The sequence below is a fragment of the Malus sylvestris genome, chromosome 15 (genome assembly GCF_916048215.2).
Source record: "Malus sylvestris chromosome 15, drMalSylv7.2, whole genome shotgun sequence".
NCBI classification, from domain to species: Eukaryota; Viridiplantae; Streptophyta; class Magnoliopsida; order Rosales; family Rosaceae; genus Malus; species Malus sylvestris.
Window position 1 is genome coordinate 31204331 of NC_062274.1, and position 72089 is coordinate 31276419.

General features: G+C 40.2%; 2 protein-coding genes, 1 long non-coding RNA gene and 3 other non-coding genes across 11 annotated transcripts; 2 read left to right on the top strand and 4 right to left on the bottom strand.

The window, feature by feature from the left end:
- Positions 1-18777: 18777 nt before the first annotated feature.
- On the bottom strand, positions 18778-23816 carry LOC126603150 (protein CURVATURE THYLAKOID 1D, chloroplastic). Of its 2 annotated transcripts, none has more exons than XM_050269899.1 (5): positions 23575-23816; positions 22981-23207; positions 21519-21623; positions 21348-21419; positions 18778-19126 (listed from the first exon to the last, which is right to left on the bottom strand). In XM_050269899.1, exons 1-5 carry the CDS (start codon positions 23741-23743, stop codon positions 19007-19009), a joined length of 693 nt encoding a protein of 230 aa, XP_050125856.1. In that variant the 5' UTR covers positions 23744-23816; the 3' UTR covers positions 18778-19006. The 2 variants fall into 2 exon arrangements, with proteins under 2 accessions (XP_050125856.1, XP_050125857.1); XM_050269900.1 differs by lacking the exon at positions 18778-19126 and adding an exon at positions 20516-20785 and having other exon boundaries at positions 23575-23809.
- On the bottom strand, positions 21917-22008 carry LOC126606119 (small nucleolar RNA snoR128). The gene has a single exon (XR_007617136.1). It is a non-coding gene; the product is annotated as a small nucleolar RNA snoR128 (small nucleolar RNA).
- On the bottom strand, positions 22097-22189 carry LOC126606120 (small nucleolar RNA snoR128). Its single transcript, XR_007617137.1, has one exon. It is a non-coding gene; the product is annotated as a small nucleolar RNA snoR128 (small nucleolar RNA).
- LOC126606121 (small nucleolar RNA snoR128) lies at positions 22668-22759 on the bottom strand. The gene has a single exon (XR_007617138.1). It is a non-coding gene; the product is annotated as a small nucleolar RNA snoR128 (small nucleolar RNA).
- Positions 23817-26082: 2266 nt separating the features above from the next.
- On the top strand, positions 26083-30255 carry LOC126603151 (uncharacterized). 4 transcript variants are annotated; one of them, XR_007616185.1, is made up of 5 exons: positions 26083-26319; positions 27487-27597; positions 27686-28619; positions 29153-29831; positions 29936-30255. It is a non-coding gene; the product is annotated as an uncharacterized LOC126603151 (long non-coding RNA). The 4 variants fall into 4 exon arrangements; XR_007616184.1 differs by having other exon boundaries at positions 27686-27814; positions 28440-29831; XR_007616183.1 differs by having other exon boundaries at positions 27686-27814.
- A 22899-nt stretch (positions 30256-53154) lies between these two features.
- On the top strand, positions 53155-58130 carry LOC126603149 (14-3-3-like protein GF14 kappa). 2 transcript variants are annotated; one of them, XM_050269897.1, is made up of 4 exons: positions 53155-53866; positions 53973-54095; positions 57307-57423; positions 57883-58130. In XM_050269897.1, exons 1-4 carry the CDS (start codon positions 53366-53368, stop codon positions 57904-57906), a joined length of 765 nt encoding a protein of 254 aa, XP_050125854.1. In that variant the 5' UTR covers positions 53155-53365; the 3' UTR covers positions 57907-58130. The 2 variants fall into 2 exon arrangements, with proteins under 2 accessions (XP_050125854.1, XP_050125855.1); XM_050269898.1 differs by having other exon boundaries at positions 57886-58130.
- Positions 58131-72089: the final 13959 nt, after the last annotated feature.

The window sequence follows — 72089 nt, forward strand, 5'->3', positions numbered from 1 at the left end:
ATTCGGCCTCAAGAATGCCGGCGCCACGTACCAACGCGCGATGAACACCATCTTCCATGATTTAATTGGCACCATCGTCGAAGTTTATATCGACGATGTTGTCGTCAAATCTAAACACCGACAGACACATCTGGACGATCTCCGACAGGCTTTCCTCCGTATGCGTCAGCACAACCTCAATATGAATCCTGCCAAGTGTGCCTTCGGTGTATCGGCCGGGAATTTTCTTGGTTTCCTCGTACATCATCGTGGGATTGAAGTCGATGAGAATAAGGCACGCGCAATCATCACCGCCCCACCCCCAACAACGAAGAAACAATTACAGTCCTTACTCGGCCAGATCAATTTTTTACGCCGATTTATTGCTAATTCGGCAGGTAAAATGAAAGCATTTTCCACACTTTTGAAGGTCAAGGACTCAGATAAGTTCATGTGGAATGAGGAGCACCAGGCGGCGTTCACGCAGATCAAGGTTTCCCTTACAAACCCACCTGTCCTGGTCCCTCCTCAGCGCGGTAAGCCTCTCAAGCTATACATTTCGGCGGCCGACGAGTCCATCGATTGCCTCCTCGCGCAAGACAACGATGCCGGACGGGAACAGGCTATCTTCTACCTCAGCCGTAATCTGAGTCCTCCGGAGATCAATTATTCCGCCGTTGAGAAGCTCTGTCTCGCCGTGTTCTTCACTGCATCCAAGCTTCGGCATTACATGCTCCCGTCGGTCACCCAAGTCATTGCCCAGACCGACGTTATCCGGTACATGCTTACCCGGCCAATTGTGAAGGGCCGAATTGGGAAATGGACGATGGCGTTGTCCGAGTTCAGTTTGCAATACGTGCCGCAAAAAGCTGTGAAAGGACAGGCGTTGGCCGATTTCCTTGCCCAGCACCCTTCGCCTTACGATTTCGGGGGTGCTGACGTCGAGATTGGCATGGTGGTGACCCGCGACAACTATTGGACGATGTATTTCGATGGTTCCAGTACTTCGTCCTCGGCCGGCGCAGGCATCGTCATTCAATCTCCTCACAACGATCGTTGGTTATTTTCGCTCAAATTGGTCATTGGTCTGGGCCTCCTTCTTGACCTACGCGCCACTCGTGTTCTCGTCCTCGGGGATTCTGAACTCGTGATTAACCAAATTAATGGGTCTTTTCGCTGCATGAGTTGTACTCTGGCGCCTTACCACATGGTCGCCAGTTATTTGGCCGAGTCCTTTGACGGTATTACATTCGAGCATGTTTCTCGAGTTCATAATACCGACGCAGACGAGTTGGCTCAAATCGCCTCCGGTGCACAACTCATAGGGGGCAAGTTAGGCCGGGAGATACCAATATTACGACAACTATACCCGGCCTTGGTTAATCAGCAAATCCTCCGTCGAGATAATGTGATACGCACCAGGGTCATGTCCCTGCCTTCGTTGTTAGATCGGCAGGACTCTATAGAAATTTGCTCGGTCGAGGCAGTACCAGATGATTAGAGAAAACCCATTATGCAGTACCTTGACAACCTCAACGGAAAACATAGTCGTAGGACACGGGTTCACGCCACGAACTATGTCACGTACCAGAGCGAGTTGTACCGAAAGGGTGAAGATGGTTTGTTATTGTTATGCCTCGGCCCCCAAGAGAGTGCTCGGGCGATATCAGAAGTTCATGAAGGGGTATGCGGAGCTCACCAGTCTGGACAGAAAATGCGATGGCTACTCCGACGACACGGCTATTTTTGGCCGAGAATACTGAAAGATTGTATCGAGTTTGCACGAGGATGTGTGCAGTGCCAAATCCATGGGCCTATACAAAGGGCCCCGGCCGAATCATTACATTCGGTCATTAAGCCGTGGCCGTTTAGAGGATGGGCCATGGACGTAATCGGCAAAATCACGCCGACTTCTGGAGCTGCTAAGCATGCATGGATAATAGTCGCCACTGATTACTTTACTAAGTGGGTCGAAGCAAAATCATATGCCGAGTTAACATCTAAGGAAGTTTACGATTTCGTGGAGGAACACATTGTGACCCGGTTCGGTGTGCCAGAAACGATCATAACCGATAATGGAACAATCTTCACAGCCGAAAGGTTTAAGGACTACACGACCAATTTGAAAATTCGGCTGGAACAGTCCACACCGTATTATCCACAGGCGAATGGGCAGGCCGAGGCAAGTAATAAAGTGTTGATCGGTATCCTCGAAAAAATAATAAAAGAAAGGCCTGGAATGTGGCATTTGAAGTTGAACGAGGCATTATGGGCATACCGGACGTCGCCCCGGTCGGCGACTGTGACAACCCCATACGCATTAACTTACGGACACGATGCAATGCTACCAGTCGAGTTGAGTATAAATTCGTTGCGATTAATTGAACAAAGTAGTTTGTTTAGCGCCGAATATAAATTCGTTGGCATCAACAGCACTGTGGAAGCAACCGGTGATATCTTAAGTCGGCATAGATAGCTCTGTCACCATAGAGTCAGTCGGTCTCGCAGTATCTTCCGTTGGCATCAACAGCACTGCGGCGAGAACGATTGATTACCTATCCAAGTCTCGGTCGAGAAGGGTTTCTAAATCCTTATTGGTCGAGGTCATCTCATCAGCCTTTTCGACAAAGTGAGGTGTTACAGTTATTACATTCGGCACATTGAAAGCCGAATTTGATATTGAACTTCGTAAGAATAGTAACCTTGTCTTCAGGTTCGAGAGCCCAAGAGGCCGAGACGTGTTCATTTCTCAGCCGCAATCGCAAGACGCAGAAGTCAGTAGCGCGACCCAACGCAACATCAACAAATTTACTCCTCGGCCGAGCTCGGCCGACGAGTTGGCACGCCCCGCATTCACCGAAGGACGTAGTTAGCTCATTAATTACTCGGCCTGCGCGCCACGTAGGCTTTGTAGTTTCTAGGGTCAACAATTATACAATAATCCTATCCTACTCCCATTCCTCAGTATCGGTTTAGCAGTAGCTTCGCAATAATATCCTGCAAAAATAATACAAAATGGTAATTATTATGTATGACAACATAAGAAAGAGCATCCTTAAAACCGAAACAATCAAATTGTAGCTAGGAATCTTTCTATAAGTAATAACATTATGGAGCTGCACTGATTCACACAACATCATGAAAAAGATACATTCAATTGAAGATACTTTAACATAACAATCTGTTAGAAAATGGGGATGGGCTGCAATTAACACCATAGTTACACTAAACAATGAAAGCTTAACCAATTTGTCAACAAGAAAGCATGTAATCCCGTAATCAAGCATATAGTTAGACTTGAATTTCACTTGCATCTTGGATGATAAAGCATGTACTCATGTAATCAAGCATATAGTAAAAGATATTTCAAACCTTGCAATCAACATCTTAGACCACCTGCCATTTGAGAGGTACTCTTTAATCCCTTAATAAGATGCAAATCAAAATGAATGAAAGAAGGTACAATAAGTTACGCAATAATAATGAAAAGATATTCAACTCTGGGATTAATTAGTAGCCCTCAAGAATACAAAGAAATTCCTCAAACATAAAAAATTTCTCACAACTTGATCAAATTGTATTAATGACGACAATTGTAACTTATTGGGGAATCAAAATTGCTTACACAATGCTCCTTGCTCATGTCTAGGATAGACATAATCAAACTATTCGTCCATGTACTTGGAATAAACACAAGGCAGAGAAAGAAAAACATACAATATATTCCTAGCACAATCAAACTTACCTGTACAAAGCTCCTTGCTCAGTGTGTTGTGCACAATAGAGGGACAAAATATACAATATATTCTTGTCATCAGCTGAATGGGAGAGTAACACAAGTTAGGAACCCATGAGAAAACATAACAGAGGGATAATTTATACGATATACTTGAGATAAAATTCACCATCACCGGCCTCATAAGCAAGTGCAACTACATTAACTTCAATCAGGCGCACCTGGAATAAAAATAACAAGACTAATTTAATAGTATTATTATTATTATAAAAATATCAAGTGCAACTACATTAACTTCAATCTTGCACATGTTACCACATCTACATATGAGTTGTGTAACAACTACATATGTTGGATTATTCAAAAGATTTGCAAACAACATGGAGTTTAGAATGGTTTAGAGAGATCCTGGCAAATAGCTAACATTGTACATGTTACCTATCAATTTGAAGAAGGCATCACTTGCATAAACTAAAGGCATGTCTGGTAAGTGCAGATCAGTTCTGCAAGGCAACACAACCATATCAAAGCAAACAAAAAGTACAATCATCAGTAAGATTGTAAGAGATAAAATTAAGGCTGAACTGAGAAGGCCTACCCCTGATAAGCTGGATCTCTTCCCACAAACTAACATGGCCATTAACTCAGGACAAGATGTTATTAACTGCAGTTGCAGCTCTCGTCTTCTCTACATCATTTGCCTTGCACTATTCTTCAATGTCGGATCCTGCGTGTTACATAGTAAACTAAGACTCAACCACAACAAAATTTTGGTCACAATCAAAACCAGAAACCACGATCAACATAGCTAGAACACCAAAAAGAATGTAATTTAACATTAACATCACAACCAATCATAGATAACAGGAAGCCACAATTGAAAAAGTTATATATTACAACATTACTTGGAACAAAAGAATTGAGATGTGGCATTACACGAATCTTTATTATTAGCATCATCTAGTGCAGATTCCAAAACCTTCGCCCTGTTCCTCAATCCCTTCCACAAAACATTCGCCCCTCTATGTTCGGTCGAGTCACAAATAACATGTGGGGATTAGGAAGTGGATCAGCAATCAAAATTAATAATCCAAATTGTCGTATACACCAAGCCCTGCAACTTAAAAGATTAAATTAAATTTTCCAACTTAAAACCCTATATTAAATCCTACAAATTGAACTGGCAGACATAGAATTAGATAGGAGAAGGAAGATAATCACTTAAAGAGATCACTGACCTTCGAGTTCTTGGCAGCTTTGATGGTTTTTTTTTTATCCACCCTAATAAACATAACACACAATAGGCTCGCAACCTAATACAAATTCAAGCCCACAAATTCCATTTCAATTTTGACAAAACAAATCGAAAAAGAAAATTGAAAACCCTAAGAGAATTACAGAGACAACTGATGGGTTTATGCACCTGTTTAGGCCCAAAATTACACAATCGGCCCGAACAATCGAGGCCGTTAAATGAGTAGAGTTCTAGACCCTCGTGGAGTTGTTAAGCTGGTTGTTTATTCGATCAAGGAGACAGAATTACACTTCCAACGGGTTTGGGATGTTTAGTACGACTCAAGCAGCAAACAATTTGTGATAATGGCGGATAAGGATTTGCAATTGATTTGCAAATGGTGCAGATAAGACGGCATGGAAAATGGAGCCTTGTTAATGGTCTCCATATGGGAGATTATTTGAAATGGTGCCGTGCAATAATGAAATGTCAGAGGAAGGGGTTTTGCTTTGGTTGCGTGTAGATGGAGGAAAGCATGTGGTAAAGCCACATCACCAAAGCAAAGCAAGAAGTGTAAGAGGAAGGTGTTTTGCAATTGATTGTTTCTGATGCGGATCAACTTCAGGAATTAGAGTTGCAATTAAACTCTTCAATATTATCTGACCGTGCAAGCCAAATACTTCAACCCTATAAATACAAGACATCGTGCAACATTTGGGAGACGGCCAATTCAACATACAACTGCCTTGCGCAAACTCTCTCAACAACTGAGATTTTTATTTTCTCTTTTCGCTAACACATCTTCCGTTGGCATCAACAGCACTGTGAAAGCAACCAGTGATATCTTAAGTTAGCATAGATAACTCTGTCATCGTAGAATCAGCCGATCTCGCAGCATCTTCCGTTGGCATCAACAGCACTGCAGCGAGGACGGTTGATTACCTATCCAAGTCTCGGTCAAGAAGGATTTCTGAATCCTTATTGGTCGAGGTCATCTCATCAGCCTTCTCGGCGAAGTGAGGTGTTACGAGTTACTACATTCGACACATTGAAAGCCAAATTTGATATTGAACTTCGCTAAGTTAGCAGCCTTGTCTTCAGGCTCTAGAACCTGAAGGCCAAGACGTGTTCCTTCCTCGGCCACAATCGCAAGATCAAGAAGTTAGCAACGCACCCAACGCAACATCAACAAATTTTACTCCTCGGTCGAGCTCGGTCGACGAGTTGGCACGCCCCGCATTTAACCGAAAGACGTAGTTAGCTCATAGATTACTCGGCATGCGCACCACGCAGGCTTGGTAGTTTTTAGGGTCAACATTTTGGCACGCCCAGTGGGACCCAGTGCTAAAACTACGAAGTTCACATGATCTATCTCGATCAAGCTTCATGGGATGAGTGTCATCACCTATTAAAGAAGCAAATACAACTTCTCGAGAGATTGAGAAGAATTTCTGAAAGGCAAGAGGCCGGGGGGCAAATTTCCACTACGGCCACAACCAATATTCGGCCTAAAAAAATTGTCAAGGCGGCCGAAGAAATACTTAGGCCACCTGTTGTTTCAATGAAGTATGAAAGTGTGGTAGGCCTAGAAGAAAAAGTTCAAGTTTCTGAGTCACAAATCAACTTACAAAATGATTCGTCAGAAAAGTGTTCCAATGACGAACAAGGCCGAGACATTGGCCTCGCCCAAGAAACCACGCCAATTGATATGATTATTGGTGATAAGGCCGATATAGAGAAATTCCATTCGGCCAAGTTATTTGAGTTAGAAGCCGAGATTAACAACGTAATTATGCATGAGGGGCATAATAATTGTCTAACATATTCGACGGTCGAAAATGAAAAATATTTCGCCAAGTCAAAAATATTTGGAGAAAATTCTTTATTCGGCTTAGGGCAAAATCAAAATGTTGTTCAAGATCTCGGCTTGGAATAAAGCATTGTTGGCCTCCTCCTGACTATGGTTCGGCCACTTTTATTTAGAAAAAATTAAAAAAAAAATTATTTTCTTAATTATCTGGCTAATTAAGCCGATGCATAAGAAAATAAGGGGGGCAACACAGTGCGGCAATCCAAATAAATAAATATATATATATATATATATATATATATATATATATTAGTTGGTCGAGGAAGCAATCCAAGCTTATATATATTAGTTGGCCGAGAAGGAAAAAGAAAAAAAAAATTCGGCTTTGGCCTTGGCCTCTCTTTACAAAAGCCTCAGCCGAAACATATATATAAGCAGCTTTTGGCCAAATTGACCGGAAAAAGAAAAAAAAAACAAAAAACAAAAAAAGAGGGTCAATCGGCTTGCCATGTGTGTGTGTGTATATATATATATATATATAAAGTTAGCTGACATATGGACGCCATTGCCGTGAAGAAGGGTATTATTATTTACTCGACCGAGGAACAAAGTCTCGCTCTACCAAGCTCGGCCAACTTGGCCAAGGAACAAAGTCTCGTTCTACCAAGCTCGGCCAACTTGTCAAGTTATATATATACCAGTCGGACGTGAGGTTATATACATATATATATATACATAGATATATATATATATATATATATGTATGTATGTATATATAAAGTTACCTTGCTTCAGGATGCACTCAACGCAAAGAATGGTTCTTCTCGGCTTATTTTTCTCGGCCCCATTTGCAAGTTTTGAGTCTTTCAGGTTTTTCTGGCAAAGTTGCCGAGACTTGTATAAAATTATGGCAGTTGATGAAGACCACAACGTTGGTGGATCAAACATGTTATTGCCGAGAAACAAAGTTTCTTTTTCGACATACGACGAAATGTTGTTGGCTACGAACAATTAATTTCCTTAACCATTCGGCTTACAAGCCGAAGTTCAAGGAAACTGGGGGGCAATGTTTAGGCCCAAAATTACACAATCGGCCCGAACAATCGAGGCCGTTAAATGAGTAGAGTTCTAGACCCTCGTGGAGTTGTTAAGCTGGTTGTTTATTCGATCAAGGAGACAGAATTACACTTCCAGCGGGTTTGGGATGTTTGGTACGACTCACGCGGCAAACAATTTGTGATAATGGCGGATAAGGATTTGCAATTGATTTGCAAATGGTGCATGGATAAGACGGCATGAAAAATGGAGCCTTGTTAATGGTCTCCACGTGGGAGATTATTGAAATGGTGTCGTGCAATAATGAAATGTCAGAGGAAGGGGTTTTGCTTTGGTTGCGTGTAGATGGAAGAAAGCATGTGGTAAATCCACATCACCAAAGCAAAGCAAGAAGTGTAAGAGGAAGGTGTTTTGCAATTGATTGTTTCTGATGCGGATCAACTTCAGGAATCAGAGTTGCAATTAAACTCTTCAATATTATCTGACCATGCAAGCCAAATACTTCAACCCTATAAATACAAGACATCGTGCAACATTTAGGAGACGGCCAATTCAACATACAACTGCCTTGCGCAAACTTTCTCAACAACTGAGATTTTTATTTTCTCTTTTCGCTGACACATCTTCCGTTGGTATCAACAGCACTGTGAAAGCAATCGATGATATCTTAAGTCAGCATAGATAGCTCTGTCACCGTAGAATCAGCCGATCTCGCAGCATCTTCCGTTGGCATCTACAGCACTACGGCAAGGACAGTTGATTACCTATCCAAGTCTCGGTCGAGAAGGATTTCTGAATCCTTATTGGTCGAGGTCATCTTATCAGCCTTCTCGGCGAAGTGAGGTGTTACGAGTTACTACATTTGGCACATTGAAAGCCGAATTTGATATTGAACTTCGCTTAGTTAGCAGCCTTGTCTTCAGGCTCTAGAACCTGAAGGCCGAGGCGTGTTCCTTCCTCGGCCACAATCGCAAGATCAAGAAGTCAGCAGCGCACCCAACGCAACATCAACAAATTTTACTCCTCGACCGAGCTCGGCCGACGAGTTGGCACGCCCCGCATTTAACCGAAAGACGTAGTTAGCTCATAGATTACTCGGCTAGCGCGCCACGTAGGCTTGGTAGTTTTTAGGGTCAACAGCACCAGAACTAGAATTGAAGATGACAATTAGAAGGGAAAGGAAAAAAAAAAAAAAAAAAAAAAACCTTTTTGAGGGCTTTGAATTTGACGCCGGTTTCGATCTCCAGCGGAAGGAGGCAGTCGGTCGGTCTGTGTATTTGCAGCGACGAGGGAGAGGGAGAGGGAGAGGGAGAAGGAGTGGGACAGAGAGACAACAGCTTCGTGTTTAACTAAAGCGCTTAATTCTTTTCTTTCTTTTTTTTCTAACTCCGCGCTTTTATTTTGAAACCGCGCTTTTATTCCGCGCTTTATTTTTGGTTAATAGTTTTACCCTCAGCCGAGGAAATATTTTTTGTTGCCCCGAAATCGTCGTCTAGTATTCTAAGATAGCAGGGAAGGACAGTTTACCCGTCAAAATTAAAATCGTCGGGACATTGCATTTATGCCTACAAAATGATGGTCGGTTAACATTCGAATTTTCTCAGCTAAAATTAATGCTATAAATTGGTTTTGGCTTGAATATTTAGCCGACAAATTAAAATTTTAGTCAGTAGAGGACTCTTGTGCTGATAAAATTTTACTCTGTCGGTTTAGAATTTGTCGGCAAAATGAGATTTTCTAGTACGACTGGCAGTGTCGCATCAAATAATTTGTTTACCTGCCACTTACTCCTCTGCTGGGCTAAATGATTCTGTTGATTTGGTGGTATGGATTCAGTCGTTCGCTTGCCGATCAACGACTTTGTGGATCGTTGGTTCTTCTCCAAGAGTTGTCTTTGGTTATATAGCTTTCGGTGAATTTTCATTGGCAGCCGTCCTTGTCCTGGTTGGCATGCAGAGAACATACAGTTTTTTTTTTTTTTAAGAACCTCATAGTGACTGTTTCCATTGGAGTTCAATCCGTTCTCAATGGAAATAATACTTTTTTTGCGCCATACCTTTGTTCCAAGCCTTCGTTTTGTTTTGCGGGATCCGAAGATGGGTGTTCGACGAGGAGGGACCAACAAGGGGCGAGATAACTGGATTCCACTTCGTCTAACACATATTTGTTTACAGTCGTTGGTCTGCAAAGTTCATTGCCAAGTTTCGATTCGCCCAACAAAGTTGACATTCAAGTAATTGGAAGCCGTGGATGCTTTTTGCTGAATTATTTTGTGTTCGATGGAGTTTGTTCTCATGGAGGTCAGCGATGTTAAAATTAATGTAGAGTTTGGATTCGGCCCGTGGTGTTGCATACACTTTGCTTCTCGCCGAATCAATCAGTTAGTTGGGTGGAGGTTTGGTCTCACTCTCACCGAATGGCCCCAAATAAGAAAGTTGGAATTTGCTTTTATTCGGCGCAGTACCGAAGAAAAAGAAGTATTCCCCTGTTGCTCTGTGAAAGACAGCAGCAAAGAGCAGAGAACACTCGGTGGAAGCTAGGCCACGACATTTGGTAAGCTATGGCCGATTTTTGTGATGGTGATTCCCCATGTGCTAAGCTACAACAGAAAAGAACTAAAAAAGGAAAAGCTAAGTGTTGTTTAAGGTGTGGCCCATCAGGGTTGCCTTGGTGGTAGACCAAGTTTCTTTGGTCACGTTCGGTGGTGTTTGTCCTTTTCAGTGCATGCATATCGATGTTTGTAACTATTTGGTCCATGTCCGAATTCTTCTATTCGGCGGTTGTTTTTCAAACCACTATATTAATTTGTTACGGCCTAGTCAAACTGCATCCTAGAGATTGCCATACATTTTACCAAGCTTGGTCGAATGCAAGGGTCATTCACGCCGACGAAAACGGTGGCAACAAGCGGTGACTCCTCCTCACTTCTACACCATCACCTGGAAACACCCTCTTCAAAACTTTCAAGGTTGCCTAGGAGCCTTAGTTCAAATACAATTCCAGGAGCCTAGTCTTTTCTATTTCAACATGCGCTGCAGAGACATAAAGTGTTAAAAGCCGAATAAATGTTGGCCCAGAAATTTCTCAAGTCTTGAGAGAGCTCAGTGAAGTCTTTTTGCCCTTTAAGGGCTGCTTTGGTGATGGTCCAATTTCTTTAGTCCCATTTGATGGCCCATGCATAAAAAGTGAGCTTTTTATGGTTGAAGATCTTGACGGTTGGTACTTGATTGAGCTTCGGCGGTGAATTTTTTTGCCGAGCTATGCATTAAGAAATCGTGGTGGACTTGGACGGTGGACCAAAATTTATCTCGGTGGGCTTCAAAACTCGATGGAATTTCAAATGGCCATATGGGTCCAAGAATCATGATTCATGTTGGCTATGATAGATGAATGGTGAAGTTTGTTCCAATGTTTGATGTGCATATGGTCGAATTTGGTGGGTGCCGACGTCATTTTCTTTTGTCGAGGAGTATTTACCATCAATTGGGACATGATGAAAAGCCACCCATTTCGAGTGGTAGGCTTTCACGTGGGCTATCCTTTTCATTCGGTGAGGCATTCATTAGTTGGAGTTTGTCAAGGATCTTAAACTCAAATAGAAGTTCAACTACGGATTCTTAACAGCATCGTGTGCTTTTCTTTTGCCGAGAGAAGTTTTTATCTTCTTCGGCGATACCACGAGATTTTGCTGGGCACAAGACTTAATTTTCTCAACCATTCAGCTTACAAGCCAAAGCTCAAGGAAACTGGGAGGCAATGTTTGGACCCGATTTTACACTCTTGGCCCAAGCAATTGAGGTCATTGAATGAGCAGAATTTTAGACCGTTGAACGACAAAATGGTTGAAATGATTTTAAATTATTATTGAGAAATAATATTATGATTTCAATCATGATACTATCTCTTAGTAATATATTAAATTATTTAAACCTAACATTAGTCAATCCAATTGGTTTGGGATAAAGGAGGATAAGGACTGAATTCGTATTCCATAGCCAAAAACCATGAATGTAGGTTGTGTTTTGGATAATAGAGGGATTTGTTGATCATCATCAGGATGGGATAAAGCTACAAGTGGGATTTGATAAACAAGATTGGTGATGATTATGACCAAGTAGTAATCCTGATGCTGCATACATTCCAAGTGGTGCACGTGAGTTTAGAGATAAAAGGATTGGATTCATGCATGTACATAGGGAATTAGGAGACTATTTTCCATACAATTCATACATGTAGAATCGTAGATGATCTGGTGAATGGGTGATAAGATATGGCGCATGGTGCCTAGGAATTTGAAGTTGGCTACAATTCTAAATACGAGTCTTATCAGGAGACTGGTGTATCTAGTCTGAATACAAGGAAAATGCAGTCGCCAACTATTCCAGGATATCAAGATGATGACAAAGGCTTCTATGATAACTATCTCAGATGAGTGTTCTACTTTGGGCCAGAATTGCACAGGTTGGCTAGTAAATACTTCACTGCTATATATACAAGGCAATGTGAAATGTGCAATGCCCCTCCAATTTAACATACAAACTGTCATGCGCAAACTCTCGCTCTACACAAAACTTCTCAACAACCTTGAGATTTTTTATTTTCTTTTTCCGCCAACACATCTTCAATTTGGATAAATAGCACTATGAAGGCAACCGGTGGCATCTTCAGTTTGGATAAACAGCACCGTTGGCGTAGAATTAGTCAACCACGGAGCACCTTCAGTTTGGATAAACAGCACTGCATTGAGGCCTACTGGTTACCTATCCAAGTCTCGGTCCAGAAGGATTTTCGAGTCCTTATTGGCAGAGGTCATCCCATTAGGTTTCTCGGCGAAGTGAGATGTTACAGATTACTGGGCTCGGCACATTGAACACTGAGTTGGTTTATGATTGGATATTCTTGAATTTACCTCAAATTACCCTCAATCCATCAAAAACCCTAGAATTGGATATTCTTGATTCGACCTCAAAACAAACTCCGACACCTCAACCACTACTTGGGCTTTGTCTATTAGTGGTGGTGGTCGACAAAATTGACTTCAGGAATGGAGAATCACCACCGTGGAGCCATCGCACCCACCGGTGCAGTTCTTTGGGAAATAGGAGCCAAACCTTGTCAATTTTGAGTGGAAATGGAAGAGGGAGGGTCGTGGAGTTGTTTCCAGGTGGTGGCTTTCCTTGATTTTCCGAAGAAACCCTGGAAAAGCCGTTGAATTTCTTGCCTCCAACTTTCCTGGGAGCTTTCTAAATATAAGGATAATTACCATTTTACCCTTATATTTAACCTTTAATTTTTCCTTCGTTAAAACTCTGTTTCATAAACGGTTTTCGCCTACGCGCTTGTAGGATATACCTCTATCCAATTATGCCAAGAAATGCAATGAAGCATATAAGGATAAAATATATCCTCGTATAATTATGTTTAGCCAACTAGGGCATTTTCGTCTTTTCACTTATCGAAAAATTATACACCGTAAATATAAATGTGTCGTAACTCTGAATATGACTATAAAATACGTAATTAATAATAAAGTCTAGGAAAGGGATTTCACATTTCCCCCATTTGAATTTCATAACCATAAATCTATTTATCTTCGGTTTCCTCCCTATAGATATAAAATGAAAATTCACGTTATAGTTCTAAAATATTCAAGGTATTACATTAAAAGATGAAAATGCCCCTAGTTGGCTAAACATAATTATACAAGGATGTATTTTATCTTTATATGCTTTGTTGTATTTCTTGACATATTTGGATAGAGGTCAATCCTACGAGCACATATGCAAAAACCGTTTACAAAACGAAGTTTTAACGAAGGAGAAATTAACGGTTAAATACAAGGGTAAAATGGTAATTATCTCTATAACTCTGAAAATGGTACCAGGTAGAATATCCTGTAAATAAAAATTTAATTTTGCACAGTAAACTAGTCAAATGAGCTAGTCAACTAGTTACTAGTTAGTCAGTGATATAAAGAGTAATTGCAATAACAAATCCTAATTGACCATTATGTCCAACTAATCAGAGTCTGCCCAGATTAGTTTCACAAAAATAATTCCTAAACTTGAACACATTTACATACCAGTTCATTATACAAACAGCAATGACAAAGCAATTATGAAACAAAGTATGCTGGATTGACTAGTCAAGCTGACCAGTCAACTAAGTACAGATTCGTCAATTAATCAAATGTAAATTTACGAATCAAACTTAGTTCACTACAAGTTATCCTAGCCAACAACAATTCAGTTCATTGCTCATAATATGGACTGTAAACTTGGTAGCTAACACATATCAAAAAACAACTCATAGGATGCATGAAACATATGCAAGCAAGTTTAAGAGACAAGGAGCACAAGAAGTTTTTGGCCGGAAAAACCCACCTCTGGGTTAAAAAACCGGAGACTCTCCGTTGAGTCCAAACTACTAGTGTAAACAAGGTTCATACAAAGATCACACAAGCTTAATTCCTAGATCCCTATCTATGAAGCACCTTTGTGCAACCTTGCCTTACACGAGATGAACTCCTTCAGTCTTCACGAAGTGGCAGCTCCTTCTGAGCTTATCACCTTATGGCATCGAGAACCAACACAACCAATGCAAATGATATGATAATGATGGTTATGAAAAATCTGGATTTAATGACCAGTCAGCTTCTAGACAAATACTTCAAGGAAGAAATTGATGAGAATCCAAAACAGGTCAGTTTAAAGATTTGAAACTTGAAGAAATTGACCACAAAATTAAAACAAAACCATGAAGACAAGGTACCCTAATATGCAGTGATTGGGTGTTTGACACATGAACATGCTTTTGTGGCTAGGGTTTCAATGAAGAACACAAGAGGTAGCTCAAAGCTAAAATCATCTTTTTTCTGAAAATGTAAAACTCCTAGCCAAAACAAATGAGCATATAAGAAGATTTGAACAAGCATTTTCAGAGATAGATTCATAAATATTCAAAGAAAAACATTACCCAAAAAAATATTTGATGCTTCTAGGGGATTTGGGATAGAGATGAAAAACTATGTCTCTCTCTAAAGTTAATCTATCTCAACAAAAAAGGATGAAAACCCTAACTAAGGTTATATAGACAAATATGATTTTTGCACATCCAACAAGAACAAAAACCACTTGTCAACCCAGCAGACAATCTGAGCAGATCAATGGTCAGAAACAGACCACCAGCAAAAAGGTGTTAGTCAGTCCATGTGGGATGTCTTAATTTATGTGCCCAAACAGCTGGAAGTCAGCGCGCAAAACTGACTATACAATCAAACTAGACAGAATGCAACACAAATAGAGATATGAAATGCACATGCATGAACAAACCTTTTATGATGATAATTTTCCTCAACCAATGCCTTTGGATGCAAAATCCAGCAAGATAAACTCATAAAAGAGTTGAATATTCAAAGACTATCTAAGAGCATGTATGGTATCATTTACAACTTTAACAAGGAAAACCAAGCAAATAAATTTAGACTTTACAACCTGGAAGGCTCCAAGAAAGTTGGAGAACCTTCCCGTGGGAGATAAGTCACGTGGGTGGCTGTGATTTGGGGGGGGGAGAAGAAAAGAGAGAAATGAGGGGGGGGTACTGGGAATCGAGGAGAAAAGAAATAAGGGAAAGGAATGAGAAGGTGGAACCAGCCAACCAGGGATCCCACGCGACCTGGTTTCTGACCCGATTGCAGACTCGGTTTCTGGGCAAGAAATTTGATGGCTTTTTTGGCATTTCTTCAGCGAATCAAGGCAAGCCACCACTTGGAAACAACTACACATCCCTTCATCTTCTATTTCCACCCAACCCGACGAGGTTTGGCTCCTATTTCACGAAGAACAGCACCGGTGGGTACGATGACTCCACTACAGCAATCCATCATTCCTGAAGCCAATTAAGTAGACCACCACCACCAGTAGACTCCCCTCAACCTCAGGAGCAAAGCCCAAGCAGTGGTTGAAGCATCAGAGTTCGTTCTAGGGTTCCCGATGGATCGAGGGTAATTTGAGGTACTTCCCAGCTGAATTGGACTTTAGGCCATGTATGAAAGTTCTTCTCCTTGTTGTGTTCTACAATCCTGTAAAATTTTAATAATTTTTGAAGTTAGTCAGAAAAATTTGGTTTCCATTCGCCGGAAGCCTCCACCTGCAGCGGAGACACATGGCCAATTGGCCGACTTGGCATTTTTAAGCTAATTTCGATATTATTATTTCATATTTGATACTCTTTTGGTGTGATTTGATTGTTTGAATCTAGTATTGAATATACCCACCACACCAATATTATTAGTAAACGGCTTAATTATGACGGTGAACTACGAATGGCTTGATCCCGTTTGAGGGTACGTAGGTAGTCTAACAAAGAGGTTAGATGCAGCCATAAAATAACTTAAATAAATTTTCTGAATAATTGTCAAGTAAGGAAATTTATTATGGTTTATATCGTAAAGGTTAACCACGACTTTATTTTGACCTAGTGATTAGCTTCCGAATAATTTTTGGGTCGTTACAAGATAGCACACGCCTTGTATTTACTTCTCACTAATTGACCTTTTGAGTGATTTATTAGTGTTGTGGTATATGGATGGAAGGGATTATGTCGCATATAGATTTAAAACCTCCATGACTCTCATTATTAAATACATAAAATCAATATTTATGTTGATCATTTAATACTAAGGGTGCTGTGTTTTGCAGCTAAAAATTAAGATAATGCAGAATTGTGTCCTATTTGGGTTTGGATTTGACTTCTTGGTTGGATTCCTTGCTAGGTGGAGAAATATTGTTATTACCTATTTGATCAGGATTTGAATATACTTCCAATTAAGATTGGGATTCTTATTATAACCTAAGTCATATGCACTATAAATAGGACCTTAAGATTAGTTTATTTAGTGTCCCTCACCATGGTTTAGAGAGTTTTATCTTTTGGGTTTTGGGTGAAGGTCACCGTCATGAGTTTGACAAATTCATGGCTCATTTGTTTGGCAATTTGGTGAGAGTCGATTTATGAGTTTGTGTGTTAGAGAGCAATTTGGGATAGTATCCTCCATTTGTTCTAGCTCTTTACTTGTTTGGTTTAGGGTTTATAGTGTGTGAGATTTGGGTTGAGAGAGTTAAACTTGTTTGTAATATAAGTTTGTTTGTTGAAATTCAGCTACGGGCAAAGCCCGTATAGGTAGACTTTGCGATGAATTAATCTCTTATATTCTTATTTCGAGATTTTTGTTTCTACGTTTTCGCCTACGATGTTGATATTTGGTACTTTGTTAGTATTCACTTTTGCTTGCACATAAAAGTACAACAGAGGGTCTTTTCAAATGAATGAGTGCTAATGTTTATTTATTAAACCATTAGGCATATGTGTCATATGGTCCAAGTGGAAGAATGTAAGAATAACTTCAATATTCTAGTGTGACCCAATTGACATGGTTTATGTGTGATATATTCTGTTTAATGACTATTGTTTTGAAAGCAAACCTTATTGGTCAAATTATGAGAACTGGTTTTCTATTTTATTAATGTGATGGGTGGTAATTAATTATGGGCTTCATTAGGAAACGGGTCCTCTCAGCCTATAATAATGCATATACTCATCTAATGTGTATATTAATGAAAAATATGTACAACTCGTCTACAAATTGCTCAAGATAGAGGTTTGTACATGACATTTAACAGCTAATTACCAAGGTATGTGATTACGTATTTCACATGAATTGTTTGTGAAAATCATGAAATTCAAAATCTTGCCTCATTAATTGGGACTTATGACTTTACTCAATTTCAAGTTTACAGAAAGAAAAGAGTGGCTTCTGGTTGTTCTTTTGCTACTTAGTACTACAGTTTAGTGATATTCTTCTTCACTTGTAAGTGAGAGATCTTAGGTTCAATTGTCGCCAAAGGCGAATTTGAGTCATATTATTGCAAGCCCATTGTGAGGCTAAGTCTACCCCCTCCCCTTTAACGTAGATAATATCGTTTTTTTTTTCTAAAAATAAAAATAAAATAAAAAACAAGTTTACAGAAAGAAGGGAAAAAAAAGTGGTACTTTGAGATCAGATTTAGGATTTGATTCGATAGACACATCAGTAAGGCCAGATTTAAAGAAAATTAATAATTCAATATGAAAATGATGATAAAAAAAGACGAAAAATTGCTATAAAACATGAAATTTATGGATCGTCTACTGTCTAAACTTTATAAAATCGGGGAAGCACAACACTACACTAAAATGCATTTTGTCTGTCATCTTTCGTTGTTTATGCTTTATTAAATCACATGAAATTTAATGACAAAAAAAATACAGAGACATGGCAGCCGCAACAACTATTTGTGCTGCATTCCAATTTCAAATTACAATTATGAGATAATAACTAGAAACTAAAAGGAACCTTAAGATAGAATTTTCAACAACATTCACCAAAAGATCTTGCAACGATATGTCGTTGTTTTACCAAAATTATTGATATCGCTAAGATATCTCTAAGTTTTTGGAGAAATCTTACAAGAATATTGTTTCACCAAAATATCGATATCATTAAGATATCTCCAAATTTTTGGAGAAATCCTACAAAGATATTGCTCCACCCCCTTTACAATTCTATTTTTCGGACCTTTTGAGAGAGATTTCGATAATATCATACCTAGTTTGGGATGGTAAAAAGGGTAGGGAAATAAGAGAAAAATAGGTTAAGCTCTTTCCTTCCCATTGTTGTTGGGTAATTGAGAGTTTGGCACTCGAAAAAAGAAAGGGAATGAAATTTCGAGAAGCGACTTTTAGTTTGTATTAACATTCAGACTTTAGTCTATAGCTTTAGAACCTTAATTATTTCTTACTTGACAATTTTCCTTAAATTGTACGTACCCTGTAAATGGGGTTGAGTTTATTGAACTTGGGTCAAATTCAACCCGACCTGTTAATTTAACGGGTCATCCAAACTCAAATCGTACGGGTCACCCGTTAACAATTTATTTTTTATTTTTTACATTAGGCAATATTCCAAAGCACATATTCAAATATATTAGGCAATAACGGGTCACCCGTTCGTATTATTACGTTCGGTCACCTTCTTTGCCTAAATTATGGTTGCCACAAACCTCGACATTAACATTGCAATACGAGCCGCATCTTCTGTCGACACTTCACCATCATCTACTGGGAGTACCAATTTAGGGCGTCGTCTAAGTCGCTAGACTGTCGGGATTATATCGATCATCGATGCAACATTAACACAAGTAGTCTCACAGAGAGATGAAGAGAGATCACCAACTTCAGCAACATCGAACATCACTCTCATCTTGATATGACACTGATAAAACAGAAACGAGAGTGAGGGAGAGCGAGAGGGGAAAAAAAAAAGGAACGGATTGAAATTACACAAAAGTTCTCAATAACCGATGGTTAACAGATTTCGCGGGTTCATTCAAAATGATCTGTTATTTAACGAGTGATTAACGGATTGACCATTAACCATCCGATCCGTTTATCACTCGCCCGAATACTAATTTTAACAGGTTGGGATGGGTCGGGTTGAAAATGTCAAGTCTAGGCAATAGAATTAAGAATTTTATCCTTGTGTATTGGAGGCGATTCATTAATCGGTTTAAGAAAAGATCAACCTCCTTTTTGACAAAAAAAATGTATAATTTGTACTAAATTCAAGAGTTTGAACCCGAGACGCATTTAGTTGAAAAGTACCACTGAGTTATCCAAAAAATTTTACTTGGGCAATAGGATTAACAATTTTATACTTGTGTATTGGAGATGATTCATTTATCGGTTTAAGAAATGATCAACCTCCGGTTTGACAAAAGATGTATAATCTATACTAAATTCATCTTAACTATGGAAATAAAAAAAAATAAAAAAAAAGAGTTTGAATCCAAGACGCATTGGGTTGAAAAAGAAAACTCTATCCACCAGAATTCCGCCAGTTGCAAAATGATCAACCTCCTTAAGACTGCTTGCAAGGATAACTGATATACAAAATTGCTAGAGAAATTCAAAGCTCAAGGGTTACGACATTGGCTAGGACAACATGGTTGACGATGAGCAATTGAGCATGGAAAGTCGGGACATTCTCTTCCTTGCACGTTTTGTTTAGTCGTAAAAACTACAAATATATAAAAGCTTAGGCCACAGTTGCACTTGCACAACCAGAAGGGAGCAGAAAAACATGTCGGATCGGAGCATTTAGATTTGGGTAAAAAAAATCAACGTGTTTTATTTCTTTTATACTTATTTGACATTTTCTAATAATTTTGGAAATAAATTAAACTCATCTAGTTTCATGCATTTTCAAATTTTTAGCATCTTATAATAAAAAACTAATGTACTAACATAAATTCATTGGCAGAACATATGATCCTAACTCAAGTAACAAATATATAAATGTATAATACATATACGCGAGTTACGAAACCTAATTAGAACATACAAAAACATAATATACCTACAAACAAAACACATTAATATGTGATTCAAGTTGATCATAAAAAAAAAATTTGTCATGTCAGTTGATAAATAAAATGAACTTTTAATATAAGATGATTTTTTTTTTTTTTTTGAACAAACTTTTAATATAAGATGATTATAAAAATAAAAATCCATAAATGAGGCTTAAAGCAGGAAGATGAAGAACACGAAAAACAAAAAGAACATATATATATATATATATATGAAGAAATAATCAAAGAGATAATTAAGAAGAAATTTAATTTTCACTGTAAACCTTATCTTATAATAAAATGATCCTAACTTAAGAGATTTGACTTATATTAATAAAGTGGACTATTCCTAATATTGGCTAAAAGAAATCCCTATATATTTTTCCTTAAAACTCTACATTCATGGTTTTATGCAGCAACAATCTGCACAACGTAACAAGTCCTCCATATCAGTCATCGTCCGAACCCAGAACCTGCTGTTTAAGGACTTGAACTTTAGCAACCAACTCATCTCTGTTTTTCTGCACAACAATAATCAACATTATGTATATATTTTAACCAATGTTCTAAAAATCTCCGCCTAGCGCCGCCTAGGTGGTTGGGCACCGTTCCGATTAATGCCTAGGCGTTTGAAAATTAAGAAATGGTGCCTAGACCGCCCAAACCCACCTAGGCACCCAATTAGGTTGCGACAAACTTAGGCAGAAAATAGATAACTTTCATTTTGCATTTTATTTTTTTCAATAAATTGTAAGGAACTTGTTGAATACTTAAATGAATACACATTATATGTATGTTCCCATGTTTTCATTATGTTCCAATAGTTCCTAATATATATGTCATTCTATTTTGTAGTTTATAATTAAATTATATATATTTCAAATATAAACAGACACTTATTTACACGAAATATAATAGATCTATTTAAATCTGCCTAGTCCGCATAGGCACCCACCTAGACCCCGCCAAGCCGCTAGGCCCCAGCTCACCGCTCAACTAGTGCCTAGCGTCTTTTAGAACCTTGATTTTAACATGTCTGACTAGCTAATATGGTGACATTTGAAGCTAAAAGTTTATAATTACCTTGAATATCAGATAACGAGAGCTAAACCAGACGGTGTATCCAAGACCGACTACTTCCAGCAACTTCGGGAACTGATTGATATGGCAAGCAACATCAATACCCAGAAAAAGGGCATTAATTCACGGTTGTAAGTCAAGAAATTCACATGGAAAGTATGTTTTGTGACATACCAACGGAATAGAATCAATAGCTCCAACGACAGCTGATGCTAACCACAAGGCAAACAAGGCACCACCACCATATAGCAAAAGGTTGTACGTATCATCACTATCCAACTGCAATTAGTCAAAAGAGCAAGCCATCAGTACAGCTTTTTTATTTTCTTTTGGTCGGAAGTAAATCGTTTTTATTTATAGGGTATTTGTAGTTGTATTTAGAAACATGATTCTACCAGCAGTATATACATAATACATGCGTGGTACAATATTATAACTAGTAAAATCAAATTCCTTACTGTGAATATTAACACTAATTTATGTTCATCGTAAGCTGCTACTTTTTTACAATTATAGACCAACCAAAGACAAAACAAATGAAACGAAATACTTCTACCAAATCAAATATCGAGTTGCTCAGGTAACCGCTCAGAATCAACATGATTGTCGAAGTTCCATTGAGCATTCTTAGACACTCTAAACTAGTACTGAATCATCATCGCAACCAAATTTGAGTACTAAACCATCAAAGAAAGGCAGTCGAGACAACAAAGAGACCAACTTTGAGTACTGAACCAAATCAACATGCCAAGTTGCTCAGGTAACCGCTCAGAATCGACATGATTGTCAAAGTTCCATTGAGCATTCTTAGATACTCTAAACTAGTTACTGAATCATCATCGCAACCAAAGATCACATACAATTAACACCAAAGAGTTGTAATTTTGAATAGAATAAAAAACTCATATAAATAGGGCAAAACTCAAACCTGAAATTAGTAGAACAGTAAAACAGAGAAAAGGCTACCACGATTAAAGCAAGTTAGTTTTTCCTTACTAACATATAACGATACTAGGGATCCATTGAACCATATTACCATAATATTCAGGTTACAAGAAAATTAAATAAAAAGGTAAAACAATCATTTTAAAGAAAACAAATACAAGCAAGCACATCCTTGATTCTGAAATCCAATTCAATGTTTGACAAGAAAGGTCAGTATCAAAAACCAACCTTTTAGTATACTTCTCAAATTTCATATGGGGAAAATAACAAAAACGATGGAAATGCTGTTTTCAATGATGAAGAGGTACTGAGGAACATTTCTTGCTGAGGTAAACACTCGTGAAATCCCTCACCAAACCACCAATTTTAAATACTAAGTCGCTCAGGTAACCGCTCAGATCGACATAATTGTCGGATTTCCATCGAGTACTGTTAGACACTCTCAAGTAGTTACTGAATCATCATCGCAACCAAGTTTTTCAATTCCACAAAATTAATTTTGAGAAAATCAAACCAAACAAAAACAAGTTATTAAGTTGGATAAATCCTAACATGGGTACAAACCTCTATGTATTTACCGGTATAAACAGAGCAGGTTTTGCATCCAACCAATGGCTCATACAGACATTGAAATGCATGTACTAATTCTACTTTGATATATGTCCATTCACATCTACAGAAAATCACAAACCTTTAAGTCGAGGTTACTGAAATAATCGAATATCTGCATTTGGCCACCCGCGTCCGCATTTGCATCTTCTTTAACTTCTTCTTCAGTCCAAGTTTGATTGTACAGATTCTTTTCAGGGGGCACAACATCCTCCAAGGATACGCCGCCACCGCCGCGCTCTTCGGCAGCATAAGGATTGGGCCCACTTGGAGTTTCTTCTGATGTTGCTGCTCTCGCCAAAAGCAATCCTGCAAGAAAAACACAAAGATAATGCTCCCATAAGCAAGTAGCCACAGTCACTGTCTCTATATCAAACCAAAACGAATAATTTCCAAAAACCCCAATATGGACAAAAAAAATTTGAAAAAAAAATAACCCCCAATTGAAAGAACTTCCAAATTCGAAAGCAGTAAAGTTGAATAAACGAATAATCAATACATTTGAAATTTAAGCAGCGACAAAAAAAACAAGAAGGAAATATAAATTATAAAAAAAACAAAATGAGCCAAAACTCTAAACCCTAGCTGAGAAATGAAAACAGAGGGTGAATTGGGCATAAAAATTAATGGTGTTTGTTGGGATTGGATACCAAACGTTAAGGGATGGAGAACTTACGAGAGTGAAGCCGGAGAGATTTGAGTGAGCATGGGATTTGTCTGTGAAGGAGTGAGGGTTTCGAGCTGAGGTTGGTGGTGGAGTCTGTGATGAGATGGCGGTTATGGCGGCGGTGGCCGCGGTTAGGGAGGTTGGAGACACCTTGGGGAGCGGCTGTACAGAGCTGCATTTTTGTTGTTGACGATCTGAAAGAGGTGGGTCGGATGCTGCAGCTATATAGCAGGGAGTTGTGCTAGGGTTTGGGTATCCGCGCCCAGGCCTGTTTTGGGCTTTCTAGCCCACCACCTCGCCAATAACGATGGTAAATACACATGTACTTGATGCCCCGCCCAGGAAAGAGAACCAAGGCCTAGTATCCTCCTAAATGGTGATTCATCAAGAAATAAAAGTAATTAACTTTTAATTGTTTGAAATTTAAAGGATTGTACGTACAACCAAAATAAACAATAAAATGATCAAAAGAAAATATTTATTCATCACACCCCAATTTAAAAAGAGTTCTACAAAATAGGATGAATTGAAACAGGATTTCTACAAGTTTGTTTACAATGGCCATTTGAGCTATATTTTGAACATTTCCGAGCTGATTTTGTTTTCTCCAAATGACGGGATTCTTTTTTCTTTGAGTCTACCATATCTTCTTCGTGTAATTGGTGGTAGGACAATTCTTTCACGCACATCATCATTTACTATCCAATTGGTTTGATCACCAACTAGCCATATAACTTCTACATACGCAATGATCAAAGAGTTCCTAGTAAAATAATGAAAATACATAATATGAAATGAAAATCGTCAACATTAATAAATATTCAACCGAAGGAGAAACTACAAAATCCATTTCCTAGTCAAGTTACAGCCAAGACTTAAATTTCTTTGTTTTCATGTATTTTACTAAAAAATAATGATCTACATCATTCAAATTCTCAGCAATAAGGACAATCCCGAGATTGGAGGTTTATTATGTACAATATTAGCAGGGGACATGAACCTTTGCACAAACAAGTAATTATAGAAATAAATAATTGCACTAACAAGGACCAATAAAAAGCAAAACTATGATGCACGAACTACTTTCATATATAGAAGATATGAAGAAATGCATATATGTCAATATGAAACAATTACAATTGTAGACTTTAGAGATTCCAAAGAGAGTGCTTCATATCAAAGAAAAATTGAGATAAATAACATTACAAAGATTGACAATACATTCTTTCATAAATATTCAATTGAAGAAGAAACTACAAAAGCAAAGAGAAAACATAGATGGGGAACAATGCAAAAAAAAAAAAAAAAAATGAACCATTTATACTCACCGTCGTTTAGAGCTGCACAAGCCTCCACTGTTTCCTACTAGCAACTGATACCTTCACTCTCCTATGCACAAATCTCCACCATTTCTTTAGTCTAGGGTTTTCTCTAATTCTTCATCTAATAGGGTTTTTATTTTTAAGTTAATTGGATATTAAATTTGTGGGTATTTGTGTCTACTTAAATGAGATTTGGATATATTGGAAAGTTTTTTTTTTTTTTTTTATAAAAACTGACATTTTTGAACTTAAGAGTTAATTTTTTGCTATATTTGATAAATACCGTTATAAAGTATATATGACCAACTCAGTTACTCCTCCATCTCTTTATTGCAGATAATATCATTTGTTACAAAAAAAAAAACCCAATGCAGTACCTACACTAATTATTCTTCCGTTGTAAGTAAAATGTAGGAATGATAGTGGTTCAATTTGGGAACATAAATGCTATATTCATCTCCATAACCACGCAAATTAACCATATCCATAACCGCAAATTATCCTTCGGTGATTATCCATAACCATACCCACTAGGTACCATATTATCGGTTAACGGTTATATCTATCTTTGTCAATACAAAAATTATCAATCGACGCATTATAATTTAGTAGATATTAATTTCATCATTAAACATTTGATGTATAAAATGATTCAATGCAAGATCTTGTTGAGTATAAAAATTAAAGTATTTAACTTAAAACATTGATTATGTTGGCTGATCTTAAATATCTCCCATAAGCACTATTGAATTCTCATTGATTTTGATTTAAAACTTTAAAACTTTTTCACAAAATGCAACTTTTGTATTTTCAAGGTAATGTGTTCTGTGATGAATATACAAATATATATATATATATATATATGTGTGTGTATATTTTTTGTAACGTCCCGTAGGGGTTGGTTTGAAAGATCGAAAACCGAAAAAAAGGGATCGAAAACCAAACCGAGGCCCAAAAAAAGAGAACTAAAACTATTAAACCGAATTGAACCGATTCTGGTTGGTTCGGTTTGGTTTCTGGGGTTCGGAAACTAAACCGAATCGAAGTGTTGTCAAAACGACGTCGTTTTATAATTAATTATAATTGAATGCTTTTATTACTAGAAACGGCGTCGTTTGTTCTTCTTTCAGTCTGAAAGACTTGCGTTTGTATTGGTAACCCTAAACATCGATCCCTATATAGCCTCTACCTTCTGGACCTTCTCCTTCCCAGTTCCCAACCTTCGTCGCTCTTCGCACCCTTTCTCAACTCAGTTAGTCTTCATCTTCTTCCTTCCAGCGACCTGCAACCCGTCTCATTCTCTGTCAGTCAGTCTCACATCTTGCAGATTTGTAAGTGTCACCATCTGACTCTTAGTCTCTCACCCCCGTGACCAGTGACTCGCGCCTTCCTCTCGCCGTTTCAAGTCTCGACCCACAACTTCCTTTGCAAGGTTAGTCTCATGTTCTACAGATTTTCTTTTCAATTTCATGGGTTTTGCATATTTTATTTTCAATTTCATGGGTTATGCAGCTTTTCAATTTCTTGGGTTTTGCGATTTTCTTTTATTTTCAGTGGTTTTTGTTGTTCCTATGATAGTAATGCTTACTATTGTTGTCAATTAGAAGAATTTGATTGAAATGTTGTCATTGCCGTTTCGACTTTCAATTATCAGTCTCTTGACTAAAATGTGTTTGCTTACAATGTTGTCATTGCTGGGTTTATAGCAAATGTGTTGGGCAGAGATGAGTTTGAGTTTTATGGAAGAATACGGTTTAACAGTGTTGTGCCGGATAAGTTTACATTTCTGTGTGTGATTAGGGGTTGCAGTGGGGTTCTGGAGTTGAGGAAGATTCATGGGTTGGTGGTGAAATTTGGGTTAGGAGGAAGATTCATGCAGTTTGCCGATGGTTAATGGGTTTATGCAGATTGGGTGGCTTGAGAGACTTTGGGGGTGTTTAGGATGATGGGTGAGGAATGGGTTGTGCATAGTAGGTTTATCGTGATTGGGGTTTGTGGTCTAAACCCAGCAATGACAACATTTCAAGGCATAGTCACATAATAAGCAATTTAATGAAAGTTTGAATTTTATGTATTCAAGAGGTTTTGGTTGAAGTTATGATCTAAGATGCATGAATGATGCTATAAGTATAATATACTGAGGATGTGTTTGACAGATAATGATTGGTTGTATATAGTGTCGAGATATGAGGGCTCAAGTGGCATATTTGTTTGATGATCTATTGGTTGCGTCTAGATGGATTAGTAGCTCATTTAATTGAAATTTATCAAAGTGTGGATTTTTCTATCCTTTTATGTTGCTTCCCCCGTCCATAATATCACTTTTCTATCAAAAGAATGCTTGTTACAATCAATTTTGCTCAAATAACTTTTACATATTTGGTTAAAAGTACATTTGTAGGTTTGATTATGAAACATAACTTTTAGGGACATTTTCTTGATCAGTGACATATTCTTGGTCTTATTATTTGTGTTAGTAGATGTCATATTGTCATGTACAGTTTTATGTTATGTAATTGGTGTATGGGAAAGATTTATGAATTGTGATTTTTTTTTATTCCTTAATTGAATCTTATTATATGTTTTGTATCTTAATTAGATGAAGTCAAATGCATCACAGACCTCGAGCTTAAGCTCCAACTCAATGAGATTAGAATCATCAAATAGCTCATGTAAAAAACTAAACTCATCTACTTATACTCCATCGCAAGTAAGTTGTCATCTCTATACGTTCTCTATGGTTCTTATGTCTCAATTTATTTAATCATTAATTGTAATGATTCTCTCTCTTATTTTAGAAGGACATTGTTGGTGAATTAACTCCACCTTAACTCTCCATGGTGGCACCTTAACTAACTCCTCTTACTCATGGTGGATCCAAAAATTCCCCCAATGCAACTCCAAAAGAAGGTGGCTCAAGTGATCAAGTAAGTAAAGAAGACACTTTCTTGGATTCACTAAAAAATCATGAAAGGTCTACAATTTGGGATCACTTTGATAGGATAGTTGAGGGAGATAGAGTAAAGGGGGTGTGCAAGTATTGCAACAAACTGTTTATGGCCGACACGGATAAAAATGGAACAACTAGTATAAGAAATCACTTAGCAAGATGTAGAAGCTATGGTCCTAATAAGGAAATATTTTCCGCAAATAGGCAAGGGATCTTAACCTTTGCCGGCACAAAAAATAAGTTGGAAGCTATAGGTTTTTCTCAAGTGGAAGTTACTAAGGCTTGTGTTGAGATGATAATTATAAACGAGTTACCTTTTTCTTTCGTTGAAGGAGATGGTTTTCGTCATTTTTGCATGCATGCATGCCCTTTGTGGAGAGTACCTAGTCGTAAGACAATAGCTAAAGATGTACTTGACTGGTTTTACACCGAAAATGAGAAATTGAAAAGTTAGTTGAAGACATTTAGGGTGTGTCTAACAACGAATACATGGACTTCTATTCAACAAACAAATTACATAGTTCTCACCGCTTATTTTATTAATGATGATTGGATGTTCTATAAAAAGATTTTGAATTTTTGTGTCATTCCAAATCATAAAGGAGAATCCATTGCTCAACTTTGGAGGAGTGTTTGGTGGAGTGGGGCATAGAGAAGGTGTTAACTATTACAGTTGACAATGTTTCCGCAAATGATTCTGGCTTAAAGGATTTGGTGCACCAAATAAGTGGGTGTAGGATTCCTAATGCACTTTTACATGATGAAAAATATTTGCACATAAGGTTTGTTACTCATATCCTTAATTTGGTTGTGAATGATGGGATAAAGATGTTGAATAAGGTTTGTTGCTCATATCCTTAATTTGGTTGTGAATGATGGGATAAAGATGTTGAATACCACTATACAAAGCATTAGTAATGCGGTTAGATGTGTAAGATCTTTCCCTCAAAGGTTTGAGAAATTTAAAAGGTGTGTTGAGAAAGTGAGAATAGATAACAAAGGGCTTGTGATTTTGGATGTCCCTACTAGGTGGAATTCCACATTTTTAATGTTGGAATCGGCTTTGAAGTTCAAGATGACTTTTGATAGGTTAAAAGTAGATAATGGTCATTAACATAAGGGATGGGCCACCTTCGACGAATGATTGGAGTGAGGCATGAATATTTGCATCCTTTTTTAGACATTTTTATAAAGTCACTTTAAAAGTATGTTGTTTTAATACTCCAACAATTCATACTACTTTTGGTGATTTGTTTAAGATCAAAAGTCTCCTCCATGAAAACAAAGATAGTGAATTTTTGTCTATAATCTCCAGGTTGATGCAAGAAAAATATGACAAATATTGGGGTTCAATTGAGGATATGAATCAATATGTTGTTGTTGCACTTGTGCTTGATCCTCGCCATAAATTGGAGAATGTGGTTGATTATTATGAGATACTATTTGGTGAGGACAAGGAAAAAGTTGAAATTACCACCAATGCGGTGAAAGATTTGTTATTTACAAGATTCATGAAGAGTTGTCTTTTGATACACAACAAAGCACAAGTAGTGGTGGTAGTTCTCAATCGGCAACTACAAGTGGAGATTCTTTATCAAGCATGACCGAAATAGAAAGAAAGTTGAAAGAGAAAAGTGACATGAGAGAGGCAAAGAGAGCCAGTGTTGTGCACATGATGTGGATAGATATATTTTTTATTCTAATGAAGGGGAAGAAGATGAATATATTGAATTGGTGGAGGGTGAATGGGGTTTCTAAGTATCCTATTTTGGCACGTGTTGCAAAAGAGATTTTAGCTATTCCCGTATCAACCATTGCTTCGGAATCCTCATTTAGCACAAGTGGATGAATAATTGATCCATATCGTAGTTCTTTGAGTCCAAAAATGGTGGAGGTTTTGATATGTACACAAAATTGGCGTATGTCTATCCATGTTGCATTACATCATGAGCCAACCATTGTGGAGATTGAGTTTTGTGAAGAAGTTGAGAAAGGTAATCTTACTCATTGCATTTGGTTTTGTTAGATTATTTTAATTAGATGCTATGTTGTATACTTGCATTACATCATGTTCTTTTTTTTTTTTATTTGTATGTAGAAATGGCAAGTGGAAGTTCAAGGAAATGTGCTATGTTTCCTCCTAGGCCGCCTAAGCATTGAGCTTGAGGACTTGAAGAAAAGAAGTGTGTGCAAGACATGAAACCTTGAAGGTTTATTTGACTTTATGATTTTAGTTAAGTGGAATATTTCTTTACAGTTTGGACTTCGGTATGTTTATTTTAGGTGTGGAAGACTTGAAGTGTGATGTTTATTTTAAATTTGGATTTTTTGAAAGCTTAAACTTTGATGTTTATTTTAAGTTGGGACTTTGGAAGGCTTGATTGATGATTCTAGTTGAACTTTAAATGTTTATTTTCATTGTCTTTGATTCTAGTTGGAATGTTTATGTTATGATTGTGTTGGAGATGTTAAAATTTCATATTTCAATTTTTTTTTTCAAGAAGAAAAAAAAAGAAAAACCGAATCCAAACCGAAACCGAACCAGAAACAACCAAACAAAAAAAAAATGAACCGAATCGAACTGTACCGATTTGAACCGAACCCAGCCCTAACGTCCCGTCTTTTTAGTTGTATTTGTGGATATTATTTTTATTTCTAATTAGAATGAATCTATAAGATAAGCTTTTACATAGTTGTTCACGTGTTAAACCTAATAGTGAGAGGTGTCTATACTATTTTTTGGACATGGCATATTTTGGAGCAATTGACAAGTAAGGTGAGTAGTTGTCAAACCCATGGCATGGAAGTATGAAGATTAATTAGCAGGAGGTGGCTTATCATTTGCATGCAAAAGTACCAGGTGTTTGATTTATTAAAGTGAGTAAGCCTTTGATGCCACAACTAGGATATATATTGGTGGCTTATCTTCTTCTGATTGGACCAACAAAAGACTTAGGTCAGTAGCTTCATTTTCAACCAATCAGAGCCTTTGGGTTGCCGACTATTTGACACTATAAATAGGTGCAATGCTCCATCATTTTTTTTCAAGGCACAATATGCCATGCATGCATTATGTAGAGGTGGTGTGTATATGTTTATATATGTATGTACGTGTGTGTATATATATATATATATTATATATGTTTAGAGAGAGAGAGAGAGAGAGAGATTAAAAAGGAAAATAGAGTGGAAGAAATACATTAGGAGTGATCAAGGAGCTTGCTCAAGTACATAGAGCTTAATTATTATGGTAGTGACGTGGATCTTCGTTTTAGCTTTGGAATCGAGGTAGGGGTTTCTTGGGGAACTTATCACTACTAGGGTATTTGTCTTGTTTAAGTTTTGTGAAATATGTGTTATACTTGATATATCTCTATAATTGATATAATTGTGTATTTTGGAATATGATATTCATATTACTAATCGTGATAATGTTGATTATATGCATATGTCATTGCATATTTGGAGTGGAAGGTTTTTATTGGTTTATTCAAGATTGGGATATGGAAATGGAATTATCTTTTGTGTGGTTGAGTTCGACTCTTGTAGGGACCAGCAAGGGTGGCAAAAGTGAAATTATAGGAATGGTATGAAGTAGTGGGGACTTTGGCAACCGAGATGCAAACAAGATGACCAACAAAAAGGGGTATTTGGGACAATTAAGTTACGAGGGTTGGATTGTATTATATAGCATTCATACCACCGCTACAGTGGTAAAATGCATGGTATGGGACATGCAAGTTCGCGTGTTTTATTATATAAATTAACGGGTTGGGGTAATTGAAGTTAAGTTGCATTTCATGGTTCATCATTTAATTAAATTGTGATTAATGATAACATGTTATAATCGACTTTGTGAGTATGACACTTGGTTTAGCCTTGACAATTATCCTTGATAAGATTTATGTCCCTACTGAGCTGTGGTTTCACTCACCCTATACATTTTAGACCTTGCAGGTTCGGTACAAGATTAAAGAAGGGTAGATGAGTTGACGTTGTGTTAGACAAGGGATTTTAAGGATTTTACTATCTTGTACACCTGTAAGGATTTTGGAGTTATTTATAAAAGAGAAGTTTGTTTTCCGTTTTTACTTTTATTTTTACTCGCACCCCTGGCGCAAGGTCATATTTTTTCGTCGACTCTAGTCCGGGGCATGACATATATATTATACAATATTAGCAATTTATATAAGTATATTATATATATATATATTATTTATTATTTGGGTCGAATTTGGATACAGGTAAGGATCGGAAACCTTTATAACCATATCCAAAATCATAACCGAATAATATTTACTATTTTTTCCCATATCCAAAATATACCCAAACTTCAATACCCAAATCCTTTCCATTCGGGCAATTATTCATTGTTATCGGGTTTAACAGTTAGCACTGTCATCCCTAATAAAATGTCTTAAATTTCTATCTTGTAGAACGCGAGTTCAACAACGGAACCCACTTTGAGCCTATTTTCCTTATAGTGCATCAAAATCAGCTATATGTAAAATGTTTTATCACAAAGTCTGTGACATTGACCCACTCCATCAAGATGTCCCCCAAATTGAAAATCACTTAGAAAATCGATCAATGTGGTCCTTTCGCCACAATTATGTCTACAATTTTGTTATCTGCTAATGTGGAACATAATTGGTCCCACAACTATATTTATATTTTCCATGTAGATTAAATATATTTAAATAATAAAAAACAATTTTTATTTTTATTTAGCCCCACTTTGACATGCCCCAACCCATATATCCAAATGACACCTGGATGGCACGTGCTGACCACCACTCGAGAGTGACGAAAGCCATAATGTATGAATCTCCAAGAACATGAGGGAACAAGTAATCCAAAAATCATGCTACAAACAAAAATCACAAGGAGTATACAAACACTAAGAGGCAATAATAACAATCCAAATTAAACATGGATGAAACAAAATATTCAACGGCCACAATTCCAAAATAAAAGAGATACAAATATGTCCAAAGCATACCACAAAACGGAAGTACTAGAGAAATGTAAGACATCAAGTTACAATTATTCATAAAAGAAGCCATACGTAAGTGGAAGAATGCAAGATCACTGGTAGGGAAATGCCTCGATACTCGGGTCGTACTCCTTGTCACTATATCCTGAGGGGGGCACAAAAACCAAAGGTGAGTAGACCAAAGTTTATAATAATACTAATAATACAAAAACCGATTTCTTTTTTAACAGACAAACCCCCTGTTTTGAAAACACACACACACACATATAGATACACACTACACAGTAGGTTTACTTAAAACTCTAACATGCCAAAAATGTTCGTAGCAATAAAATCATCTCTAAAAGTAGTATCGAAACACCCGAAGGCAAAACCCAAGAATCCCATAAATCAAAACAATGGTAATATAGTCGCCCGAAGGCAATTTCGTAAAACCTCCGTAAATCACATCAATGTTGTACTCAACTAGGGTTATCATAGTCGCCCAAAGGCGGTACCTGTCCATCAACCGAAGGTGAAGCTGTACGACATTGGGTTACGCCAGTGAAGAAACATGGTAGGCCTCATCACTCGAAGGTGAAGATGCATGACTCTGGGTTATGCCAAAGAAGAAACATCTAACATCACACACCTACACTGGTTTTGCCAATGAAGTTGGGGGTATAGCGTAAATATCCTCAACTGTGTCCTATGGCCATAGACGTCTACATACCCATGTTGTGTGGATGTGCTATATGATAACCCACTAGATAAGCACCGAAAACATATCTCAAAATCTCATATCAAATCACTGAAGCTCAAAAACTCAAAAGCCTCATTGCATAAATCCATAATAGATCATATTCGTAAATCCCTAGAATTTCATATACCAAAATCCAATAATTCATAACCTTTCGTAAAACGTAAATTCGATAAATCAAAAATATTGCATAAAAGCAATTTTAATAAAGGAAAACTAATGAAAATGGCTTGAAAACTTTGAGTTTTAATGATAATGACAAAATAAAGGGTAAAGTGAATAGTACCAAGATTGACTTTTTAGTGCAAAAATGTGGTTTTTCGTTAAAGTGAACATTATTTGGAGCTTTTTGTTAAAGTTCCCTTTTAATAAATCATAAATTCTTCATAAAGCACAAATCTAAAAATCCGTAAATCATATCATAAAACGTAATCAATTCATGAAATATGAAATGCATGCAAGCCTAATCTTTTATAAAAACATGCAATTTCAGAAGGGGTCCACTCATAAGTATTTCGCTACCAAAGAGCCACTCAAACTAAGGAGGACTAGATCACTTCCAACCGATGCACCTAAACACAAATAGAGACCATTTAATAAAACTCTACTAAAACAATAGAATTTGGAAAAACGGACAACGAATTCAGATTCAACACGTCAAAAGACCTAATGAGAGACCTCGAGTTCCCCTACGCGCTGCCATGGGGCGGCAGCCTGGGAGGCCACACGCAACCGCACATGCCGCCACGCACCTAGTTGGGTCGCCGAAAAATTTGTCAGTGTTGCCGTGGACGGCGGCGAAGCATAATACCTCCGGTAAAAGGTGTGTGCTCTACGGGCCAACCATGACGCGCGGTCCACTCGTCGACCGTGGAAACTGAAACTAGGTCCGGATTGGGTCGGACCAGGGTCGGATCTAAGATAAGGTTAATGGGTCGAGCTGAGTTACTCCTTAAATGGGTCGGGTTATTAGACTGGGTTACATGGCCTAAAAGTTTGAACCAAATTTCAAATCGAATTTGGGCCTGATTTTAGTTACGGGTCAAGTTTGATTCGAGTTCATATCGTGGGTCGCCCGGACTCCATGAAGAAGAAAATCGGAGCTTGGAAAGCTTCAATCAAGCTCATTTGTCCACCAAAAATGATGTTCTACCTATGGAAATGAAGCTGGGAATGAGAAGAATATATTTGTACCAAAAAGAGGCCGAGTGGTGACCGGAGTTGGCCAGAAAACGCCTGCAAAAGTCGTGATCCTCGCCGAAAAACTAGGGAAGGTTCTCCCAAGTGGTTTCAGCGTCTAAACATTACCGAATTGTCTTAAAAACTACCTAATCGTAGTTCTAAACACAATTTATGAAGATTTAAAGTGGTTTGCGAACTTACCTCGTCGGGGACGACGAGAACTTGCTGGAAAATTGTCAAGAGCTCGAGGATAGGTGGTTGTTAAAAGGTGGTGATCAGCTCTGGCACGACGGGGAAGGTGATGGAAGCATTGTCGTGGTGGTCGTTAGAGTGGGGAGGTAGATGGTGCCTCGGTGGTTCTCGGAGGGAGTTTGAGGTGAGAAGTGAGAGAGACATAAATAGAGAGAATAAGAGAGAGAGTTCTAAAGAGAGAGAAGTCACGGGGAGAAAAAGGCACCCCAGAAATAGGGGACTCACCACGTATCAGCCAAAAAGAGGCCCAAAGTGGAGAAATATCTCCAATTATGAAATTACCAAAATAACCTTGACATTCAAAAATTCGTAGAAGTTTCGTTTTAACTTCAAATTCGATTTCGTTTGCACCTATGCGTTCATATCGACTAGTGCTACAGAAATAAAATAAAATCAAAATTCCAACATGTCAATGGACACAAATTTCATAATTTTACACATTAATTTTAAAACGGGTTGTTACAATCTACCCCCTTAAGAAAATTTTGTCTCCGAAATTTCATTACCTTAAGTAAATAGGAAGGGATACTGAGCTCGCATCAATTCTTCAGTCTCCCATGTCGCCTCCTCAACTACGTGATTCCTCCCTAACACTTTTACTAGTGGAATGACTTTATTTCTCAACACTTTGTCCTGTCGATCGATAATCGCCACTGGTTTCTCCACGTAACTCATGTCTTGTCTCATTTCCAATGTTTGCGGCTATATAATGTGTGATGGATCTAGTACATACTTTCGAAGCATGGAGATGTGAAACACATCATGTATCTGTGACAACTCTTGCAACAACTCCAATATGTAGGCAACAACATCGATTCTCTTTGTAATTCTATGAGGGCCAATATATCGAGGACTTAACTTTCCTCGCTTTCCAAAGCAAACTACACCCTTCCAAGGTGACAACTTCAGGAATACAAAATCACCAATTGCATATTCTCGATTCGTAGAATGTTGATCAGTGATACTTTTCTGTCGGTCATGTGTAGACTTCAAATTTCTTTGTATCAGTAAGATGTTAACATTCGTAGTATCAACAATTTCTGGTCCCACCAATACTCATTCACCAACCTCGGTCCAACATAGTGGTGTCATGCATGCTTTACCATATAATGCCTAGAACAGTGCCATAACAATGCTAAAGTGATAACTGTTATTGTAGGCGAACTCCACCAAAGGTAAATACTCGTCCCAACTACCTTTCCACTGAAGAACGCAAGTTCTCAACATATCCTCAAGAGTTTGGATTGTCTTCTCGGATTGACCATCTGTTTACAGGTGGTAGGCAATGCTATACAATAATTTAGTATCCAAGGGGCATGAAATGCTTTCCAAAATCTGGAAGTAAATCTTGAATCCCGATCTGGTACAATAGTGATAGGTATGTCATGATACTTGATGATGTTCTCGATAAACAACTTTACTAACTTCTCTAATTTATAATTGTGTCGGACGGGTATAAAATGAGCCAACTTAGTAAGTTTATCCATAATCACCCAGATGCCATAATAATTTGACCGAGTCTTCGACAACCCATACACAAAATCCATCGTGATATCTTCCCATTTCCAAGCAGGAATCGAAAGGTTCTGCAATAGTCTATCGGGTTTCTTCCTCTCCACCTTTAGTTGTTGACAGACTATACATTTCCTCACATAATTGATGATATCCCACTTCATACCATACCAATAATAATAAGGTGAATGGTGTGATACATTTTTGTGCTACCCCGGATGCATAACATATGCTAACTTGTGTGCTTTATCGAGAATCTCCGTCTTCACTACTTCATTATTTTTAGGCACAAATATCTTCTTTCCTTGCATTAAGATCCCATCTTTCCATATTTTCAGATCTCGTCTCAGCCCATTTTGCACTTGTTCTTTTAATTCTGCACACTGCTAATCTTGTTCTTGAGCTTCTCGTACTAAGTCCCCAAACATTGATCGAACCTGGAGATGAGCCAATATTACCCCATGTGGATTAGGTATTAACGAAATACCAATCCCTCAAAGAGAAAATAATAAAGGAACATGAACGGCACAAAGAGAGGCAAGCAGTCCATGAGATTTTCGGCTAAGTGCGTCAACTAGAACATTAGCATGTCCAGGATGATACTCAATCGTGCAATCGTAGTCACTAATGAGCTTCATCCACCTCTTATGTCTCATATTCAGGTCTTTCTATGTGAACACATACTTCAAGCTTTTATGATCCTTGAAGATACGTCATTTCTCACCATAGAGATAGTGCCACCATATTTTCAACATAAACACCACTGCCGCCAATTTTAGATCATGGGTGGGATAATTTCTCTCATGCGGTTTAAGCTACCTAAGCATAGGAAATAACCTTCCCATGTTGCTTCAACACGCAGCCCAGACCTGATAAGGAAGCATCACTATAGATCTTGAACTCACCGCCATCATCCGGAAATGAAAGAATCAGGGTGTGAGTAAGGCAATGTTTCAACTCCTAAAAACTCCATTCTTAGTCTTCATCCTACTCAAATTTCATGTCTTTCCAAGTTAACCTGGTAAGCGACAAGGCAATGGTCAAGAAGTCTTGCATGAAGCATCGGTAATAACCCGCTAAGCCAAGAAAGCTTCTAACTTCTGTGACATTTTTAGGTTGCTCCCACGCTACGACTGTCGAAACCTTTTGAGGATCCATACAAATTCTTTCAACAGAAACGACATGTCCGAGAAAACTGATTCAATCTAGCCAAAACTGACATTTATGGAACTTCATGTATAACTAATGTTTCCTCTTCTTCTCAAACACTAGCCTCAATTGTCTCGCTTGCTCCTCCTCACCCTTAAAGTAGACTAAGATGTTGTCGATAAATACTGTTGTACCATACTTGACTAATCCCGAAATTACTGAGCACCGATCAACGTTATACCGTCAAAGACCCAGAAGAGTTTCCCTACAACCAGGAGGCCAATCACAGCGCGACATGTGTCAACATCAGAAGCCAATCTAGCGCGACACGTGTCAACATCAAAAGCCAATCACAACACGACACGTGTCAATGTCTAAATGAAACTAGAAACTTTCTTCTATAAATAGAGATCATTCTCTCACAATATTTCCTAATGTCATTTATACTAAATCATTCACTAGTACTCACTAAAGGAGAGATTGCACCTATGTTCTTGTGTAAACCCTACACAATTAATGAGAACTCCTCTACTCCGTGGACGTAGCCAATTTGGGTGAACCACGTACATCTTGTGGTTGCTTCCCTGTCCCTATCCATTTACATACTTATCCACACTAGCGACCAGAGCAATCTAGCCAAGGTCACAAACTTAACACTTTCTGTTGTACCAAAGTCCTCACTGATTTTGTGCATCAACATTTGGTGCCGTCTGTGGGAAACGACACGAAAAGTTATGTCGGTTCTTTCTCAAATTTTCACCTCCACCGTGAATCTGCAAAATCTGCAAAAAAAAAAAAAAAAAAACCCTAGAAACCAAATACTATATCTTTCACTCACCTAATCCTTTTACAGAGGAGTCACAAAAATCAAAACTCTATCTCTCTCTAAAAATCTAGTCTTTCTCTCCCCAAAAAACAAGAAAAGAGTTTCTAAAAATCCGCAGAAAACCAGAAACAAATTGCCAACACCACCTGTAGTAGTCAGTCCACTGTATTTGTATACATCTCAATCCATCATCAATGGCCTCGATTTTCGTTCCAGAACCTCTGCTCCTTTCTCTCTCTGCGTCTTCCGCTTCTACTCCGGCCAATCGGCTGCAGTGCTTGCCGCTACTATCTTGTCCGGGTCGGAGGCTCTTCCCGACTTCCATCGCCACTTCGGGTCTTCGGAGATCTTTCAATGTCGCCACCGGCACCACCTTCATGCCTAATTCTGTACTGGAGAAAAATAGAGTTTTCACGGTTGGCGATTTTATGACGAGAAGAGAGGATTTGCACGTGGTGAAGCCTACAACGACCGTGGATGAAGCTATAGAGCTTATTGTCGAAAATAGAATCACTGGTTTTTCGGTGATCAACGATGGCTGAAAATTGCTGCAGTTGAGCTCTTTACACATTTCTGGAACAGAGGATCCCTCAAAAAGAGTTTTTGAGAAATTGGGAAATGTGAGGAAGATCAGTTGTCGGAGATGGAAGAGCTGTTGATGGAATCGCTGCCATTGGGGTTCCAGTTCAGGCCCACAGAGAGGAGCTCATCAACCATTACCTGGGGCTGAAGATCAATGGCCGTGATTCTGAGGTCCGAGTCATCCCGAAAATCCACGTTTGCAGATGGGAGCCTTGGGATTTGCCAAGCCATGGTGTTCTTCGACTTGAAGTTTCCGAGTCATCCATAAACCTGCAAAGCAGCAGAAAAAGAGAAAGGGCAGAAAGTAAAAGCAAAAGCAAGTGAGTGTGTCTGGAGGTGGAAAGATCAGGGTAAAGGAACAGAAAAGAAAAAGAGACTGATTAAGAGAGGTGCGGTGGAAAAGGAAACAAAAGCAAAAGCAGATAATATTAATAGGATGCATAGTGGGGTGGTGCAGTCCACAACCATGATGATGATGGGCCAACAAGCCAGCTCATTCGAATTCAGATTTGACAGCTGTTGTTACTCCCAGTCTCTCAAAAAACCATACAAGCCAATGAATGCTACCAACTGAAGCAACCCAGTACGCAATAGGCGCAGTACGCACCAACAATATGCAATTGTCGAAACCATTGTTTTTGTATGATGTAATTTATTTTTCGTATCTTTTGGAAACATCTGTATAAACCCCATCAGAGGGTAATAAAAAAAAAGGTAAAGCCCAAAATAAATGGGCTGGAATGTTGTGTGGAGGGCGAATGCCCATGAGCCCAAAATAGTACCAACCAGGTGATCAAAAGTACGCCTAGTACTCCACAATTATTCGGCAACCTGCCGTTATTATCACCAACCAGGTGATGAAATGTACAACCCGTACTCTAATATCATTTGGTAACTAGCCATTCATTACCACCAACCAGGTGATGAAATGTACAACCCTTACTCTAATATCATTTGGCAACTAGCCGTTCATGCCACCAACCAGGTGATGAAATGTACAACTCGTACTCTCTTGCATGCCACCAACCAGGTGATTAAATGTACAACCCGTACTCTCATTCATGCCACCAACCAGGTGATCAAAAGTACGCCCAGTACTCCAAATTATATATGAGCATTACTCATGTCATTTATTGATGCACAAAACCGGAGGTCTTGGAACAACGTAAATCCGACCGTGAATCTGCAAGTAATGTAAATAACACAGGATGTATCGTGGTTCACCCCAAGGTTTGGGTTACATCCACACTGATTATATTTATCTGAGAGTATTTGTGAGGGAGAGAGTGTGAGAGCTTTGCTCTAGATAGGAGAGACTTAGGGTTTGTGAGTGAGGAGGCCATTTTATAGAATAAGGGCTCATTCCCTAATTACATATTTGCCCCTTCCTTTATTACGTAATTACATTTAAGTCCCCCGAGTATTTATACGAGGCTCTAAATATGGTATAAACAGTAGTCCCCCACCTTAAGTCTTCAGTCAATAGAGTCTTTTGGCTGGAGACTTGAAATTCAGTCTATGTGTGGGCCGAAGTAACTAGATGCTGTCTTGAACTGATGCTCGATATGAGGCAATGCTCAATCTGAAATGACGCTCAACTAGAAGTAGCACACGCTGCAAGACTGCTCGGCTCGTGGCTTATATTGCCTTGGTTGGCTCGGCTTGCGGCGTTTGAAGGTGAGGGAGTCCCTTTTATAGAATAAGGGGTCGCTCCTCAATACATGAATGATGGGCTAGAGTTGATGCTCTCTAATGATCGTGAGGGAGTCCATTTTATAGAATAAGGGCTTGTTCCTTAATACATAAATGATGGGCTAGAGTTGATGCTCGCGGCGAGGCGGTTGCTCAGTAGGCGACAATGCTTTCTAATGGTGGTGAGGGAGTCCCTTTTATAAAATAAGGGCTCGCTCCTCAGTACATGAACAATGGGTGCTCTCTAGTGAAAGTGAGGGAGTCTCTTTTATAGAATAAGGGCTCGCTCCTCAATATATAAGTAATGGGCTAAGTCCCCCAAGTATTTTTCATGAGGCCCAATTAAGGCCCAATATATGGTACATAATGTAGTCCCCCAAGTCTTCGGTCAATAGAGTCTGTTGGCTGGAGACTTCAAATTGGATCCATGTATGGGCCAAAGTGGCGGTTGTTCGGAGGCGGTATTTGTATACCCTGCACTGAAGCTTTGTAGGTGAAGCTTTACAAGTGAAGCTTTGTAGGTGAAGCTCTGTAAATGAAGCTTTGGAAGCTAGAGTTTTTGTAAATGAAGCTTTTGAAGCTGATTGACATGAGTAATGCTCATGAATGTTTATGTTGATTGACATGAGTGATGCTCATGAATGTTTATGTATGATTGATATGAGTGATGCTTATGAATGTTTACGTATGATTGACATGAGTAATGCTCATGTATAATTTAAAGTACTGGGCGTACTTTTGATCACCTGGTTGGTGGCATGAAGGAGAGTACAGGTTGTACATTTCATCACCTGGTTGGTGGCATGAATGGCTAGTTGCCAAATGATATTAGAGTACGGGTTGTACATTTCATCACCTGGTTGGTGGCATGAATGGCTAGTTGCCAAATGATTTTGGAGTACTGGGCGTACTTTTGGTCACCTGGTTAGTGATAATAGAGGCAGGTTGCCTAAATAATTGTGGAGTATTGGGCGTACTTTTGGTCACCTGGTTAGTGCTATTTTGGGCTTATGGGCCTTCGCCCTCCACACAACATTCCAGCCCATTTATTTTGGGCTTGCCGTTTTTTTTATTTATTTTATTTATTTTTTATTACCCTCTGATGGGGTTTATACAGATGTCTCCGAGAGATAAGAAAATAAATTACATCATACATCTGTCAAAAAAGTAAATCACATCATTCTGGTGTGGTGTTTATTCCTTGCTTTTGCTTTCTCTTTTGCTTTGTCTTTTACTTTCACTTTCTTGGAGGACCGCCCAATTTAGGAATAATGGTGCTCAGTGTCTTGTCAATCCAACATCCCAAGGCACTGACACAAGGAGATGTTGGGACCTTGTAGTGGGATGGCAACAACTTGGCATCATTAGATGTCTGAATTCCTTTATCATCGTGGTCGCGGGACCACTTTCCAGCTATGTGTTTTAAAGAAAACCTGTTTTACCTTTACTGCTTTTCCACCACACAAACTCCAATCTTTATCTTCTCTCCGATTTCTCTCTCCTGGTCCTCCTCCATCTCTCTCTCTCAGTCTCTTTTTCTTTTCCTTTTTTCTATTCTGTTCCCACTGCCTTTAGACCCATGGAGAGACAAAAGAGATAGAAAAGCTGAAGCTCTCCGCATGATCCTGGAATTTTGAACCAAAGCACTTTACCCAGCCATTTTCTTTTATGTTTTTCTCAATTTTGATGATGATGATGTCGGTAAAACCCCAGTCCCTCGACGCTTGTAGATTCCCTAAAAACAGCTTGCTCTACAATCCCTCATTGATCCGACCCACGGCCCAGGTGATCTTCCGGGTCACGAAATTCTCCCCCCGCCACGACGACTTGTGTTTGAACAGAATCTCGTTGCATGCGAACATCCTGTATGCCTCGCGGTAGTTCAAGGTGTACCAATGCGCCGCGCATTTTGAAATGACGTAGGGGGATCGGGGGTTGAACGATGTCCTCATCATTATTAGGATCCGAGTCAGAATCTCTTAACTCATCCGTCAGCAATTACTTGGTTCTACCTCCGAACGATGATTTTGACAGCCAGGGATGGCAGCAAAAGATTACTGAGCTTGAAATCGAACTTTCTAGCGTGAGAGAGAAGCTCTAAATGAGGGAGGCTGATCTTAAAATGGAGAAAATGCAGGTGTTTGAGCCATAGAATTTCCGAAGGTGCTCATCAAATGCAAGGTCTGGAAGCCCAACTTAACTTAGAGAGAAAACATGTTTCGGAGCTGAAGGAGAAGATAGTGAGGTACAATGCTGATATAATTGGTCGTGATCTTGAGGTGATGCAGTTGAAGAGTGCATCGCATGATTTACAGGAACAATTATCTCTTGAGAAAGCAAACCTGCAAGCTGATATTTCAAGTTTTTTTAGTCAAACAAATCCTTTTCGACACAAGAGTTGAAGGATTGAGCTTCAAAAGCAAGAGTTTGGAAGACGAAATAAGGCAATATGAAACGGATAAGATGGAAATGGAAAGGCTGCACGTTGTCCGCGAGATGGCATTGCAAGATTAAATAAGCTGCTTGAAAGTAGAAGTTGCTGACAGAAATGGACATGTGGAAGCTGTAAATAAAGACTTTGTGAACATGCAAAAATGTGCTCCTGCTTTGCCTTTCAAACAAAGAGGCATAATAGAGTGCCAGCTGTCATTTGGTCCTGATTTCATGATGAAGGGTGGAACTAAGGATCAATAAAAGTCTTGTCCAGATCTGCTGTTGGAAGAGTGATACTCATCACCGAGTGGAGGAGCCAACGTACCCGCCGCCGAGACGCAAAGTAGAGAAGAGAAGAGATGAGTGTTGAGGTGGTGTGTGGCTGAGACCCACACATTATTTTACTTCTCTCTCTTGGTCCTGATAGAAATCAGAAAATGAAAGCTAGCGCAGATTCACTGCGGAGGTGAAAAATTAAGAGAAAACCGACATAACTTTTCATGTCGTTTCCCACAGACGACGCCAAATGTTGATGCACAAAACTTAAGGTCTTGGAACAACGTAAATCCGACTGTGAATCTGCAAGTAATGTAAATAACACAGGATGTATCGTGGTTCACCCCAAGGTTTAGGCTACATCCACATTGATTATATTTATCTGAGAGTATTTGTGAGGGAGAGAGTGTGAGAGCTTTTCTCTAGATAGGAGAGACTTTGGGTTTGTAAGGGTGAGGAGGCCCTTTTATAGAATAAGGGCTCCTTCCCTAATTACATATTTGCCCCTTCCTTTATTACGTAATTACATTTAAGTCCCCCGAGTATTTATACGAGGCCCTAAATATGGTATAAACATCATTCATACATAAACATTCATAAGCATCACACATGACAATCATACATCAACATTCATGACCATCATTCATGTCAACATTCATGAGCATCACTTATGTTAACATTCATGAGCATCACTCATGACAACATCCATGAGCATCACTCATGGCAATCAACATAAACATTCATAAGCATCACTCATGTCAATCAGCTTCAAAAGCTTCATTTATAGAGCTTTAGCTTCAAAAGCTTCATTTACAGAGCTCTAGCTTCAAAAGCTTCATTTATAAAAGCTCCAACTTCGAAAGCTTCATTTACAGAGCTCTAGCTTCAAAGCTTCACTTGCAAAGCTTCACCTACAAAGCTTCAGTGCATGGTATACAAATACCGCATTCGAATAACCGCCACTTCGACCCATACATGGATTCAATTTGAAGTCTACAGCCAACAGACTCTATTGACCGAAGACTTGGAGGACTACATTATATACCATATATTGGGCCTCAACTAGGCCTAATAAAAAATACTTGGGGGACTTAGCCCATCACTTATGTATTGAGGAGCGATCCCTTATTCTATAAAAGGGACTCCCTCACCACCATTAGAGAGCATCGCCGCCTATTGAGCAACCGCCTTGCCGCGAGCATCAACTATAGCCCATCATTTATGTATTGAGAAGCGAGCCCTTATTCTATAAAAGGGACTCTCTCACCTTCAACGCCACAAGCCGAGCCAACCAAGGCAACATAAGCCACAAGCCGAGCAGCCTCACAACATGTGCTACTTCTAGTTGAGCATCATTTCAGATTGGGCACCGCCTCATATCGAGCATCGGTTCTAGACGACATCTAGTTACTTCGGCCCACACATGGACCGAATTTCAAGTCTCCAGCCAAAAGACTCTCTTGACTGAAGACTTGAGGGACTACTGTTTATACCATATTTAGGGCCTCGTATTTAGATCTCGTACAAATACTCGGGGGACTTAAATGTAATTATGTGATAAAGGAAGGGGCAAATATGTAATAAGTGAGAAGCCCTTATTCTATAAAAGGATTCCTCACCCTCATAATTAGGGGAGGCCAATTCCTAGGCCCTCTCACCCTCAGAAACTTTGTCCCTCAGAGGCTCTGAATCTCTCTCCCTCACTTCTCAGATAAATACATAATCAGTGTGGACGTAGCCCAAACCTTGGGGTGAACCACTATACATCTTGTGTTATTTACATTTCTTGTAGATTCACGGTCGGATTTACGTTGTTCCAAGACCTCCGATTTTGTGCATCAACAAATACAATCACAAATCGGTCAATGTACGGTCTGAACACTCTATTCATCAAATTCATGAAGGTTGTAGGTGCATTCGTCAAGCCAAATGGCATAACTCAGAACTCATAATCCCCATATCGAGTATGAAAAGTAATATTCGAAACATCTTTCCTCCGAATCAGTAGTTGATGATAGCTCGAACGAAGATCAATCTTGGAGAATACACAGGTACCCCTTAACTGGTCAAACAGGTCATCAATACGAGGCAATGGATAACGGTTATTTATGGTCACCTGGTTGAGCTGTTGATAATCAACACAAAGTTTCATCGATCCATCATTCTTTTTTACAAATAAGATAAAGGCACCCCAGAAAGACATACTAGGTTGAATAAAACCTTTATCGAGAAGTTCTTACAACTAAATCTTTAACTCTCTTAACTCAACTGGTGTCATACGATAATGTGTTAAGGAAATAAGATTAGTACCTGAGAGTACGTCAATGGTTAATTCAATTTCTCGTGCAGGTGGCATTCCAGGTAGATCGTCAAGAAACACATTGGTGAACTCATTTACAATCGGCACATCATCAACATTAATAAAGGTTCGCCTGGTGCAACTACATAAGCCAAGAATCATTCACAACATTTATGTAGCGATTTCATCACCTTGGGGGCAAAAATAATATTATTCGGAAGAATTCTTAGCTCTCCCTGAAACACAACATTAGGTTGTCCAGGTTGAGAATAAGTCACCAATTTACTCCTACAACTTACATTCGCATCATGATTGGATAGCCAGTTCATCCCTAGAATAAGATTGAACTCTACCAAATTAAAGGGAACCAAAGTTGCCTTCATAAGTACACCTTCTAAGTAGACTGGACAATTTCTTAACTCTGACTGAGCATAAAATATTTCTCCATGAAGTAACTGTATAAGCTTATTAAAACCAATCTCAGAAGGTTGTGAGTTCACGGCCCGTGCTGACTGTGAGGATATAAATGAAAATGTTGCCCCCAGATCAATTAAAACATGCACCCAATGATCAAAGGCGAATAACATACCAGTAACCTGCTGTCCAAAACTGTTGCCTCTACCTCCACATGTACGAACACCCCGATTACCACGACCTGAGTGGTTACTCTGAGTACTGCTGCAAGAAGCCATCCCTGAACTATGCTAATGTCCCTGGCTCTGATTCTGAGTGTCTAAGCTGCTGCCTCTATCATAGCCTGAACCAGACGCAATGCTCTTGATAGGTCAACCAGTAGGGTAGTCACAAGCATAGTGTCTCGTGCCTCCACATCTAAAGCATGAATCAGCCCCGGTAGCACAATTTCTCCAATGACGTCTGCCACAACACATACATATCGGAATGATGGGTGGAAAGTGACTAAAAGACTGTTTTGCTGGCTCAATATTTGACCCTTCACTAGAAGATCCTAACCCTTATCCACAACGATTGAATGATAAGGAGTGTCTTGGGCCGATATTAGAAGATGAAGAACGTTATCTAGTACTCCGCAATCAGAACCCTCGACCTTGAGAAGACTGACTTCGAGGCTGATTTCGATTACTGGAAGTTAAGAATGATCGTTCCACTCTTAAAGCAGCATGGAACATACTTTCGTAAAAGTCATACTGCATTACTAACATATAAGAGCGGATCTTATCAGATATAGCAACATTAAGTTTATTCATCATCTCCCGCGAGTTCCCATAGACTTAGGGGATATGTTTCGCCAAATGCCTGAAATTACAATCGAGCTTTGTCACCGACAAATTACCCTAGTGAAGATCATAAAATTCTTGTCTCTTGCTGGCTTTATATTGGGGATTGAGAAAATAGTTTGAAAATAGTTCCCGAAAGCCTTTCATGTCATTGGTAGATTAGATGGCCAAGATCGCTTAATAAAGTCTCACCAAGTCTTAGCACCACCCCTAAGAAAGTGTCCAGTTGTCTTCGCCTGCTCCTCATCAGGACAATGCACAACATAAAAAACATATTCGACTTTTTCAAGCCAGTCCTTGGCTTCCTCACAAGCACCCACAATATTTAAATAAGTGACTCTGGGCAATCTCTACATAAGTGCGGCTCTGCCTGTTGTTCCTAGTAAACGCATGTCGCAGAGCAACAGGCAGTTGTTGAAACCCACCTAAAACACCAGCACGTGGGTGACGAGGTACATTATTGCCATGAGGCACATTCCAGCCAAGAGTGTTCATGCTTCTAAGAAACAACCAAAAATGAAGTTTAGCATAACAAAATATTTCACAATCAAGAATGGAAGGAAATAAATATTTCACAATCAACAACGGAAGGAAATAACAGTCAATGGATAGAAATAACAATCAATGGAAGGAAATAACAATAAAGAGAGTAGGATGAAATCCTAAGTATGCTCTGGACCAACAACAGTAAAACAATAAAGCGAAACCAACAAAATCAGGTCAATAAGACAAGTCAATAAGACAAAATCAATAAAAATGAATCAACAAAGCTCTGATACCAAACAGACACACCCCAACCCAAATATCCAAATAACACCTGGATGGCACGTGCTAGCCGCCACTTGAGAGTGACGAAAGCCATGAATGTATGAATCTGCAACAACATGAAGGAACAAGTAATCCAAAAATCATGCAACAGACAAAAATCACAAGGAGTATACAAACACTAAGAGGTGATAATAATAATCCAAATTAAACATTGATGAAACAAAATATTCAACGACCATAATTTCAAAATAAAAGAGATACGAATATGTCCAAAGCATACCACAAAACGGAAGTACTAGTGAAAAGTAAGACATCAAGTTACAATTATTCATAAAAGAAGCCATACGCAAGTGGAAGAATGCAAAATCACTGGTAAGGAAATGCCTCGATACTCGGGTCGTACTCCTCGTCACTATGTCCTGAGAGGGGTGCAAAAACAAAAGGTGAGTGGACCAAAGTTTATAATAATACTAATAATACGAAAAACTGATTTCTTTTTTAACATACTAACCCCTTGTTTTGAAAACACATCTATATATACTACATAGTAGGTTTACTCTAATATGCCAAAAATATTCGTAGCAATAAAACAATCTCTAAAAGTGGTATCGAAACGCTCGAAGGCAAAACCTAAGAATCTCATAAATCAAAACAATGGTAATATCGTCGCCCAAAGGCAAATCCGTAAAACCTCTGTAAATCACATCAATGTTGTACTCAACTAGGGGTATCATAGACGCCCCAAGGCAGTAGTTGTCCATCACCCAAATGTAAAGTTGTACGACACTGGGTTACGCCAGTGAAGAAACATGGAGGGCCCCATCACCTGAAGATGAAATTGTATGACTCTGGGTTACGCCAGAGAAGAAACATATAACATCACACACCGACACTACCAGTGGCCAGTGAAGCTGTCCAACATTGGTTTCGCCAGTGAAACTGGGGGTATAGTGTAAATATACTTTACTATGTCCTATGGCCATAGACATCTACATACTCGTGTTGTGTGGATGTTTTGTATGATAACCCACTAGATAAGCATAAAAAACATATCTCAAAATCTCATATCAAATCACTGAAGCTCAAAAGCTCAAAGCCTCATCTCATAAATCCATAATAGATCATATTCGTAAATCCAGAAAATTTCATATATGAAAATCCAATAATTCATAACCTTTCGTAAAACGTAAATTCGATATATCATAAATATTGCATAAAAGCAATTTTAATAAATCATAAATTCTTCATAAAGCATAAATCTAAAAATCTGTAAATCATATCATAAAACGTAATCAATTCATGAAATATAAAATGCATGCAAGCCTAATGTTTTATAAAAACATGCAATTTAAGAAGGGGTCCACTCATAAGTATTCCGTTACTGGAGAACCACTCGAACTAGGGACGATTGGATCATTTTCAACCGATGCACCTAAACACAAATAAAAACCATTTAATAAAACTCTACTAAAATGATAGAATTTGGGAAAACGGACAACAGATTCAGATTCGGCACGTCGAAAAACATAAGGAAAAACCTCAGGTTCCCCCACGAGCCACCACGGGGTTGCAGCCCAGGAGGCCACGCGTCACCGCACGCATCGAGTTGGGTGGCTGCCGTGGACGGCATCGGAGCACAATACCTTCGACGGAGGTGTGTGTGCTCCACACGCCGACCATGACGCGAACCCACGCGTTAACCATGGAAACTGAGACTGGGTTCAGGTCGAGTAAGACCTAAGTCAGAGTTGGGTTAAGGTTAATGGGTTGTGCCTAGGTTATTGGGTTAATGGGTCGGCTTATTGGACTGGGTTACATGGCCCCAAGGTTTGGGCCTAGTTTTGGTTGTGGGTCGGGTTTGACCCAATTTCAGATCGTGGGTTGGTCGGACTCCATGAAGAAGAAAGCCGGAGCTTGGAGAGCTCCAATCAAGCTCATTTCTCAAAAAAAAAAATTGATGTTCTACCTATGGAAATGAAGCTGGGAATGAGAGGAATAGATTCGTACCAAAAAGAGGCCAAGTGGTGGCCAGAGTTGGGCAAAAAATGCCTGCAAAAGTCATGATCCTTGCTGGAAAACTGAGGAAGGTTCTCCCAAGTGGTTTCTACATCCAAACACTACCAAATTGTCTCAAAAACTACCTAATCGTAGTTCTAAACACAATCTATAAAGATTTAGAGTGGTTTTTAAACTTACCTTCGTCGGGGACGGCGATGACTTGCCGGAAAATCCCAAGCATAGTGACTGTGCTACAGTGCTGAGAAAGAAAGAGAGAGAGATGAGTGCCTAGTCGAGGATAAGTGGTTGTTAAAAAGTGGTGATCAGCTCTGGCATGATGGAAAGTGTGGTGGAAGCCTTGTCGTGGTGGTCGTTGGAGTAAGGAGGCCGGTGGTGCCTCGGTGGTTCTCGGAGAGAGCTTGAGGTGAAAGGTGAAAGAGAGATAAGGAGGAAGAGTTCTAGAGAGAAAGATAAAGAAGTCACGGGGAGAAAAATGCAACCCAGAAATGGGGGACTCGCCATATGTCTGCCAAATAGAGGCCTAAAGTGGAGCAATATATCCAATTGTGAAATTACCAAAATGCCCTTGGTTTTAACTCCAAATTCGATTTCGTTCGCACTTATGCATTCATATCGACTAGTGCTATGGAAATAAAATAAAAGAAAAATTCCAACATGTTAACAAACCAATGTCAACATTTTCGTCATTAGGGGTATTTTTGTAATTTTACATATTAATTTTCAAACGGGTTGCTACACACTCCATTGCCTGCACCTTCAGAGGAAATCAAAGAGGGTAGGTTGGAAAGGAAATGGTGGAGGAAATCGAAAGGGGTGATGGATAGCCTCCAAGCAGTGGTGGGCGTGGACTTATAGGATCCTAGCGGGCGATCATGTCAATTGTACGATTATGGAACCAAGAGGTGTAGGCTGGGGAAAGGCATGCGGTTGGGCTTGGAGTTGACTAGACGAGTCAGGATGGAGGTGGTGATGTTTAAGACATCTAATTGGGTTCAAAGAAATTAACGAATACTTTTGTTATATAAGAAACAATGAAATTTTATCTTGATAATTAAATAGGCAAATGGTTTCAGATTGAATTGAATTTTTGCAAGGATGATCTATGAATTGAGACTTACAAAATAGATGGTTCAGATATTTGGAAGTTCGATTTGGAGTGAGCCCTACACCTAATCCCCATTTTTTGAAAAAAAAAATGGGGATCCCATTAAGGGCTTGCTTCTTTATATTCTTTTTTTATTTTTTTAAGTTTTTAATATAAAAATAAATTTTTTTTTATTATTTAAATAATTTTTAATCCACGTGGTATTATTTAATTAGACTTATGAGACTCAGTTATGTGTCATATTAGCACATAACAGAATTTTTGACAAAATTGTGACAGAATAACCACATTAATTTGCGACACCCGTTTTCAGAGACTACATTAATCGATTTTCAATTTCAGAGACTATTTTGATGTGGTGGTGTTTGGGCCCAAAATAATAGTTTGGGCCGAGGGTAGGATCATTCTCGGCCCGAGAGGCCGTGCGGCAAAAGGGCCATGGATCGTTCAACTCGTGGGCTTCCAAGCCTAGGTTAGTTTGATCAGAACGCAAGTCGAGTCCTAGTACAATGGGGAGTCTCGACGGGATCAGTAATTCAGAAAGCGAATCCGGCTCGGTTAAGGACTAGGTTCACAATCCTAGTGAAAGTAGGACTGGTCGAGTTGGTACTGATCAGGAGAAGAAGACCTAGTCCGAGTAGGTTTTTAACTCGACCTTGGGGGGCCGTTGCTATAAATAGAAGAGACTGCGCATTATTCAAGCCCCCTGCAAATCAATACAAAATTGTCCTGCGCAAATTCTCAACAACTTGAGATTTTTTCCTTTTTCTTTTTCGCTGACACATCTTCCGTTGGCATCAACAGCACTGTGGAAGCAACCGGTGATATCTTAAGTCGGCATAGATAGCTCTGTCACCGTAGAATTAGTCGTTCTCGCAGTATCTTCCGTTGGCATCAACAGCACTGCAGCGAGAGCGGTTGATTACCTATCCAAGTCTCGGTCGAGAAGGGTTTCTAAATCCTTATTGGTCGAGGTCATCTCATCAGCCTTCTCGGCAAAGTGAGGTGTTACAGTCATTACATTCGGCACATTGAAAGCCGAATTTGATATTGAACTTCGTAAGAATAGTAACCTTGTCTTCAGGTTCGAGAGCCCAAGAGGCCGAGACGTGTTCCTTTCTCGGCCGCAATCGCAAGACGCAGAAGTCAGCCGCGCACCCAGCGCAACATCAACAAAAATTTACTCATCGGCCGAGCTCGGCCGACGAGTTGGCACGCCCCGCAATCACCGAATGACGTAGTTAGCCTTTAGATTACTCGGCCTGCGCGCCACGTAGGCTTTGTAGTTTCTAGGGTCAACAGGTGGTCAATTTCAAGAACCATTGTTATAAAATCCCAAATGTAAAAGTATCGAAACGTGTCTTTGTGTAGTTATATGTCAACTAGTCAGGGTACACAATCTCAACTGCCGGAGTGGCTATGGATCACTCTAAAATCCAAGCTATTTCAAGTTGGCCGTCACTTGCTACTATTAAGGAGATTCTTAGGATTGGTAGGTTACTACATGAGATTTGTGAAGGATTTTGGGTCAATTTCTCACCCATTAATGACCTTCTCAAAAGAATAACTTCAAGTGGCCTCATGAGGCGTAACATGCTTTATAAACTCTTAAATGTGCTCTTTCTTCCGCTCCAGTCTGAGCACTCTCGGACTTCACTAAACTTTTGTAATTGAATGTGATGCATCTATAAGAGATAGGTGCTATGCTCTCCCAAGATAAACATCCTATCACTTTTCTCCGCATGTCTTTTATCTCCCAAGAATAGATCGTTATCAGTTAACGGCAAAGAGATGAATTTCAAGCCAGTCTTTATTTATTTATTTTCTACCCCATTCCAACCCTAAGCTCCTCGTTGCTATGATTTTTCAGATTCTTTTTTTTTCTTTTAAACACCAATTTTCAAGTTTATTAAAAAAATTCGAACCGCAGCTGAACAGAACCGTGAAAATCAAATCAAAAAACTGAACGGAATGAAATCGAACTTACCCCTGATCGGAACCAACCGAAAACAGCAGTTACCCGTAACGAAAGTCCATTCGGCTTTTTGTGGGCCTGTAGAAACTTACGATTGAAAATACAACGACCTGGCTTCCCGGCCCCAGCCAGCCGTCGCCGAAATTTCACCTTTTTCCACTTCCAACCATGTTCCCACGTTCTATCCTGTTCTCGTAATTATGGTCCGATCAGACAACCACAAACCGCTCCTACTCCCAAAGCAACACCACTCGGCACTCGCGTCCCATAAACGACGCCGCTTAACATTTCAAACAATCCCCCAGCAGCGAGTATCCAACAATTTCGTACTCGCAGCAGTAGGCTCTAGCCGGCAATAATCGCACCCTTTTCAACCAAGTTGTTCAAAATCAAAGGAACTCCCCTCGTTCTCCGTCGCTCTCAACTCTTCCTCCCCTCTCCAACTCTCTCACAGCTCACCTTCTCCAATGGCTTCCGCCGTCCCTGAAAACCTCAGCAGAGAACAGTACGTGTACCTGGCGAAGCTCGCCGAGCAGGCGGAGCGCTACGAGGAGATGGTGAGCTTCATGGAGAAGCTTGTCGTTGGCTCCACCGCCGCCGGGACCGAGCTGACGGTGGAGGAGCGCAACCTGCTCAGCGTCGCCTACAAGAACGTCATCGGCTCGCTCCGCGCCGCCTGGCGCATAATCTCGTCGATCGAGCAGAAGGAGGAAGGCCGCCGCAACGAGGAGCACGTGGCGCTCGTCAAACAGTACAGATCCAAGGTGGAGACCGAGCTCTCCGCCATCTGCGCCGGAATCCTGGAGCTCCTGCAGTCGCACCTTGTTCCTTCGGCTACCACGGGAGAGTCCAAGGTCTTCTACTTGAAGATGAAGGGCGATTACCATCGGTACCTCGCCGAGTTCAAAAATGGCGACGAGAGAAAGACCGCCGCCGAGGACACCATGGTTGCCTACAAGGCTGCTCAGGTACTTGACTTAGCTCTTTCCGTTTTTTCCTTTTCGAAATTCAGTCAATTATGAGTTTAATTTAACTTAATTAGATTCGATTTGATTGAATTGGATTTGTATTAAGGATATTGCGCTGGCTGATTTGGCGCCTACGCATCCAATAAGGTTGGGGCTGGCGCTCAACTTCTCGGTGTTTTACTACGAGATCCTTAACTCCTCGGAGAAAGCTTGTAGCATGGCTAAACAGGTTTGGACTTCTTATGAAATTGTTCAAGTTATTGGTTTTAAAACTTGTAATTCTTTGTTTGTTTGGATTTTTCTAATATTTGATCATGTGCTTAAAAAAGGGAAACACTGGAGGATGTTGAATTCGAGAATGCGAGTGAAAACGTCGATTGCGTTTACCTGTCTAGTTATTTGTTTGTTTGGAATTAAGGCACCTTCATTTTTTTGGAGTCAAATTAGTAGTGGAAGATGCAGGCTACAATAGTTTTGTTTACAGTAAAAATCTTTCAGTTAGCTTAAGGAAACAGATGATGTAGTTTTATTTCTGCTCTATGAGTGCTACAACTGTATGCTAGTATGGACAGATTGACCAGGCATTAGCGTCGTGACCAGGCATTAGCGTTCTTTCCATATTTTGAATCTCAGCCACCAATTTTTTGCATTTGTTTAAAAATGAGAAGGATATTTCTTTTGATTTGATTAATTTTTAGATTGGATAAATTTTTAGTAGTGATTTATAACGCTCCAGCCTGGTCTTCTCCATGGCCTTTAAATTTCAAAATTCTTGTCAATATTTTCGTTTTTCACGTCCCCATATTTTGGCAACGATCAATCATTTTAGTGCATCCTTTTTTATTTTTCTGGCTATTTTTCGGCTGCGAGATCACCATGATATTTTATTTTTATTCTGATAAAATTGAATTTGAATAATGTATCTCCCAAACTTCCTCTATATCGCCAGTTATCACACATCAGTCTGAAATCTAAAATCAGCACAAACACCAGTACGAATGAAATGATGGATTTTCAAACTGCTCCCACCACGTAATTACCCTTTGAACGCCTCTTCCAACTGTGCTCATGCACATTTGTGTCATTTATGTTAATTGTATTTTATTTGTTGTCAAAGCATAAATAGGCTAGCAGATGAGTGTTCTAGCTAACCAATTTATGGCTTAATCTACACATTCATGAATGTTGATCTAGACACATAATCTTGTCTACTTATTAACTGCTATTTAGTATGCACATATACCACGTAGGTCCCTATACATTTGCTTATTAACTGTTATTGTGGTGTATTTGATCAAATTTCAATAATTGGTAACCATTTTCTAAGAGTACTTGTCCGCACACATTGTATTCACTCTATCATTCAAACTCACTATACAATTTAGTTCCTTATTTTTTTTGTCCATACAGTTTTGTTGAAAGTTTCCATTTCGTTCTAACAATTTCCACTGATTCTCTTGAATTCTTACTGGTATCTATATTCAATGTCGCCTATGAAATTTCCATGCTGTGGACCTCTGATATTTTTATTGGGGACAAGGTCTTATATATTTTTATGACAAAATAAAAAGATATTCAAGACCTTGGCCTCATCAGTATTTTTGGCGGTTCTGGCATGTGTTGGGTGGAAAGACAAATTGCATACAGAACACATTCTTGGATAAGGCATTATAAATTAGCTTTTTTAATTTGGTATAAATTAACTCAACTTCTTGTGAGAAGCATTATGACATTAGCTCATCAAGAGTGGCTACGAGTTGGTTGTGATTATTTATAGTATCTTCAGTATCTGCTGCCTTCAACATAGTATGATTATTACTTTGGTGACATGAAAAGTACATTTTGTATGCTGGAGGCTAATGGTGGTTTCCAAGGGTTGCATGATTGAATTTATTCATCAAATGAATTTCTCTTATGTCTTTCGAGTTTCTTTTGCTTGCATTTTCAGATGGATGATTGAGAATTATGGGTCTATAGGTAGGAAGAAGGAAATATGTTAACTAGGGGAACTATAAAGAGACCAACCAGCTAGGAAAGAAGCTAAACTTGATAGTTAGTGGCGCCAACTATCGAGATCAACCAACAGCAGGACGCTCAGATTGTATTGACTAGGAGTAGAGTAATTATGCAGCAATATCAATTTTGCCCGTTACCATATGTGCTCACCTATGAGACATACATGCAGCACACAAATTATTGCTTGGACTTTACAGTATGTTAGTATGGTCAATGCTCTGCAGTGTTCCAAACCTTTTAGAAATTGGAAATCTACATCCTTATGTCTGGGAGTGCAAGGGGGTTTCATCTCAATTGAGTTATATTCTAGTTATTTGAAATCGAAAAGGGGCTAATTAATAGGTTCAAAATTTTAGAGGGAAAGTACAAGGCTGAGCCAAATTACATTTTGTCATCAATTGAGAGACAACGGTGAGGTGCCTATGAAGCCCCTAGTGAAGAAAGAACAAAACTGATAGGTCGGAGGAACAAACCGAACCCAATAACTCTCGTACATGCTCGGAAAGAAGTGATAAATCAAGATCAATGGGCTTGGTCCGAGTTTGGAAAACAGGACCCGAAGGCATCTTTGTGGCACTGAGGTTGTCAAACTGGAGCTAACGAGAAAGGTGGATAATCCAAACAATCTCAGCCCAAATTTGAAAGTGAGTAATGCACTTGAACAGGAGATGGTAGGCTATTGTTTTGCACTACAAAAAATCAGGTTGGAACCCAAGAAAATACAGAAACCAGAAATTGCATATGGAGACAACCAAGCCCATTTAACATTAGAGAAAGCATAAACAGCTAAAGTAGAAGATAGTCAAGAGGCTAATATTACATCTGGAGTTGCTTTGAGACACTGTAGAATGTGTTTTTATCCACACGATGTGGGATCCATAGTACACTCACAGATTGAGCAGCATGATGAACTGCATACTAGGATGATTACAAGCATAGATTTTGGTGGTTACCACTGTTTACGGTTTTGATTTTTTCTTTTTAGTTACGGATCTCTTCCACCAAGGCCACCGGATAAAACAGGTGGGCCTTTGGATGAGATTTCAAAGGCCCGGATCACTTGCTCCGGTGGCCTTGGTGGATCCGGATCTCTTCTATTCATCTCAACTGGGGTTACATATATTAGTTATAGTTATGTGTAATGGCCGAATTAGTAGTTAGATGGAAAAATAGAGATTAATTGAAAATTACAGGAAGGTGTAAAGATGTATATTATAATTACACATAAAAGTTTAAACGCAAGGTGCAAGAGCTAAAGCCAAAATACATTTTGCCAATCACGCTAAGAAGGCTACCTAATATCCTGTTCTTGGCTTTATTGTCCGTACCTTGGTAACTCTTTATACTCGAGGGTGATTCAACATATCAGCTTTGCTTAACATGAAAATCTTTAGATTTTTTAAAATACTATTTGTTTTGTGCAGGCTTTTGAGGAAGCTATTGCTGAACTTGATACACTGGGAGAGGAATCGTACAAGGATAGCACTTTGATTATGCAACTGCTGAGGGACAACCTCACTCTTTGGACTTCAGATTTGCAGGTCAGTGCTACTTTTAGATGAAATAATGAGTATTTTCTTCCATGATTTTTGTAAGGGGGGATGCTCACGACAAACATTTCTTTTCTATAATTTGGCTAGTAATTTCACTATTGAAAAATAAATTGAAAGAAAGAGCAGGTAGAGCATCATCAGAGTAATGTTAATCCTCTCTTGAAACCTCAAGGTCAAATGTAGAGTATCATGATGTACAGTTCAAAAGTTGATGCATAAAGTATAACGTAAATGTGTTTTTAACGCTCCATGTAAATAAGAAATAAAAAGGATTTGCTTCCAATGCATGCATGTGGACCCTTAGTTCGCGATTTTAGTAATTGGGCGTGGTACATGCTCAGTGATCTTTTAAGGTTTCGTTTTAGATTTTTAAGCCTGAAATAGTTATTTAATTCTTAATCGATGTTGATGGTTCTGATTTTTCTAAATACACTCTGGGGATTCAAGCAGGAGCAGATGGACGAGGCTTAAGCACGGGATTGTTATGCTCCTTGAGGGAGGTGGGCTTGAATGTCATAAATATTCTGTAATCTGCAGACAACTCTATTTACATTGATGTCCTTATGTGCATACCATATGCTCATGTTGAAATGTTTCCTTATAATTTGTTTGGTTTGGTAATGAGAGTAGTACATGATGATTCCTAGTACCTTTTTTTTCCTTAATCAAAGATTACTGGTATTTTTGTGCTGCGATTTTATGGTATATGGTCGGCCGGAATAGAATGTATACCTGAATATGTGAGCATCAGCCCAAAACTCTCTCATCAATTTAGTTGCCTTATTTTGAAGTTGTAAAGTCGTGTCAACCAAATAATTTTTGCCTATTGCTCTCTTTCATGGAGAGACATGGCACAAAATGAGCGCAGTAGTGTGTTCTAAGATTCATACAGCCGACCCTATTTAGTGGGATAAAACTTTATTGTTGTTGTTGCTGCTTTCTTCTTCTTGTTGCTGCTTTCTTTCGTGGAGCCTGAAAATGTCTCATCACTTTATGTAGCTGCTTGTTTGATTCTATTTAGGATGATTTTCATTTGAAAAATGGGCTTGTGTGGAGATGGCAGTTTAGTCATCTCATGCTTGTTGCTAACCACCACAATTCAACAATGTTCACTCGCCACTTGGTACCACGGTTTAGTAATATTGTTTTTTACTTGAAAATTAGAGGTTTTAGGTTCGATTTTCATAGATGGCAAGTTTGGTAATAATTTTTATGGCTGGGACATTGTGCGGGTTACTTCAAATTCTCGACTACACTTTTTGCCCTGATCAATCTTTTACCCATATGGTTGTCCAACTTTGCAAACAAACAAAAACACCGTCTAAGCACCCCTCGGTCCTACCCCTCGTGTCTGGTGGTCTGTACTGCACTACAAAGTTTCTCAAACTTTTACGAAAAAATTTACTATGCTCTGGTGTACCTCCGAACATCTTGATTGGCAAATACTAAAATCTTGTCATGAATGATGAATCTTGTAGGAATTGTAAAAATCTCTAACTTCAAGAAAACCACACCCATCATTGAAAACCTCTTCTATCACCCAAATCAATCAACTTCACCAGGCTTAATCTACGCATGATTAGGGTTACAGCTCAAACTTGTGCGTAATCATTTTCATTTGGTGCCTCTTGGGAATCTCATTCGAAACTTAATAACCGAATTTTGGCATCCTTGGAATTAATTTGAGTCAACGCCTTGCAAATGTATGGTTTATCTATTACTATCTCGGATGCGTCTACGCTGATGTATTGAGACTCTTCGCCTTCGGTCGATGCATAACTAACTGTGGGATTTTTGTATATCGTCCCCCGGGATGGGGATTTCGAGATCTTCTCTTCTCGAAGCAAATAATCATATTGCTCGACATGCTGGGCTAGTTCATACATATCCCAAAAGTTTGCCCCCAATAACTTCTTTTTGTATTCCACATCGAGGCCATTCAGAGCAAGTATGGCAAATTCGACTTCGGGTAGAGTCACTCGGCACCAATTCCTGGCCGATTTGAATCTGGTAAGATAATCCATTGGTGACTCATCAGATGCTTGAGCCATCCTTGCTAATGAAGAAACTGACATTTCCATCCCTGGCCGATAAAACTGCTCGTGAAATTTCTCGACCAACTCCTCCCAACTTTGGATGGAATTAGGAGGGAGGTTAATATACCAAGCAAATGCTAAGCCGGTCAACGAAAAGTTGAACAGCCGTAGCTTATGAAAGTCACTATTAACATCTCTGCATTGTGCGGTAAAACGAGCCACATGTTCCAACGAAGACAGGGACGATTCATCGGTAAAAAGGCTAAAATCTGGGATTTTGAAACCTTTAGGGTATTCAAACTGTTCCACATAAGCTAGATACGGATGGATAAATTTAGGGAACTTCGGCCCTTTTTTCATGATCGAATCGATCATTCGCTGAACCTCTGTCATATCAACGGGTGTGGCTTCTACTTTATGGTCGGATCCGCTTGACTTACTATTCCATCCTCCTCCTTTTTCAGAGTCAATTGGCTTGAGCTGAGCAAGGATTGACTCGCCCTGTACAATTGGTGACAAATTATTTCTTGGTGGCAAGTGCTGGAAAAGATCGAAAGACCTGCCGTCGCTGACCTTACTAACCAGTATCTCGAGCAATCTGGTTTGTCTCACTGGTACTGCATATCACGTCATGCAGTTTATCGATTCCTCGACTAAGCGTCTGTTCAACCGTCCGAGACTGCTCGTCAAGTCGTTTTCGAATAAACGATCTTGTTGGTGGATCATATCCTTCACCACCATCCTCGTCACAATCCTCCAATATCCCTTCATTGATAATGTAGGTGTTTCTGTTAGGGATTTCTAGATTGCGAAGCTGACCGCCGAGATTAACTTCCCTTTCTCGACAAGTCACGCTTGTGGACTCAGGTGTCACAGCATTAAGGGGTTATGCGCCTGTGGCACACTTTGCCCTATGTTCTGAATTGGCAAATTGGTTGTTGATTTTCCCATAGCTGTTTTCTTTTTTACCGATCGCGTTTCAATTGGCATGAACTTCGTAGTTTAGCACTAGGTCCCACTAGGCGTGCCAAAATGTTGACCCTAAAAACTACCAAGCCTACGTGGCGCGCAAGCCGAGTAATCTATAAGCTAACTACGTCCTTCGGTTGAATGCAGGGCGTGCCAACTCGTCGGTCGAGGAGTAAAATTTGTTGATGTTACGTTGGGTGCGCGGCTGACTTCTGCGTCTTGCAATTACGATCGAGGAAGAAACACGTCTCGGCCTCTTGGGTTCTCGAACCTGAAGACAAGGCTACTATTCTTACGAAGTTCACGAATCGTCGTTGTTGGATTCGGTCACAGTGATATTTATCAGAGTAAACTCACGCCGAATCGACACCAAAGTGTAAGGGCATAAATACTTAAAGCGGATATAAGTCTTAACAGTGAACGTAGTTCGGCCGTCTGAATGCCGAACTCTAAATCCCACTTGAGAGTATGCAATCATAAAATAACTCGGCGTGCAATGCACCGAGCTTAGTAAGCTGTAACACCTCACCTCACCGAGAAGGCTAATGAGATGACCTCGATCAATAAGGATTCAGAAATCCTTCTCAACTGAGACTTGGATAGGTAACCAACGGTCCTCGCCGCAGTGATGTTGATGCTAATGGAAGATGCTGCGAGATCGGCTGATTCTACGGCGATAGAGTTATCTATGCCGACTAAAGATATCACCGATTGCTTTCACAGTACTGTTGATGCCAACGGAAGATGTGTCAGCGAAAAGAGAAAATAAAAAATCTCAAAGTTGTTGAGAGAGTTTGCGCAGGGCAGTTGTGTGTTGAATTGGAGGGGGCTTGAACAATGCACATCCTCTTCTATTTATAGCATCAGATACTTCCTAAGTAGAGTTAATTCGAGTAGTTAAACCCTACTCGGATTAGGACTTCTTCTTCTAATCAAACACCATCTCGAGAACTCCTACTTCCATCAGGATTTTGGACCTAACCTTTCTATCAGGCCGTATTCAAAATGTGCCTCGACCTTCTCATCTCACCGGGACTCCTTATCACATTAGGATTTCTGTTAAACGCAGAATTTTCCATGCCTCTTCCTTACCCAGGCCGCTCTTTTTCCCAATGGGGCTCGACCGACTCTAATTAAGCGGCCCATGAAGAAAACGACCCCTAACAATTAATCCTTCCGGGCTGAGAATGATTCCACACTCGGCCCAAACCAATATTTATGGCCTAAACATTGCCCCCTCGTTTATGAGGTATTCGACCTAAATTCTCTGGTCGAGCTCTGACCTTGAAGAAGTGAAACTAATACTCAGAATCCAAATACTCTATTTCCAAGGCGCATTTATGGAGCACGATTGCACGATCTTGATCCTGTTGACCAATCCACCACGTGGCATCCTTTAACACGGCTAACCCCTAATAGTGACGTTTAAAGCGTGCGGCTCACTGAACTGTCTTACCATCATGACCTTGTTGCTGAAACAACCATGCCACCTTGATCCGCGAACCATTCAACATCGTGCAGACGCCAAAACGTCTTTCACCATAAATCTCGCTGCCACACGCAATCGTGCGCCCCCTAAAACACGAAACCCTCGGTCTTCTCAACTGGATTCTCTGAATGTTCATAATGATTAGTGAATTATTCGGTCGATTTTACCCTTCATTTTGAATTTTAAACGATTGCCCTTCCTTCCACAATTTTATAAATACTGAAATTCCCTCATTTATACTTTACGCTTTCAAATTCTCTGAAATTTCTTGCCATCGCTCTCCAATGAATCCCCTTATTCCAGATCTTCGTTTTCAAACCCCCAACCCAGAAAACTCCTCTCGTGTCGCATCTTCAACCTACTTACAATGGCCTCCTTCATCTCCAAGCTTTCCAAGGAATATGACCAATGCCAGAAAATTATTGATCGAAGTTCGATCAAAACCATACGTTTTGAAAGTGACATGAGCACCCCTCATCAAATCCTTGGTCATCTCTTCAAAGCGGCGGTACCACCAACCATCACTGGACTTCTCAAGGAGCACTACCTATAACCTTTGCTGCAAGGGTTTGAATGGTCGAAGTGGGACCTGGAAAGGCCTCAAGGTTCATGGCCCTCGACCACTACAGCCTGGGCAGCTTGGGTCGTACGAATGGAAAAACTCTTCGGCGAGCAATGGAAAGCTCTAGGGATCTACGACGCCATTCACCTCTCATTTATGGAAGTCGTCCTGGACAAGGAGCTCCGCCTAGCAGCCTTATGTTTCTGGTGTTCGGCCACCAATACCATGGTCCTCCCTTTTGGCCCCATTGGTCCCACCATTCTTGACATTACTGCCATCTTGGGGACTTCCTCTATTGGAATCCCAATCGACGCCGCCCTTTCTGGGTACCCGTCGAACCTTGACCTAAAGGCGTTTTTCGACAAACAGGCTCTTGAGACGCTGACCGGTGAAGGCCAAGCACCCTCGAAAGAAGAGGTTCACAAACTTCACAAGAACTTCTTCAACTATAACACCCTCTATCTCCATTTTGCCGGCCGAGGAGAAGAGGCTCTGCGAGAAGGGGAACACGAGGCTTTCCTCTTCTATTGGTACAACAAATTTATCTATTGTACCAAATCCAATAAGTGTCTGGTCGAGAACATGCCAGCAGCCGAAACCCTAGCTAGCGGTCACACTTTGGCACTAAGCCCGGCCATTCTTGCCCATCTCCTACGCCGCTTGGCCGAAACAATCGTATATAAGGTCGACCCGCACCAGAATGGTACCCTCTGGGTCTTCCAACTCTGGCTACAGGTCTACTTCGCCACTCTTCGGCCAACGATTGCTGATTTCTCGCCTACGGAAGCGCTCAGCCCTCAGCTGGCTTCTTGGCCAACACCCTCTCACCAAGCTGAAGAGGTGTTCAGATACTTTTTCGCTTTCAACGATCTTTCTAACTACAAGTTCTTAATCTGTCATCGTCGAGAATACCCTTCATTGATCAGGCTTCCTACATCAGCGTGGGGCACAGATGAAGATGCTGGCCTTCATCAATCCTGGAGGTCTTTCGTGCTTACCCGCGACCTGCTTCTCGGCTGTGATGGTCGTCGAGCGAGATGGGAAATGTATCATCCCAACTTCCTCGCTCGGCAGCTTGGCTACCTCCAAGGTTGCTCGGTCCCCCTTCTCTCCTCACGATCCGTCCTAAGCCGCGGACGTGAACTGGTTCTTCAGAGAAGGAATGCAATGACGCCAAAAAGGAGTTCCAGGAGCGATGCCAAAAATTTCGCCTTCGATCGGTCACTCCAGAATCTCTTAACACCAATACCTTCGGTGATTGGTTGGAAGAATACACTCATAGCTTCTTCAGCGCACTGGTCGAAGATGTCATTAACAAGATCTTCGACGATCGTCCCCACAAGGCTCCTGCTCCCCAACCTAAAGAGGCTACCCATGGTATATAGCTTATTTTATATATTTAGATATATATATCCTTATTGTTATTGACTTGGCTTTCAATTCTTGGGCAGCCGAGCATCGAAAAAGGTAGAAGTGGTGGCTGTAATTGCAGCCAAGAAAAAGGCAATCCTCTATTCCAAGCCTAGCAAACGACCCCGACATGAGACTGAGATGGCCGCCGCAGTCCCTCGTCCTACAAAATGCGTCAAGAAATTGGCAAACAAAGGGCAACGAGAAATTCATGTCATCTCTAGCCAAACGACGGGAACAGCCACTCCCGATGCTTCTCCTTCCACCCCAGCAATACGCATCCCGACGGTCGTGCAGCCAGCTCCGACAGGTCAGGCGCCCAAAGGTCATCCTGACCTTCAAGTCATGATCGGGCCAAAGACTGCTCTACTGGTCGAGCCAGCGACTCCTCCGCCACCGGCCGAACCAACCACTTTTCCACTGGTCGAGAAAATGACAGCTCTGGAGCTAATCGTTACCCCTGTCTTGGAGAAAATGACTTCGGTGGCGAAGAAAACACCCTCCAAGATTCCAAGATAATCAGCGATCATCTTAGAGGTATAATTATGTGGTTGGTAATTTTCTTTTTCAATTAATGTTAGAATTTCTAACAAACTTTATTCCAGGATGACGAGAGTAATGAAATTCCGCTGGAAAGTCATCCTGGACCAACCAATCCACTTCCTGCGGTCGAAACGATCGGCCAGGTTGATCCCCCTGCGGCCGATCATGGAAAGGGTCTTGCCGTTGAAACTGAAACAACGGCGGAGACACTAATTCATCCACAGGATCAAAACCTAAGCATCCCTCCCCAGGAAGCCACTTTTGCCTACGTAAACACCCTTATTATTGTTATCTTAATCACTCTCCTGCCTAAGAATTCTAAACCAGAAAAATATTAAATGTCAGGTGCCCACGTTTTCATTTCACCGAAAATTTTATACGCCGAGGGGCGTTATCTATATCTCTTGGCCACCTCAGTGGCCGTCAAATGTAGATAACCTTCATCGGCCGCGTGAATTGAGAAGTAGCTTAAAATATTGGGCTCGACCATTGAGCTCTCTGGGTTTGAGTAATGAACGAGTAGACATGGCCGAAGTCTCTTCTCGGCAGGTCTATCATTTCCCCTTTCTTATTTTCTGAAGATTTAGCTTATTCTAACAACTCATTTTCATGCAACCTTCATGGGAAGTCGAATTTGACGCCCTTCTCTCGACCACTTCGGGGGCAGCTGGCCCTTCGGCGACCACAGTCGAGCCTTCCTCGATAGCCGAATGCAACGTGCTTGTTAAGCTACAAGAACTCTTTTCTCTTTCAGCTTCACAAATTCTTGAACGCAAGGGTCTCAACTTCGTGGGTGAGTGTCTTAATGATCTCGCCGTTGAAGGTCTCTTGAGTACTAAAGCCATCACTCAAGCGTCTTCTACCCTGGAGCGAACCTGAGAGTTTTTTGCCGTTTTTGAAAAAGCTTTCCATGCCGAAGCTGACCTGAAGGCTGCGACTGCTGCTCGAGACACCCTTCGCCCAAAAATTAAAACCTTGAAGTCTAAGAAAGAAAAATTGGTCGACATCGACCGCTAAATTGCTGAACTCCAAACTCAAAAGTCAGCAATTGCTTCTGATCTTGCGAAAGACTTTGAGTCGGGTGGCAAATCTTGTTTAACTGAATACACGGCTAAAGTCAAGAAAGTCGAGCAGCTAAAGATGGACAAGCGGAATCGGCAAGCTGAAGTCATAATGGGCGAAGTAAAATGGCTAGAGCTGAAGGCTATTCTTGAAACTCTTCTCCCTTCTTCGCCCTGAATTTATTTGAATGTAACCTGATCGACCTACTCAATCTGTGTATTCTTTTATCAATCTTAATGAAATGAATTTCTATTCCCGCATTTCTCATGTGACCGGATAGTACTTCTTTAAAAACTTCCCATTGATTGGTAATCTGTGAACTAAATCGATCTGGTCTCTAAGATGATATGCTCCTTTGCCGAGAACCTTATGTATGACGAACAACCCTTCCCAATTTGACGACCATTTGTCGAACCTGGGGTATTTAATTCCTACGGGCAACACTGTTTGCCAAACTAATTCTCCTTCACCCAATGTTTTATGTCTAACCTTTTGATTATAGGCTCACTCGACAATCTGTTTCTGTGCCACCAGCAGGTTATAAGCGTCAAGTCGCGCTACTTCTAAATCTTCTAACTCCTGTCTCATGGACTGATTATATTCGGTGCTGCATAGACTACTTTGTTCAATCATTCGCAACGAATTTATGCTTAACTCGACTGGTAACATTGCATCGTGTCCGTAGGTTAAAGCATACGGGGTTGTCCTGGTCGCCGATCAGAGTGATGTTTGATATGCCCATAAAGCCTCATTCAACTTTAAGTGCCACATGCCATGCCTTTCCTTTATTATTTTCTTGAGAATACCGATCAACACTTTGTTACTCGCCTCGGCCTGCCCATTTGCTTGTGGGTAATACGGTGTAGACTGTTCAAGCTAAATTTTCAGACTTGCAGTATATTCTTTAAACCTCTCAGCTGTAAAAATTGTGCCATTGTCAGTTATGATCGTTTCTGGTACGCCGAATCTAGTCACGATGTGTTCTTCCACAAAGTCGCAAACATCTTTAGACGTTAACTCGGCATGCGATTTCGCTTCGACTCACTTAGTGAAGTAGTCGGTTGCTATTAGTATCCATGCATGCTTGGCAGCCCTAGAAGATGGTATGATTTTGCCAATTACGTCCATAACCTATCCTCTAAACAGCCATGGTTTAGTGACCGAGTGTAATGACTCGACCGGGACCCTTTGTATAGAACCATGAATCTGACACTGTATGCACGCTCATGCGAACTCGATACAATCCTTTAATATACTTGGCCAAAAGTAGCCGTGTTGTTGAAGCAACCATCGCATTTTATGTCCGGACTGATGAGCTCTGCAAATCCCTTCATGGATCTCTGTGATTGCCTGAACAACCTCTTGGGGGCCGAGGCATAGTAGTAATAAACCATCCTCACCTTTTCGGTATAACTCGTTTTGATACACGACATAGTTTGGGGCATGAACTCTTGTCTTGCGACCGTGTTTGCCATTGGGGTTGTCAAGATACCGCATAATAGGCCTTCGCCAATCATCTGGTATTGCCTCGATGGCATAAACATCTATAGGGTCTTGTCGGTCTAACAACGAAGGTAAAGACATGACTCTTGTGGGTATCACGTTATCGCGTCGGAGGACTTGCTGGTTAACCAAGACTGGGTATAACCATCGTAACACGGGTATTTCTCGGCCTAGCTTGCCCCCCCAGGAGTTGTGCACCGGAGGCGATTTGAGCCAATTCATCCGCGTCGGTGTTATGAATCCGGGAAATATGTTCAAAGGTAATACCGTTGAAGGATTCGGCTAAGTAGCTGGCAACCATGTGGTAAGGTGCCAGGGTACAACTCATGCACCGAAAAGAACCATTAAGTTGGTTAATCACAAGTTCAGAGTCACCGAAGATAAGGGCACGGGTCACCCGTAAGTCGTGAAGGATACCAAGGCCGATGATAAGGGCTTCGTATTCGGCCAGATTATTTGTGCAATCAAAATCAAGTTTGAGCGAAAAGTACCAACGATCATGGTGTGGGGATTGAATAACAATTCCAGCACCAGCCGAAGATGAAGTACTCAAGCCATCAAAGTACATTGTCCAGTAATTATCGCGCGTTTCAACCATGCCGATTTTGATGCCGTTGCCCCCGAAGCTATACGGTGAGGGATGGTGGGCGAGGAAATCAGCCAGGGCTTGACCTTTGATAGTTTTCTGAGGCACATATTGCAAGCTAAATTCGGACAGCGCCATTGTCCATTTCCCAATTCAGCCTTTTACTATTGGCTGAGTGAGCATGTAGCGGATGACGTCGGTCTGGGTAATGACTTGGGTGACCGACGGGAGCATGTAATGCCTAAGCTTTGATGCGGCGAAAAATAAAGTGAGGCAAAGCTTCTTGACCGCAGAATAATTGATCTCTGGTTGGTTGAGATTTCGACTAAGATAAAAAATGGCTTGTTCCCGATCGATTTCGTTATCTTGTGCAAGAAGACAACCGATGGATTCTTCGGCCGCCGAAATATATAGCTTGAGAGGTTTACCGCGCTGAGGTGGGACGAGAACATGGGGCGTTGTAAGGGAGACCTTGATTTGCGTAAAAGCCGCTTGATGCTCGTCACCCTACTCAAATTTGTCGGAGTCTTTAAGTTTCAACAACATAGAAAATGCTTTCATTTTGCCCGTCGAATTTGATATGAATCGACGGAGAAAATTTATCTTGCCGAGTAAAGACTGTAGTTGCTTCTTTGTCGTCGGTGATAGGGCATCAATAATCGCACAAGCTTTGTTCTCGTCTACCTCGATGTCACGATGGTGGACAAGAAATCCTAAGAAGTTACCGGCCGACACACCGAAGGTGCATTTGGTCGGGTTCATCTTAAGGTTATGCCAACACATACGGCGGAAAGCTTGCCAAAGATCATTAATATGTGTTCGGCGACTTTTCGATTTGACCACGATGTCATCAATATATACTTTTACGGTTATGCTGATCATGTCATGAAAAATAGTGTTCATCACTCGTTGATATGTGGCTCCAGTGTTTTTTAGACCGAATGGCATGACTACCCACTCGTAGGTTCTAAGTGCCCCCGGGCAGCGAAAAGCAATTTTATGAACATCGGCCTCGGAAATGAATATCTGGTTATAACCAGCATGTCTATCCATGAATGACAATATCTCATGGTTAGCCGCGACATCAATTAGCAAATCTGAAATCGGCATGGGATATGCGTCCTTAGGCATTGCTAGATTCAAATTTTGAAAATCAATGCAGATGCGTAAGGCCCCATTTTTCTTTAATACTGGTACGATATTCGCCAACCAATCGATGTATCGGGCAGTGTGGATAAATCTGGCATTCAAGAGTCGAACAATTTCATCTTTAATGCCGAGTTGTACTTCGGTCGAGAACCGTCGAGGAGGTTATCGAAAAGGCATGCATCCAGGTTTGATACGTAATTCATGCTCGACAAGTGCGCGGTCAAGGCCAGGCATCTCATGATAGCTCCACGCAAAACAGTCTTTGAACTCAAGAAGTAGTTGACGGAGTTCAACTTTCATGGTATGGGGTAGTAACGCACTAATAAACAACGGCCGAGGATCGTCGGTTGTCCCAACATTGATTTCCTCCAGAGGATCTTGAACTTGGGGCTGATTGTCTTCGAGTTCGGCCGGTGCGGCCTGAACTTTATCCAACGATAGTACTGGGCCGTTATCTTTCTCGGCCAGGAATTCGATTATGTTGATGCCTGAATGCGGGTGCTTAGAAATAGCATACCAATGAGCCAGCAGGCGTTCCATCGTGGATGAAACCGCGGCCCGACGCCTTTCGCTATTGATGTCAATCATCATTGGTTGGGAGCAAATTATCCAAACCAAGTCTCGCCGAATCCTGGTGGACAATCTCGGTGCCTACCTCGATGGCTTTCTGGACTGAGATTCGAGTCGGCTGTCCCTCTGCATTAAAACCTTGTAGGGTAATATAGCCGACGTGATCATCATAATAGCGGGCCTGAATCATGTTAGTTTCAAATGGCTGAGTATCAGCTGGGTGGACCACGACCGTTTACCATCCCAAAAAATGAGGACTTGGTATAAAGAAGAAGGAATGCAATTCGTTTGATGAATCCAATCCCTACTGAGCAAAGCATTATATTCAGTTTTTGAGTCGACGATAAAAAATACGATCATGTGATTGTGACTTGCAATGTTAACCTCTAGAAGGAGTACCCCTTTGGTCTGAGACTTGTCAACGACAAAGCTACTCATGGTGATTCATGAAGGAATGAGTTCATCGGTGGATCGTCGTAATGCTTTAATGATAGATATAGGCATGATATTGACTGTCGCTCCGCAATCAACGAAAATCTTGGAGATTGGGTACCCTTCAATATGGGCCGTGACATACAATGGTTTTAAATGTTGAAGATTAGTCGAAAAGGAACGGGGAAACAAAATGTCCAAGGCTGTTTTAAGTTTATCATCGCTGTTAGTTGACTCGTCCTCATGAGTAGTGACGAAATCAACCTGTGTTGCCTCTTCGGCGACCACATCGCCGTCCAAAGAACTTGGTTGGTGTGTAGTCAACTGAAATTCGGCAGGAATGACATGGACCATGCTGATTTCCATATTTCAAGGATTGAAGGGCCTATTAGATCCTGGTCGTCATCTTCCGGAGTGGGGAGGACTATATCATTGTGTGTTGGAGCATTAGCGGCCAATTCGCTGTGTGTCTTAACATATTCAAGCACTTGTGTCACACAATCCGACGCTGTATCCTATTGACCGTCATCTTTGGACTTGCATGCATCTGGCGTCGGATTCTGCTCCTGCCGTATTTGGTGAGCTCGTTCTTCATAGGCGATTCGGGTGTTCCTAGTGTCCAGGTAAGCGTCCAGACATGCCACCCGTTCTGTCTCATCGGCATTTAATCGAACAAGGAGACAACCGAAAAGACTTCAAAGTGATATCGAAGGTGTTGAAGGTCGTCGAGAGAAAAAGGGAGCTCGGCTATGTTAATGTCCGTGTATGGATCAACCTCAAAGTCAAGAACCTTAGCCTCTCGAATGTGCTGGAATCAGGCTTTCATTGCCGGATCGGTGGTTTTTTGGATGATCTGCTCAGCATCGGGGAAAGTTAATGCCAGATCAAGAGCTTCTTGGCAGGCCTTGGGCAACCCATATAAATCATTGGCGAAATATGTCTTGTGAAATTCTTTCATATATTCTAATGATTCGTCGAGGAATGGGGGATGCAGATTCTGTCAAACTTTGATTAGAGGTTCTTTCAACGGTGACGGATGCAGTTGGCTTTCGGCCTCTTTCTTAAATTGTTCGAAACGAGCTTTCATTTCACCGGGACGAAGAATAAGCTTGATGCGCTTCTCGGCTGCTTCAATGGTAGTTTCGAAGTCCCGATTAGTTTCCTTCTGCCCTTGTAATTCAGCCATGATTGTTGGGGTTGGCCGATCATCTCCGCTTCCTGCCGTCTCTTTCGGCTGCCATTTAGTGGCCGAGATAGGCTGGGCAGCTTGTCGTCGAGCCAAGCAATCTATACGTTGACGTTGACGTTTCTGGGATTTGGACAGCACGGTATACATGCCGGTAGGAGAATTGTAGCTGTACCAACGTTGATCACGTGGTTCAGGTGGCCTGAAGGTTTTTTGATTTGCTGATGAGCTCGAACTACTGGAATTACGGGAATAATAGTCCTCGTTGTAAAAAGGTGTGTCGAACTCAAGGCGTCGTCTGACCGATGTAGGTCCATCTATCTGTTTTCTTGGGCTGAGCCTGTCGAATACTTTCTAGTGCTGGCCTTCACTAGGTTCATTTGAAGGTTTTGCTGCAATCGCCGATTGGTGTTGTGATGTTGGCATCTGCATCAGAGACAGTTTCCCCTTGGGCTTAGTCAATACAACACGTGCCTTACAATTGCTACACATAACTATCTGCCTGCGATTCCCATTTTCACTGGAGTCTGACATGGACTCGACTATGGTAGGTCCTAAGAGTTCGGTGGGTGGTGCATTAGAAAACAAGTCGATCTTGAGTCGAGGTTAGGAACCTTTCTTTAGGATCTGTGGTACTATTGGCCCATCATTTTCTTTGTTGTTGTAGTTCGACATTGGTTCGACTATGGCTGGTCCTGATAGCTCGGTAGGTGGCGCGTTGGGAAATAGATCTATCTTGAGTCGAGGCCGGGAGCTTTGCTTCCAAATGTGCTGTACTGGGGTACATTCGACCTTCTCTTTTCCTTTGCTTTTGGGGAAGTGGGCGTTTACTATGCCGACTGTCGCTGAAGGGAATGGATCCGTATCAACCGTCATACGTTTTTCAGGAAACTTTAGCTTTCTTTTGTCAATCCAACTTTGGATATCACCACGAAATACGACACAATTGTTTGTGGCATGCTTGGTCGAGTTATGATATTTACAATATGTCTTTCCTTTAAGCTCTTCGACCGTGGGAATATTATGCCCTGGCCGAAGCTTGATGATTTTTGCTGATAGCAATTGATCAAAAATCGCTTCGGCCTTTGTAATATCAAAGGTGTAAACTTTTGAAGTCTTCGTAGTTCCTTCCGTGGTCGAACGAATTTTGGCATCCT

Excerpts from the sequence above, each read along its gene's own strand:
- LOC126603150 (XM_050269899.1), bottom strand. The coding sequence starts at position 23,743 with ATGCAGCTCTGTACAGCCGCTCCCCAAGGTGTCTCCAACCTCCCTAAC. Across the intron at positions 23,208-23,574 it reads ATCTCTCCGGCTTCACTCTC|GATTGCTTTTGGCGAGAGCA; the intron begins GTAAGTTCTCCA and ends TTTTTCTTGCAG. Across the intron at positions 19,127-21,347 it reads CTCGTTATCTGATATTCAAG|TGTCATATCAAGATGAGAGT; the intron begins GTAATTATAAAC and ends CTGTTTTATCAG.
- LOC126603149 (XM_050269897.1), top strand. The coding sequence starts at position 53,366 with ATGGCTTCCGCCGTCCCTGAAAACCTCAGCAGAGAACAGTACGTGTAC. Across the intron at positions 54,096-57,306 it reads CTTGTAGCATGGCTAAACAG|GCTTTTGAGGAAGCTATTGC; the intron begins GTTTGGACTTCT and ends TGTTTTGTGCAG. Across the intron at positions 57,424-57,882 it reads TTTGGACTTCAGATTTGCAG|CAGGAGCAGATGGACGAGGC; the intron begins GTCAGTGCTACT and ends TGGGGATTCAAG.